The sequence below is a fragment of the Thamnophis elegans genome, chromosome Z (assembly GCF_009769535.1).
Source record: "Thamnophis elegans isolate rThaEle1 chromosome Z, rThaEle1.pri, whole genome shotgun sequence".
In the NCBI taxonomy this organism is placed as follows: domain Eukaryota; kingdom Metazoa; phylum Chordata; class Lepidosauria; order Squamata; family Colubridae; genus Thamnophis; species Thamnophis elegans.
This window is the reverse complement of record NC_045558.1, coordinates 134,430,560-134,502,648: the sequence shown is the minus strand read 5'-3', so window position 1 is coordinate 134,502,648 and position 72,089 is coordinate 134,430,560. Positions and strand designations below refer to the sequence as shown.

General features: G+C 39.9%; 1 protein-coding gene and 1 long non-coding RNA gene across 2 annotated transcripts in view; one reads left to right on the top strand and one right to left on the bottom strand.

The window, feature by feature from the left end:
• DAD1 (defender against cell death 1) overlaps nt 1-10,000 on the top strand; it is a 10,304-nt gene extending 304 nt beyond the window's left edge. Inside the window, exons 1-3 of the mRNA XM_032237807.1 lie at nt 1-11; nt 4,138-4,276; nt 9,845-10,000. The exon at nt 1-11 is cut by the window's left edge and continues 304 nt beyond it. Coding sequence (XP_032093698.1) covers nt 1-11; nt 4,138-4,268 — 142 coding nt within the window. The 3' untranslated portion in view covers nt 4,269-4,276; nt 9,845-10,000. The remainder of the gene's footprint in view (nt 12-4,137; nt 4,277-9,844) is intronic.
• Nucleotides 10,001-20,924: 10,924 nt separating this feature from the next.
• LOC116522599 lies at nt 20,925-45,566 on the bottom strand. The gene is made up of 5 exons (XR_004256983.1): nt 45,543-45,566; nt 29,359-29,646; nt 26,430-26,480; nt 23,634-23,741; nt 20,925-21,212 (listed from the first exon to the last, which is right to left on the bottom strand). It is a non-coding gene; the product is annotated as an uncharacterized LOC116522599 (long non-coding RNA).
• Between the last annotated feature and the right edge of the window lie 26,523 nt (nt 45,567-72,089).

The window sequence follows — 72,089 nt, the reverse complement described above, 5'->3', positions numbered from 1 at the left end:
CATCCTGGGCGGTGAGGCGTTTTTTGACTGGGTCGGGGTAGGCCCAGTGGGTTTGCGCAGGCGCGACTGTCCCCCTGGCAACCGGTTGCCCTTCTGCCTCAGGGTTCTGGCGTTGCCATGGTAACCGCCACCCACCTGCCACCCCCGTTGGCGAGTTTTCAAACGGGGGGCGGGTGTTCCTAGGTCGCCGTGGCAACGTTCCTTGAGGGGGCGGGGCTTTGTGGTTGCCACAAAGCAGGTAATCCTCATTCTTCAAGCAGTTCATTTTGTGACCGTTGAAAGTTACTAAAAAAATGACTTTGTGGCCGTTTTTTTCACAGGTAACAGCATTTTTCACGCAGGCATCCCCCATGGTTGCAGGATCAAAATTCAGAGGCGCTTGGCAAGGGGTTCATATTGATTGCAGTGTCCCTGTATAAAACCAGATTGATCATTGTGAATCATTTGTTGTATAACTAACATCAACCTATTTGCTAGAATTTTAGCAAAGATTTTATAATCTGTATTAAGTAGTGCTATAGGCCTATAGTTTTTTGGCTGAGTGTGATCTTGATCTTCTTTCGGAATCAGGGAAATAAAGGCTGTTCTCCAAGATAGCAATAGCAGTTAGACTTATATACCACTTCATAGGGTTTTCAGCCCTCTCTAAGCTGTTTACAGAGTCAGCATATCGCCCCCACAGTCTGGGTCCTCATTTCACCCACCTTGGAAGGATGGAAGGCTGAGTCAACCTTGAGCCAGTGAGATTAGAACCGCTGAACTGCAGATAACAGTCAGCTGAAGTGGCCTGCAGTACTGCACCCTAACCACTGCGCCACCTCGGCTCATCTATGGTGGTGGTACCCTTCCTCCCAATTGTATTTTACTAAATAGTTCCTTAAGAGGTTCTACCATTTCTAGTTGTAAATTTTTATAGTAAACCGCTGTCAATCCATCAGGGCCTTACCAACTTTTAACTGCTTAATTACCAGGAGAGTTTCCTCCGTGTTTATCGGTTGATTCAATCTTTCCCTTTGCTCATCTGTAACTTTGGGGATATTCTCCTTCTCCAAATATCTATCTATATCTAAACCTTGTATTTTATCACCAGCGTACAGTCTCGTATATAATTCTAAAAAAATCTTTGTAATCATATCCTGTTGATAGGCTTCTTTACCTTTGTATTCTATTTTCTCTATAGTACGAGACTTTGTTTTTTCCTTAACATATATGCTAACCATCTACCTGGTTTATTTGCATTGCAAAAAGTATTGTGTTTAGCATATAGCAAGTTAGTTGCTACCTGGTCTGACATCAACATGTTAAATTGCCCTCGCAGTAAAGTTACTTCTTTTGTCTTCTTATCATCTGGGTTAGATATTAGTGCCTGTTCTTTCTTTTTTATCTCCTCTTCTAGTTCCCTCCGTTTTTCCCCCTGTCTATGTCTGTGTAAGAAAGATGGTTTTAATGGTGGACAGGATCACATGGCTTGAGATGGTGGGGGGAAAAGGGAAGAGATGCTGAGAGTGCCCTGGTTTTATGCCCTGTCTGGGCCCCACCTTAGTGTTTCCTGTTCCTGTGTAAGAAATGTATCCCATTGACTGCCACACTCCCAGGAGGCAGAGTCTTAGCTAACCCTGTAGGCTGTCCTGAATCCCAGGCTTGGTTGACCTCCGGTTAACCTTTATTACATCACCTTGCTGGGTGATGTAACCTTTCCAGGTGCCATGTGGTGAGATGGGCAGAGGGCTAATCCTATCATTCCTGAGGGCCATGTCTTAATCCCATCACCCTGGAGCTGAAGGGGTGGGGGGCAGGGAGCTGCAGGGAGTTGCTTTGTCTTTAAAAACATGTTTCTCTTTTTCTCATCCAGAGAAAAATAATTCTGCCTGTTTTAATATTTTCTAGAATATTTCATTCTTCTAGGAAGGGTGTGCATGCTAACTTCCTTACACCCTTTTGCGACCTTCTAAAACGCAAAGTCAATGGGCAAGCCGGATTCACTTAACCGGGTGACTAACTTTTAACAATTGTAGTGATTCACTAATCAACTGGCAAGAAACATCATAATATGGGGCAAAACTCACTTAACCAATGTTTCACTTAGCAACATAATGTCTGGGCTCGATTGTGGTTGTAAGTCAAGGACTATCTGTAGCCTGAGCTATATTTGAGAATATCACTATAGAGGAATTTTAATTTGAGCTATGAGAATATGGGAAAAATATTTAATTAAAATGTAGTTGTGGCCTGCCAGCAGAACTGGAAACAGAGTCGTACAGTGAGGAGGTTGGGAAGGAACATGGCCCAGTCCTGGAACCTAATGAGTGCTTTGCGTGAGAGGCAGAGATGAGTCCAGGGCCGTCTGACGGTATCAGCTGCTTTCAAAGTCAGACATCAGTGAGGCAGTGGAACAGCTAAGAAATCAGGGTCGACTTGGGAGTAAAGCCATAGATGGACGGTGAATGGCCTTTCCCATAGGAAATAAAAGAGGAGCGAAAGGGGAGTGGGTTTTTGCAGGAAACAATTTGTTCGTTTCAGGAGTGTGAAGATCTGTCCGTGAATCTCAGAGACTCCGTGCCAATGGTGGGATTCAGCCAGTTCGCACCTATTCGGGAGAACCAGTTATTAACTTTCTAAGCAGATCGGAGAACCGGTTGTTGGAAGAAATCTCATTTTGTTTTTTTCCACTTTACAGGGCTCATCCTTAAGGAAGGCAGGAAGGCAACATTCTGGTGTTGTTTCTAGCCTAATCTTTATTGCCCTGCTTATAGAAACTTCCTCTCCGGTTAACCTTTATTACATTGTAACAGCTAAGGCAAAGCACCCATCATGCGAGTGATATTGAGTTGGCCACACCCACCCAGTCACATGACCTACCCACCTGGTCATTAGGGCAGAGAACCGGTTGTTAAATTATTTAAATCCCACCACTGCTCTCTGCCCAGTCTTTCCTTGCACAGCACTGCATTTGGAAAATATTTCCATGGCAGCTTTCTAAGCTAGATAAGGTCTGTGTTCATAATTCCCCCTTTGAAAGACTGTTTACCAGGCCTTTCCTGAAAGTGAATGAGAGACATTCACATTCTTTTAATAAGGGGTTTTGTCAGGACCAGGAGTCTGCTTCATGCTTTTGGGGGAAGCCTACGCCAGAACAGTCCTCGAATGTATTGAGCCCTACATTTCTGTTCAAAGCAACACAGTTAAGTGAGCTTTGCCCCATTTTACAATCTTTCTTGCCGTCATTCATGGAATCGCTACAGTTGTTAAGTGAATCGTTTGATCATTAAGCGAATCTGTCTTTCCCCTTTGACTTTGCTTGTCAGGAACCCACTGGAAAGGTTACAAAAGGTGATCACCTCACGCTGGAACTGTACAACTCTCATAAACACGGGCCAGTTGAGATCTGTTTGAATATTAGTAGCTCAGGTTGGTAGTTGAGCTGTTGGTTGAGCTCTGAGCTTGGCATTTTGGTCACAAACATTCCATCACCATTCGAGGAGACATTGTCAGTCAGAAGAACATTGGTCTTTAAATACTTATTTAAAATGTTTAAGTATGGAGTTTATTTAAAGACCAATATTCTGACAGACAAGCACAATTCAAAGCACACTGACGATGTCTCCTCAAATGGTGACAAAACTTTGCAACCAAATTGCCAAACTCATATGGAGCTCAGAACAACAGCCCAATAGGCCAGTTGCCCAACATCCCGATTTGGATCACGGCACCTTGGTCGTAATATTGCAAGTGTGAAAACTGATTGTCTGTTTTTTTCAGTGCCATTGTAACTTCAAAGTCTCTAAAGGAATGATGAGCAGTACAGTGCAATTTAATTTGTATCATGATATGACGTAAGATCAGTTTACTAGTTTAGCTACTGTATCTTGGCAGTGCTAAAGCCAATTTTAAGGTTATTGTATTTAACTGGACTATTTCTCATTCAGCCCTCTTCTGATATTTTCCCTCCAACATTCCATTAAAACAGGGGTTGTCAAGCTGGCGGCCCGCGGACCAGATACGTTATATGCACAGGCCACCCCAGCTTCGCGAAAGAGAGAACCTTGTGAAATGTCACGTGACAGCAAGGCGACGTGACGAGTTTGACAACCATGCATTAATACAATGTGTTTCTTCTTCCCCCTTTTTTTCCTTCAGTTTGCTTGAGGATTCAAATCAACCCACAGAACAAGGGAGAATTTCAAGGAATCTCACCAGAAAGAGCCTTCGCCGACTTCCTTTTTGCTAGTACAATCTTACATCTCGTCGTCATCAATTTTGTAGGCTGATGAAGGAGGTATGTACACCTTTTAGGCATGGGGGATATTTTTCGGAAGAGAAGATTTGCTTGTAGAAAATGAGAGGCTACAAAAAATATATATTTCAGGAAGCAATTTTGTGAAATATCCCCTTTTGGGTAAAAAAAATGTTACTCTGTTAAAAGTGGGAAACATGCCACCCAGAATAACCTAAACACATTTCAAGTGCAGAGCAGCTGCCACCAATTTTCCACTTCCCATCCATCCCTCAAATAAACAACAAATCTTACGTTTGAAATGGCCATTTTGTGCTGAAGGAGGGCCATTTTTTCAAAAAAACAGCTTAGATCACTTCCAGCTGAAAATTTTGAAGGAGGCATGGTTATAGCCTCCCATAAGCTCTCTAATTGTCAGTAGCTTTTTAAAATGAGATTTCAGATGTTGAATGGTGGTGGTGGAGTCAAAACCATCTAACCACACAGGTTTTTTTCTATTTTTTTAATGTTGTTTTTAAATGGTGTATTTTAGTTGGAAGTATTCTCTGTACCACAGACCCCATGCAGAATAATAATTGAATCCTTTCCATATAGTGGTCTTTTTATCACATTTCCTAGGAGCCTATTAGTCTTCTCTCAAATTTAGATCTGCATGCTGGTACTCTGTTTCCCCCAAAATAAGACCTCCCCTGGCTTTTGAGTGCATGCGCTAAAATAAGTCCTCCCCCCCCCCCAAAAAAAAGTCCTCCCGAAAATATTGCAATACAGCAGCAGCCATGAGGTGACCACATTTGCTGCCTCCTGCATCTCAAAAATAATAAGACCTCCCTAAAAATAAGGCCAAGTGCTTATTTCGGGGGTGAAAAGAAAATGAGAGCCTTTCTTACTTTTGGGGGAACATGGTACAAGAAGTTCTAAAATCGTCCAGATGGAAGCTACCCTCCAAACAAGGGGCTGTGACAACAGGCAAGGCTCCATGAAACTTTGACCTCAGCTTCATTGCAGCGGATGTAGAGCAGTGCTTCTCGGCCTTAGCAAATTTGAGTTGTGTGGATTTCAACATCTCCCCATGACTGGCTGTGGAATTCTGGGACTTGAAGTTCATACAACTTGTCAGGGTTGAGAAACAATGTTGGCGTATTTGAAATACACTTTGTCCCCTATGTGCCAGTTGGGGCCACAGTGGGGGAATCAACACAGTGGAAATGGTTGATTGAATAATAACAGTTCCCACCTCCTGCCTACTTTGTCCCCACCCTCCCATGTGTCCTTAGATTTTAATGTTTGATTTTAACATTTTTTTAACTAAGATGTAAGTGTAAGCTGTCGAAAGTTACTTGGTAAGATAAGTGGTCAATAAATTATATGCGAACATACATGGCCAAAATTGTGGAAACCTTTTGGGAAAAGTATACAGTATTTTTGAGGTTTGATGGCTGATAACCCCACTTTTTTGTTTTTTTTTTTGCAGTAGTATCAAAAAATTGTATATCACTGGAAAGTAATTTAACCAAGGATGTAATGCAATAACTTTTATGAAGGATTTGCTATTAGAATAGCAGTTATAAAGAAGGAAAGTGAAACACGTAGAAAAAAATGAGAGATACAAAAATTATCACCATAGAAAAAATGAGATATACACAAATTATCCCCATGTCAGTTAATACTTAGTTGCGTAACCTTTAGCATGAATCTTTAGCCTTACAATGTCTTCCCATGGAGTGAACCAAGTCTCTTAGTTCTGCAGCTCTTATAATGTGAAACCAAGATTGAATAATTGCTTCTATTAACTGGGTCCCTTCTGACTAACAAGTTTCTTTAGTCGGCTCCATAGATTTTCACTTGGGTTAAGGTCTAGGCTATTCCTAAGGCCATTCCAGCAGTGGAATATGATTATCTTGAAACCATTTTTTCCACACAGCAGCAACATGACATGGAGCTAAATCCTGTTGAAATATAAATGCTTCATTGTCTTGGAAAAGATCATGTGCGGAAGGTTTCAGTTTGGGCTAAAGTATTTCATCAATGTGTATTTGACCATTTATGTTCCCATTAATCACACAAATTCTTCCCACACCTTTTGATGTCATACAACCCAAGATTGTAAAACTGACTGTTTCATGGCACATGTAATACAATCAGGATGCAGATCTTCTCCGATTCTTCCCCTTTTTCTTGTTATTTGGCTATAACACTTCATAGAATACAGCTATTTTTTTTCCATTTTTTTTTAAAAAAATTGAATAAAAAACAAACAAAATCATCCTCCATTACAAATTGTAGAAAGTGCGTAAATTGGTTACAAAGAGTTTTCGTGCATCTCTTCCACAGTCATCACCTCTGATTCATATCAAATTAACTATTTTACATCACATATATTTATATATATTGTTATCATCATACCTCATCCTTCATATGACTATAGTTGTTTTAACGTCCCTTTAAAACAAACATTCTAAAATTTAAAACAAAACCATATAGTGGCATTCCCTTATCTATTTTCAATATCATCCAATCCCATTATTCCTTTATAACGCATTCAAAATAAAATAATAATAATTATATTTAATAACAAAATTTTTAAACCTCTTAATCAGTGTTTACAATTTATATCCAATTTCCCTTTTATCCTGTTAATACAAATTATTACATTGTTATCATTATCAGTCATTTATTTAACAATAGTTTGACTAAGTTTAACTTACTTTTTCCCCTTTTTTTCACCATTTAAAATTTTTACCAAGTTTCCTCTTATCAAATACATACGTACGTACGTACGTATGTACGTACGTACGTACATAAATACATTGTTATCCTTTATCTAACTTTATCCATTAACACTACATTTTTAACATAATGCTCTAATTTTAACAAGATTTTTAAACTTCTTTTCTTAATTATTGTATACAATTTATATCCAATTTTCCCTTTTATCATGTCAATACAAATTATTACATTATTATCATTATCAGTCATTTATTTAGCGATAGTTTGACTATGTTTAACTTACTTTTTCCCCGTTTTTCACCTTTTAAAAATTTATACCAAATTTCTTCTTGTCAAACCAATATATATGTGTACATTGTTATCATTATCAATTATTTACCTAACTTTATCACTACATTTTTAACATAATGTTCTAATTTTAACTAAATTTAACTAGTGCTTTATTATTAATTTTCATATCTCAACCTGTGTCTTTCCAGTAATAGTGTAGTCCTATTTCTTTTGCCATTTGTGGAATTGGTCTTTTGGTTATTTCCTTAATTAAATTTGTTTGGACTTCTCTTCGCAACTTGTTGCTTATTACATATCTTGTAAAATCTTGAAACCCTCCATCAGCTTCCTTAATCAGTTTATCTTTGGTTATCAGTAATGTTTTGATCAAAATTTCTCTCCTTAAATCCATCCATTCTTCTCTTTTTTTCTTCTTCTATATCTTGAAATCTGTAGTAAAACACCTTTCCATCTATCTTCCCTTTCCTTATTCCACTCTTTCCATCTCCAACCACATTCAGTTCACTGTCAATATCCACGGTTATTTTGCCTCTTTGTTCATTTTCCCCCTGGGTTTTTAGGACTCCAGCCTCCACTTTTTCCATTTGCTGAATATCTTCTATTTGCTGAGTATCTTCCATTTTTCCATCAGGTTTTGCCACATATTTTCAATATTTTCCAATATCTTCTCAATTCTCTCTGTTGTTTCTAATAATTTTTTTTAATTCCAGACATAATCTGTTGCAATGTTATGGTTTCTTTTTGAATTTGTGTCATCCTTCCAATTAATAAAATGGCCACTCTTGTTTAAAAACAAATCTTTGTTTTCACTTCTTTCCAGCTAGCAACAAACATCCAAAGGGCACCTGCGTAAACAATTCATGCCCTTCTTTATAAACAAGCTGAAGCTTTCGAAGTGCAAGGTCAAAATGATGTTTCCAGGTCTCATCCTCCAACCTCCAAGTGGCAGTCTTAACTTTTTTCCCTCTCAGGTTACTACCCTCTTTATATACCTTTTAAATCTTCTTTATGTTTCAGGCTTAGAAGAAATAAAGTTCTTAAATGAAACCAAATAAAAAGAAAAAATCCATCCCAACCAATATTGTAGAAGTAAAGGGAAAAAAATTAATCCATAGATAAAAAAAGAAATAGAAGGAGAAAATCCAAAACCTTCACTTTAAAAAGTAAAAAATATTTGCAAAACTTCCATCGATAGAAAAAAATAAAATAAAAGAAAGATAACACACTCCAATTATGCTAATTCCGCCACTTATTTCCTTTTCTTTACCAATTTGACTTAACTTCCATCTTTTTTGGGCAGTCTTTTAAAAAAATAAAATTTCCTCACCCGATGGACACACTTTCTCTTTCCACTTTTCCTCCCGTTGCAGAGCTGTCCCAACTTCAGCAGCTTGAGGCTGTGCTTTTTGTTGCCGGCTAGAAGAGATTCTCTTGGATCAATCAGAGACTTTGTAATGTCCCTGAGATCAGCACGACATACTCTTCCCTGTCACTGTCTCTTCGGGACAATTTAGGTCCAGATGGACCGACCAGCAGCAAAAGTATCGACTGCGATCTCGGAGCCCCGAGATCGCACGTCGTGTCATCGCAAAGTTAGCTCCTTTCAGCTAATTGAAGAAATTTTGTTGCATTACATTCTTGATTAAATAATCTTTCCATTGATACATAATTTTATGGTACTACGCCAAAGCAAAGCGTTTTTATAAGCCATAAAACCTCAAAAATGCATTTTTCCCAAAACGTTTCCACAATTTTGGCCACTACTGTACTTACATACACCAATGAAAGATTCTGTATGTTCAGCTAATTCACTGAGTCATTTAGAGTCTAAAGATACATCAGCGAAGCAAAGATAGATAGATAGATGATTGATAGATAGATAGATAGATAGATAGATAGATAGATAGATAGATAATAAAATTGATTGAATAATTGATTGATGTTGGGTATATTAGTACATGTAATTAGCACAAAGAGATGTGATTAAATTTGTTCCTTTTAATTTGTCTTTACCCTGTTATTAACCCTGTTTTCCCTGAAAATAAGACCTCCCCAGATAATATGCCCAATCGGGCTTTTGAGCACATGCACTAAAATAAGCCCTCCTCCAAAATTAAGTCCTCCCCAAAAATATTACAACACAGCAGCAGCCATGAGGTGACTTGTCGCCTCCTGCACCTCAAAAATAATAAGACCTCCCCGAAAATAAGGCCAAGCGCTTATTTTCGGGAAAACACAGTATCCTCAAGCAAATAATGCATCTGGTGTTAATGTGGGACATGCTATAAGTTCTTGCCTTGTGTGGCATTTCCAAACTAAAATTCAGCACATTGAATTGGTGGTGGTCAGTCATGGCTTTCATACAAAGCATGGAATTTGAGGTTAATAGTTATGAGTGGGAAGCTCCAAAATTTTCCATAAGCAATCTAGAGAAGAGAGGAATGGATACATTGCATGATCATGAACCTAGGGAGATTAATATGTGGTTGGATTTGCAGCAAATGCACAAAAGTAGTGTTGCTACAACAAAGAAGATGCTCACTCCTTAATAGAAATTGTACTTTCTCTTATATTTTGTATTTTCTCTTGTAGACTGTCGTGGACCTCTCTTTTTTTACTGAAGATTGGCCTCTGTTGGAAAAACATCCCAGACTCCAGTTTGTTTCCTAATAAGAAATAGTCTGAGAATCAAAATGATTGAAGGAATTGGCTGCCGCCTTTTATGTCTCAATAAATTCACTTTTGTTACTTCTTGTCACTCGTTTGGATCTTGACAACAGTTAGAAAACCACAACATTGTCAGCAGGCTTTGGACGACACTTCTGTAACCTCAGATTTATTAAGGATATTTCAGATAGTTGCCTGGGCACCTTCATTCTGCAGCCAACTGAAGGTGCATTTATTTCTTCCCAATCTATGGTGTGCTTTGTTCTTGTTGCCTAGATGTTGGAGATGGTTCTAAAAGCATTGACAATGCTAGCATTTCATCACTTTCCCCCTTTATTTTGCTGCCATCTCTTGTTTGTTTAGAATAACTGCAATGTCAAACCTCTTTCTTGGTGACTACCTCACAAGAGGATAAAGGATTACGAAGTTACTCAGTTGTATCCAGAGCAGAATAGTTTCTCTCAAGTTTGCAAGATGACAACACGGTTCTGCTCGTAGGTTTTCAGCTTCCCCTGCTAAAATGCACTAGCCTTGACGTCATTGTGCAAAGCTAGATAAAGTGGCAAATAAGTATTTTTAAAAATGCATCCAAATCTCACATATAGGGAACTGCGAAAATTTCCAGAAAAATAAGATTGGGTCTTACATATTAACGTTTGTGCCATAAGATGCACTAGGGCTTATTTTTGGGGAAATGTGCTAAATGTGTGTATCTGGCTGACGATCATAATGGGGGCTTATTTGGGGGGTCGGGCTTGCAAGCATGCTGAAAAATGCAAGGGCTTATTTTCCAGTTAGGGCTTATTTTCGGTGAAATACCCGGTTTCCCTGGAAATAAACCCTTCCCAAAAAAATTGCAACACAGCAGCAGCCATGAGGTGATGACACTCACTGCTTCCTACACCTCAAAAATAATAAGACCTCCCCAAAAATAAGACCAAGTGCTTAATTCTGGGGTCAAAAGAAAAGACCCTGTCTTATTTTCGGGAAAACAGGATGTTCCTAGCAGGTACAATAGTCTCTGCAAGAACATCCAATTGTGTGTGAGCTCTCAAGTCACACGTTAAAATAACTTGCATCTAACATATTGTAAGCTTTCGATTTGAGCTTTATCAGATTTTGAGAAAACCCTTTTCTCTCTCTCTTTTTTGACATGCTCGATTTTTAGACCCATAATATCTAATATGTCCATGTATTTGCACCACATGAGATATTCACATCAGTCATTGGGCTGGAAAATAAGGTGATTTGGCTGTGGTTTCTACTCGGATATTGTTTCTGTATGAAACCAGAGGCCTTTAGAAATGAAGGGGAGGTCAAATTATACAGAATAAAGAAAGAGATGCATTTTATACAGAATAAAAAAAAGAGACACTGGTCCCATTTATTGCCCAGTTGCCCAGTATAGTTAGTGGTTAGGGATGATAGAAGTTGGATTTTGTTGCAAGCCATCTCAACTATTACAGCATTTATTCTGAAAGCAAAAATAATAATAATAATCACATGTTAATGTTTGTCCCTGCCTTGTATGTTGGCTGGGGAATTCTGGGAATTGAAGTCCAACTTGAAACATGCCTAGATGTGCCTATTTGCCATTTTAGGGGCCTTGAGAGAAAAATAAGGCAAATTAGGAGAGGATTTTATTTTTTTTAGAATGACAAGAGGAATTTCCTAGCATTGCTGAATGGCAACTTGGTTGGATTGGTGGTGCTTGGCGGTCAGCAACATCTGGAAGAAACATGTGGAAGGCTTAATAGCAATAACTATGAGAAGGATCTTGGAGTCTTAGTGAACAACCAACTAAACATGAGCCAGCGATGTGAAGCAGCAGCCAAAAAAGCCAATGCAATCCTAAATTGCATTAACAGAGGGATACAATCAAGATCAAGTGAAGTACTAATACCACTCTATAAAGCCTTAGTAAGAACCATACCTAGAGTACTGCATCCAGTTTTGGTCACCACACTAATAAAAAAGATGTTGAGACTAGAAAAAGTGCAAAGAAAAGCAACCAGGATGATTAGGGGACTGGAGACTAAAAAATGAAAAACAGTTACAGGAACTGGCTGATCTAGTGAAGAGAAGGACCAGGGGAGACATGATAGCAGTGTTCCAATATTGGAGGGGCTTCCACAGAGAAGGAAGGGATCAAGCTATTTTCCAAAGCACCCGAAGGCCAGACAAGAAATAATGGATGGAAACTAATCAAGGAGAGATGCTACCTAGAAATCAGTAGAAATGTCCTGACAGTGAGAACAATCAAGAGCTTGCCTTTGAAAGTTTGTTACCAGAAGCTTTCAAGAAGAGGATGGACAACCACTGTCATAAATGGTGTCCTGCTTGGGTGGGGGGGGGGGGGTTGGACTAGATGACCTATGAGGCCCCTTCCAACTCTTAATCTGTTAAAACTATGGTCAGTTCAATTTATATTCCACCAATTGAGGGCAAATGGATGGAAATTTCAATATCCTACTTGTAAACTGTGGTTACCTTATTCCAGGTCAACCTGGAATACTTGGAGACTTTCCAAAACTTGCAGAAAAGGCAGAGTTTATTATATTTATTAAATTTATATGCCACCTGGACAGACATGGCAATGTGCTGTGCCTTATTTGACCTCATTTGAACAATTCGTGGATTATTATTTTTTTCAGACTATGCTATATGATAAACCCTGTTCCCAAGCCGTAGCTACGGGATTTACGTAGTGCGTTTAAGCACCAGTGTGTTTAACTGTGTCAAGAACTTCGTGAAACATTAGTTCAGGAATCTGGACTGATAATGTTGCATTGACCATAAAACCATCTTCCATAAAACCATCCAGAACTTTTTCCTTAAGTACTTAACGCCATCACATGTTTTTTCTCTTCAATGACATGTTTTGGGATCATGGGATCCTTGCTACCTGAGCAGGAAAAAGTTAACATCCTCCATCCCAGAAATAAAATTATTTGGCTGCCTTTCATACACTAGATCTTCCTCAAAGGGGTGTACAAGGGCTCTCTTTGTCCCAGTTTGTGTGTGTCTGTGTGTGTTGTTGTTGCTCTAAGTTTCCCACAAATAAAACTACCACAAAGTTATTCTTAGGCTTTGCAGGCTTTTTACTAGTCGTATACTTAGCTGCACCTCTCCCCTCCCCTCTTCTGCACCTGTGCATCTGGCTGTCTTGTGGGTTTTCACCTTGACTCAACTTGAGGTGTAACGTTCTCAAACCCCGCTCTGTTTTTTTTTTTTCTTTCCGGAGCTTTGGCACGTGCCAGCTCTTTGTTCGATTTTGCAAAACAACTTTTTTTTCTAGAGGAAGCGGTCTTTGTGGGAAGAGCTTCAAACGCTGGCCCAGATCAACTTCGCCGCTCCTGACGTCATGGAAGATTCAGGTGAGTTGGGTTTCGACCCCATTTTTTAAAACCTACCCATTTTTCCGTTTCCTGCAGTTGTTTATTTCCTCTTGCTTGAGCTTAGCTGGGCCAGGGGTGAACTCTGCTGAGAAGATATTTTTAAAACTTAAAATGAACATTGCGGCAGAGGCGAAGGTTGACCTAACACCTGGAGGATGTTAAAAATAGTCCCTCTGCTTTTAAAATATCCGAAAAATGCTTTGTTTCCCATCGCGGAGGGCTGCACATTCAAACCTGACCCAATTACCCCCCAGTTTATTTAATAGAAGTTTCTTTCTAATTCCTAGTAGCTAGTAAAAGAAAATAACAGTTGTCTTCAGAGACAAGTTTTAACAGGGACTAATGCATTCTTCAATTAAGTCATTGGAGAAGATTGCTTTAAGGCACACTTTAATTAGGTAATTAGAGAAGATTAGATAATGGCACGTTGGCAAGAATTGGCACCAGCTTGCCAATTACAGTTGCTGTAATCTTTTATTTTTCAACTGGTTGGATTTTATAGTTTTTTAAAATGATTTTATATTTTTTTTAAAAAAAATGAGAATCACCCGAATTTGGTGGAAAGATGGGTGGCTATATCATTGTTTCAAATAAATAATGGTAAGATAGGATAGCATAGCATAGCATAGCATAGCATAGCAGTATAGTAAAATTAAGAATGAAATAGAATAGAATAGAAGAATAGAGTAGAATAGAATAAGAATGGAACGGAACGGAACAGAACAGAACAACAGAACAGAACAGAACAGAATTCTTTATTGGCCAACTGTGATTGGACGCACAAGGAATTTGTCTTTGGTGCATATGCTCTCAGCGTACATAAAGGAAAAATAAAATAGAATACATTCATCAAGAATCATAAGATACAACACTTAGTGATAGTCATAGATAACTAATAAGCAATCAAAGTATACCAGGAAACAAATAAAACAATATAAATTTTAAAGATACAAGCAGCATGGTTATAGTGATAAGTGGAAAGTGATAGGTACTAGGAAGGAAGAGAAGAAGAATAGCAATGCAGTAGATAATTTGACAGTGTTGTGGGGATTAATTGTTTAGCAAAGTGATGGCATTTGGGGAAAAAACTGTCCTTGTGTCTAGTGGTTCTGGTGTACAGTGCCCTATACCACCATTTTGAGGGTAGAAGTTGAAACAATTTATGTCCAGTATGCGAGGGGTCCGTAGTTATTTTCACAGCCCTCTTTTTGACTCGTGCAGTAGAAAGGTTTTCGATGGAAGGCAGGTTGGTAGCAATTGTTTTTTTCTGCAGTTCTAATTATCCGTTGGATTTAAATGTATCCGTTGTTCTACCTGGGAAAATGCAGGATTATTTTGTAAAGGAAGTAATGTCGTCCTTGAAGCAACGGCTGTAAGATGATTTCTGTCTGGGTTTTTTTTAGCACCCAAAAAACGAGACAGTTCAAACCGAGCATTTTTTCGCCCTTGAAATGTTGCTGGCTGTCTCCTTTTTTTTTTAGCACACTTTAATAAAAACTCCACAAGAATTTTATGTCTGTTCAATTTTTTACATCCATCCACTTAAATGTGTATTTCTGAGAAATTGATTGCATGCTCTGTGATCCAAAGCGAAGGATCTTAGTTATTAGGCATTAGGCTCCACACCCATCTGGTGACCTTGAGGGCACAAATAAACCTCCAAGTGGCCTCAATGACTCTCAGAGAGTGTGCTAATGACCAGATGAATGCAAGGAATATAAATCCTTTCTTTCTCCACCATTCAGTCAGAACTGAAGAAGCTTTTTGGATGAGAAGTGAGATGCCTTCAAGGAAACTCAAAGTCCACTTGCCATTTGGAAAAGCCCCTTTGGGACTATGCCCCCTAAGTCATCGGGGGTTGGTACTGTCCAGGAATTTAAATGTGTCTATTATTAAAGGATGATGGAACTGTATCCAAATAGAATCGGAATATATATGAATGAATGAATGAATGAATGAATGAATGAATGAATGAATGAATGAATGGTACACCTTTTTATTGCACCGTTATGAGATTAACTAATGACATATATTATCACAGCATTATTGGCCCTGCAATAATGCTATGACAATATAGCAAAAAAAAAAAAAAAACCTCTTGCCAAATATCAAATAATAGATTATTCAAACTATTCTCCAGAGCACCTGAGGGTAAAACAAGAAGCAATGGGTGGACACTTAGGACAATTAATCAGTGGAACAACTTGCTTTTAGAAGTTGTGAATGATCCAACACTGGGAGTTTTTAAGAAGATGTTGGATAGACATTTGTCTGAAATGGTGTAGGCCTTCCTGCCTAAGCAGTGGGTTGGACTAGAAGACCTCCAAGGTCCCTTCCAACTCTGTTATTCTGTTCTGTTCTATTCTATGTCCGACATTTGATTAACGACATCCCAGTTAAGTGAATTCCGCTGTTCTTGCTGATCCATTAATTCCATTCTTAAACAATTCCACCCAGATTTACACCGTAGCGTATGATTTTTATTTTGATGCTCTTCAATCTAAATGCACCTCCTTCGTTTTCACTTTTTTTCATAGCACTGGCCATTTTCAATGTCCATAGCTTCATAAAAACAGGCAGCTGGGATCCTTGTCAGAGGCACTCTAACTAATTCAGAATAAAATGGAGTTATTGTTTCAAATGACGTTGGGTAGTAGGTCTGGAATGCCACAGATTCTTATTTCTCATAAAATAAGAAACCGCTTTCCCTACAGTGGCTGATTTAATATTCCTTCAGGAAAGAATAACTGTAAAGCTATACAGATTAGTCTTCGATCTACGACTGCAATTGAGTCCTAAATTTATCTTAATTAAGTGAAACATTTGTTGAGTAAGTTTTGACCCATTTTACGACCTTTCCCTGCCACCGTGGTTAAGGGAATCACTTCACCCAATAAGTTAGTCATCCTGTTGTTAAGTGGATCTTGACATTGACTTGACAAGATCACATAAAGTGTTAATACCACTTTATAATGCCTTGGTAAGGCCACACTTGGAATACTGCATTCAGTTTTGGTCGCCATGATATAGAAAAGATGTGGAGACTCTAGAAAGAGTGCAGAGATCAGCAACAAAGATGATTAAGGGACTGGAGGCTGAAACATATGAAGAACGGTTGCAGGAACTGGGTATGTCTAGTTTAATGAAAAGAAGAACCAGGGGAGACATGATAGCAGTCTTCCAATATCTCAGGGGTTGCCACAAAGAAGAGGGAGTCAAACTATTCCCCAAGGCACCTGAGAGTAAAACAAGAAGCAGTGGGTGGAAACTAATCAAGGAGAGAAGCAACTTAGAACGGAGGAGAAATTTCCTGACAGTGAGAACAATGAATCAGTGGAACAGAAGTTCCCTCCAGAAGTTGTGAATGCCCCAACACTGGAAGTCTTTAAGAAGATGTTGGATAGCCATTTGTCTGAAGTGGTGTAGAGTTTCCTCCCTAAGCAGGGGGTTGGACTAGAAGACCTCCAAGGTGTCTTCCAACTCTGTCATTCTATTCTAAAGCCAACAGATTTAGAGGCTAAGTTGAAGAAGCTTCCTTAGATGTATAAGACAACAAAACAAGTTCTTCCTCACTTACTGGTATGGTCAGCTTGAATGCGGTGGTTTGTTCGGGGAAAACAAAACTATAATTATGTTTGTTTTGTGTTTTTGCTAAAACCTCTTTGTGTGGGCATCAATGGAATTTTGGATGATTCAGACCTGAGTAAGCTTTCTAGAATCTCTCCCACCTATTTAATCTGATTTAATGCCAAGTTTGCAAAACCTAACTCAAGAAGTCAAGTCAAAAGGTGTCAGCCTCTACTCTGCCTGATTGCGATCAGCTGCCATAAAAATGGGGAGAGTGGGGGCTCATGGTATTGGGGGGGGGGGAATAGGTGCTGGTGGAGATATCAGGATGGGAGTTTTGTTCTCAGCATCTTCTGCACATGCTGAGAGCTTGTGTTTGGGTTTGGTCAAGCTCAACTTTCTCTGCATACCAGTGGTGGGATTCAAATAATTTAACAACCGGTTCTCTGCCCTAATGACCAGCTGGGTAGGCATGGCTTAGTGGTCATTTGACCAGGTGGGCGTGGTGAACTCAACATCACTCACATCGATGGGCGCTTTGCCTTAGCGGTGCCAATGTAATGAGGGTTAACTGGAAAGGCAGTTTCTGTAAGCAGGGCAATAAAGATGAGGCTAGAAACAACACCAGAATGTTTCCTTCCTGCCTTCCCTTACTGGATAGCAATAGCAATAGCAGTTAGACTTACATACCGCTTCATAGGGCTTTCAGCCCTCTCTAAGCGGTTTACAGAGTCAGCATATTGCCCCCAACAACAATCCAGGTCCTCATTTTACCCACCTCGGAAGGATGGAAGGCTGAGTCAACCCTGAGCCGGTGAGATTTGAACACCCTAACTGCAGAACTGCAGCCAGCAGAAGTAGCCTGCAGTGCTGCATTTAACCACTGCGCCACCTCGACTCTCTCAGGATTGGATTAGCCCTGTAAAGTGGGAAAACAAAAACAAAAGGAGATTTCTTCCAACAACCGGTTCTCCCAACTGCTTTGAAAGCTACCAACCGGTTCTCCCGGATAGGTGCGAACCGGCTGAATCCCACCACTGCTGCATACCAATTGAACGAGACCACTTGAAGATGCACCCCACATGACACCTTTGGAAGCTGGAGATTGGACATTGGGTTGGGGTAATTGGGGGGGGAGGGTTGTGGGTAAACATTTGATATGTACAAGTTCGTGCTTTTTTGCTTCAGATCTTGCTTCAGCTTCATTGTTTTCATTTCATGTCCAGTAAAAGTACCTTTTTTCTCTAATTAAATGGAGTTGGGGGTTTTCTTTCTTGGATTTTGAGTGAGGCACGCCTGACAATATTCATTCTAGAAATGAATATAAAAAACTTGATCGCAACTGCTGTAATAGTTGTTTCGGCCCCCTGTTTCCCCGATCATAAGACAGGGTCTTTCTTTCTTTCGACCCCCAAAATAAACACTTGACCTTATTTTCGGGGAGGTCTTATTATTTTTGAGGTGCAGGAGGCGGTGAGCATTGTCACCTCAGGACTGCTGGTGTGTTGCAATATTTTCAGGGAGGGTGTATTTTCAGGGGAGGGCTTATTTTAGTGCATGCACTCCAAAGCCCGATTAGGCTTATTATCCGGGAAGGTCTTATTTTCTGGGGGAACAGGGTATCAAATAATGCAACCTTTAAGCCTTTGGAGTCAGATGGAGTAGTGTAGCTTCATGGTTGACTCAATCCAGTTGACTAAGCGTTGGCAGTTGGGGATTGCTATTATTTTTTTAAGGAACTTCTGGGTGAGATATTTGCAGCACTTTCTGTTCAAATATACAATATTATGACATCAGCACCATGAACAACTGATACTGAGGTTGCTCATTGATCCAGCTGATACAACAGGATTGGCATAAGTCTTCAAATCTGATTCCCCCCCCCCAGATTTTTCTGTAGATTCTGTAGTCCTGTTCTAGGCCTTCTCTCTTCTTTTAATCCCAGATTGCAATACTTTAAATCAGGGGTGGGATACAGCCGATTCAGACTGGTTTGGATGCTAATTTTACATCTGGTTCGCTGAACTGGCGAGCAGGGTGGGCTCCACCCACTCTGCTCCACCCCAGCCAGGAGTCTCGTTTCGATGCCAGGTAAGTGCAGGCCCAACGCAGATTCTCTGGACGGGTGAAAAATGGACCTCCCAGAAGTCCAGAAACAGGCCTATTCCTACCTCCGGAGGGCCTCTGGAGCACCGGGGGAGACCATTTTCCCCCATCCCGGAGGCTCAAAGAAAGCCTCCGGAGCCTGGGGAGGGTGGAAACAACCCCTCACAGTGGTTCAGGAAGCCGACTAGGCCATGCCCACCATGGGCACACCCACCTAGCAACGGGGCAGAGAACCGGTTGCTAACATTTTTCAATCCCACCCCTGCTTTAAATGTTAGTACAGTATTTAAAAAAAATTGCCTGTGTAACTTCGATCTCTTTTCAGATGTTCAAACCAAATGAACTTTATTTATTTATTTTTTTTAAAAAAAGATAGTTAACTCGGTAAGACCAGAAGGCCAATATTTCTTAGCTAGCGCGTAATTCTTGTAAAAGCGAAACCAATACTTAGATGCAGGGATGAAAAGCTGAAATAAAATTCCGTGGCAGGCAAGAGCTCTTAAGAAGTTTATGCTTTTAGTATAGTATAGCCTTTATTGTCATTGTATAAAATAAATGCAACAAACTTGGTTTTAAATGTGCAAGTTCCAACCTTCTGGCTTTGATTTCAAGCGTGGGAAGAAACATATATCTGGTTCAGTTCCAAGCCAGGGGGGAAACACTGGAAACATGCATTGGATTGGGAAGATGCTTTATTGATGAAGCAGAACCCCATGAGTTTGTGGTCCTGGGCAGCTGACAAAATGGAGTTGAGAATGGAGGGTTTGTCTACCTTCTCTAGGCTTTGTATTTGAGCTTCCTGTTCCTGAGCAAGAACATGTATTCTATTTGCTTTTGTCTGATTCCTATGGAGTCATGGAGAGGTTATGTAAGGGTCATAGCTGGCTCTATAGGCAGAAGAGAAAATACATATCCTAGGTGGTTCTCTGAGCTAATTTGCTTGAAATTTGGACTGCTCCGGGGGATGGGGAGGTACAATGAAGGGGCTTGTGTTATGAAGGGTGTTGCACAATTCCTATTGGGCTTAATAGCTTTGTCCTGTTTTGGATCTTGAATGAGGGGGCTAATCCTACCATTCTCTCCTTTGTTCAGACTGTGCTGTAGGGAGTTTCAAAATACCTTGTCTTGAATGGATTACCAAATCTGTATTTCTAAAAGGTGCTTCCTCGATTTCTGCTTGGGAGCAGGGAGACTGGGGCTGCTTCCTGCCTCTAAAAAAACACGTTTCTCCATTTCTCGTCTAGGGAAATATAATATTCTGCCTTTTTAAAAAAAGTATTCCTCAAAATATTTCATTCTTCTAGGAGGATGGGTTGGGGGCTTCCCACACAAGGAAGAACATTAAGACAAGCAAAAGGAAATATAAGTGGGCTGGCACACCGGGGCATGAAGGCTGGGCTTTCTCATTTAAATCAGATAAACCACATGATGGAATATTATACACCTATAAGACATTATTACTAATGAATCAGTAACTTCCCTCCAGCAGTTGTGGGTGTTCAAATACTGAAAGTTTCAAAGAAGAATTTGGACAGCCATTTGTCTGAAATAGTATAAGTCAGTGATAGCTAACACTATTGTTGTTGTTGCGTGCTGAAAGAGCGCACATGCACCCATAATGCAATGCATGCATGACACCCCCCTCCATGCTTGCCCGGCCCCCTGTGCATGCACACATGATTCCCCTATATGCGCCCCACCCCTGAGCCTGCAGTGGAGAGATTTGTAAAACTGCTGTCCTAAAGGAGGGCCCAAGCACATGCTCAGTGGATCTGGGGCGACGGCTCAAATACCACCATCTTCAAGATCCCTTCCAACTCTGTTATTCTGTTATCTTTATAAACCATAATGAGTTTATTTGTTAATGGTTATTTGAAGGGGGAAGAACTAATAATGCTCCTGAATTATAAAGGATGAGACATATAGACACAACAATCAAATATCCAACTTTATTACACTGCAAATGTTTTAACACATAATATTCAGAAGACGGTATAGTACATTAGGAGATGAACAATAGGAGAATTTGGGGTTGATAAGATGCTTAGATTTTTTTTAAAAAAAGCTGTTCCATGAAAGATTTAAAAAGGGAAGCTGTTTTGTTTAAAAACCGAGGAGGCAAGCAGGAAAGTTGGTAGCATGTTTCCGTCGAGTCAAATATTGAAGTCCTGGATGATTATTCTACAACGTTCCAGTTACGTTTCCAAATTTTTCTGTCCTTCCTAATCAAAAAGAAGAAGAGAGATTTTTGGTTTTCTGAGAGAATTAGGAGGATACCCGTTGTCCCAAAGAGAAACCGTTTTCAAACATTTCTAAAAGTAAAGGTTCCCCCGTCAGTTGGCTCTGGTTCTAGGGCATGGTGCCCATCTCCATTTCTTGGTTGAAGGAGCCAACGTTGTCCGAAGACAATTCCTGTGGTTATGTGGCCAGCAGGTGCACAGAACACATCCCATGAAATTTAGACTTTGCTTATATTAACATGAAATTACATTTAATTTAAGGGTTCCACTAGAAACCTTGTGAGGTACCATATTTTTCAGAGTATAAGACGCACCTTTGTGAAAATCTGGGTGTGTCTTATACACTGAATACTGCATTTTTGACCTACCGAAACCCCGCCCCCTCTGCAAAAATGGACGTGCAGAGGGTTTGGGAGGCTTGCAAAGTGCTCCTGAGGGCTGGGGAGGGCAAAAATGAGCAAAAAACAGGGTGTTTTTGCTCATTTTTGCCCCCCCCATCCCCAGGAGCACTGTAAGAGCCTCCCAAATCCTCTGCATGTCCATTTTTTTGCAGAGGGGGTGGGGTTTTTTGGTCAAAAATGCTGTATTCAGTGTATAAGACATACCCAGATTTGCATGCCCCCCCCCCAAAAAAAAACGAGGTATGCAGAAGGTTTGGGAGGCTTGCAGAGTGCAAAAGCATTTTTTTAAAAAAATTATCTCTTCAAAATCATGGTGCGTCTTATAGTCTGAAAAATACGGTAATTCAATCATTCAAAAGTAAGGAATTTCAACTTCCATTAAAAAACATTATACATCCGAACTAGACTGTGTTGCTTTCCTGTGTCATATAATATATGTGGGTATCTACACAAGTATATATGTTTGTATGTATGTAATTTGTCATGTTTATGCAATATATATTGGAGGTGGTAACCCTTTGAGAGCTGTATGCAATGAAATTTCATTTTAACATATGCCAATTAGTGTATATTCAAAGTGAAAATAAAGTATTCTAAAGCTACGTCTGACCAGCCACAATGTCCATATTGAGGGAAGGCCAAGCTACCTATGGCTGTTCGTGACCTGACAAAAGCGTGCCCAACAACAGCACGCCAACAAACTGCGTTGATAAAACCACGACATCGATAGCGCGCCCACGAAGGCGTGCTGACAAAAGACCACCGACAGAAGCGCCATTACGGTTAAGGTAAGGGTTAGGGTAAGGGTAAGGGTTAGGGTAGGGTTAGGGTTAGGGTTAGGGTTAGGGTTAGGGTTAGGTTCAGGGTTAGGGTTAGGGTTAGGTTCAGGGTTAAGTTCAGGGTTAGGTTTAGGGTAGGTTCAGGGTTAGGTTCAGGGTTAGATTCAGGGTTAGGATTAGGTTTAGGGTTAGGGTTAGGGTTAGGTTTAGGGTTACCTTTAGGGTTAGGTTAAGAGCACGCTTCTGTCGGCGCGCTGTTGTCGGCACGCTTCTGTCCTCATTCTTTGGCACGATTTCGAACTCGTGCTTTTGTCCCCACGGTTTTGTTGGCGTGCTTTTGTCAAGCGTGCATTTGTCGGTGAACCGTGGCTATTCAGTATGAATAGGAGCCCAAATTGGTTGAATTATTTTTAAGCCCATGGCTCTAAGACCGGTTTGCCTGAACCGGTAGCAAAGATGCCAATTATTAGCCAGGGCCAGTAGTAATAAAAATGCTACTGGTTTTTCCAACTATCAGCTGTGCCGCACAATTTATATTAGCTAGAAAGCAGGATTTCCTGCTCACGTTGTGCATATGTTCACATTGCTACCGAACTGGTAGTAAAGATAAGTGGATTTCACCCCTGCTCTAAGGACTGGAAACAACAACATATGCACATTCACATGCCTATAGTCTAGAACAGTGGTGGGATTCAAATATTTTTACTACCGGTTCTGTGGGCGTGGCTTGGTGGGCTTGGTGTGGCTTGGTGGGCATGGCAGGGGAAGGATATTGTAAAATCTCCATTCCCTCCCCACTCCCGGGGAATGTTAGTGCAAAATCCCCATTTCCTCCTGATCAGCTGGGACTCGGGAGGCTGAGAATAGATGGGGGCGCGGCCAGCCAAAGGTGGTATTTGCCCGTTCTCCAAACTACTCAAAATTTCCATTACCAGTTCTCCAGAACTGGTCAGAACCTGCTGAATACCACCTCTGGTCAGAGGTGGGTTCCTACCGGTTTGCACCAGTTCAGTAGAACCGGTTCGTCAAATCTACTGAACCAGTTAGAAGAAATTGCACCAGTGGACCCGGAAAGCAGGCCACACCTACAGAAGAGGTTCCAAAAAGTTTTGAAATCCACCACTGCCTCTGGTCTAGAAATGCTTTAATCCAGGTTTGAGTTGCCCAAAGTGAAACCATGGGCATGAAGTGGATCTTTCCCCTGTATTAAAAGATCTGCTTACCTCATCTTGACCATGCCCAGAAGGTGAGGATCAGGTTGAGGGCGACGCTCTTGAAAAATATTAATCTCAGTCCCAGTACAGTGAGAGAGAGAAGATTCAACCTTTCGTCTGAAGAAAAAGAAGAAGATAAATATCAAGTTGCCCCATTTGGCTGTTGAGATTAGTTGCTTATGATGCTTGCCTAGATCAAGGGTGGAGATCGACCCTACGGCCCTTTTACGATCTGTGAACTTCAACTCCCAGAATTCTTGAGCCAGACTGGGAATTCTGGGAATTGAAGTTCACTAATCGTTAAAGAGCCATCGTTCCCCATCTTTGGCTGAACCAAGCAATATTTTGATTGTGTCTTTTAAGAGTTCATGGCTGACTTGACGCTTCATGCTGAATCAAAAGTTACAGGTAGTCCTCGACTTACGACCACAATTGAGCCCAACATTTCTACTGCTAAGTGAAACATGAGTTTGCCCCATTTTATGCCCTTCCTTGCCACAGTTGCTAAATGTATCACCATAGTTGTTGAATTAGTCAAACCATTGTTAAAGGAAAACTGGCTTCCCCATTGTCAGATGATCGCCAAAGGAGTTCACATGACCCCAGGGCACTGCCCCAGTCATAAATATGAGTCAGTTGCAAAGCATTCGGATTTTGACCATGTGACCATAGGGATGCTACGGTTGAAGCTGAAGTAGTCATTGACAGGTAGGATGTTGTAGCAGACAATTTTATGAACTACACTTACCGTATTTTTCGGAGTATAAGGCACACCTTTTTCCCTCCAAAAAGAGGCTGAAAATCTGGGTGCGTCTTATACATCAAATACAGCATTTTTGGCCTCCTGAAGCCCCACCCCTTTACCAAAATGGCCATGCATAGCTTGTAGGAGGCTTTGAGAGAGCGCCTGGGATCTGGGGAGGACAGAAATGAGCGAGAAATTGGCTGTTTTTTGCTCAATTTTGCCCCCCCCACCCGCAAGAGCATTCTTCAAGCCCCCCAAAAGCTATTCATGCCTGTTTTTTTTTTTTAAAAGAGGGGGGCGTTTTCACAAAAAATGGCCATTTTGGGGGGGTTTGCAGTGCAAAAACTTTTTTTCCCCTTTCGGAAAGCTCTTTAATTAGAGTGGTTGATGAGAATTAGATTGATCAAGTGCTGTGCCAGCAGAAACAAAGTCTTAGGTGCTGCAGATTGTCAGCGATTTCCTTCTCCAGCACATGGATAAATACACCTGGAAACATCTACCTACCTATTCTCTCTCTCTCTTCCTACCTATCTACTATATTTCTCTCTCTCTCTCTCCCTCCCTCTCCCTCTACCTGCCAACCTATCTACTCTCTCTGTCTCTTCCTACCTACTGTATTTCTCTCTCTCTCTCTCCCTACCTAACTATTCTCTCTCTCCCTACCTACCTACTGTATTTTTCTCTCTCTCTCTCCCTCTCTCCCTCCCTCCCTCTATCTACCATCCTACTTTTTAAAAAAATTGCCTCTTCAAAACCTTGGTGCGTCTTATACTCTGAAAAATACAGTAGGTCAGGCACAAAATTGTCTGCTACAACGTCCTATCTCTCAATGACTACTTCAGCTTCAACCGCAATAATCTTGTTGGGGTCACATTACTAGCTGTTCAGGACCACATGCTGCCTATGGGCCATGAGTTGGACACCTCTGATCTATGTAAATAGTTAAGATTACAAGCACAAATCCAGCCATTCAAACCATATTTCGTGGCTTAATGACATAAGTGAAATAGACCCACAAAGAAATGGTAACTCAAGTCCCAAGGACGAGTGTTAAGTCTGAAAAACTTCGTGTTAAGTCATGTCACTTTTTAAAGTTGTGTTGTTGCTTTGAACTAAATGAACTGCCGTACGTCAAAGACATACTTGCATGTTCAAAAAAATGATTCTGCAGTGAAGGAGTATGGGTTAAAATGAGATCACAATGTTAGCCACAATTGGGGGGGTGGTGGACTAGATGACCTACAAGGTCCCTTCCAATTCTGTTAATCTGTAAACAATTCAAATTCTGCTCAAGTGTGTGTGTTGGGCTTGCCGCAGAGAGTAAATAAAGAGTAAGGCTTAGAACCGGCATTCACAGTTGCCATCTTGACTTTTTTGAGATCCTCCCACTGAAGAGACCTTTGCAGGACTTAACACAATGTTCTGCTTTTATTTCAACTTCTCACAGGTATATCTCATTCATATAGCTATATTATTATAGGGTCTCCTGCTTGAGCAGGGGGTTGGACTGGATGATCTCCAAGGTTCCTTCTGTGAGCATATTAAATTTAATGACTGGAACAGTGAAGTGTACAATGGGCCAGAACCAGAGATGGGATCCTAGCGGTTTAAGAACTGGTTCGTTGAGCGCTTGCTCGCGGGAGCTAACCGGTTCACTCCCAGCTGATCTTCGGAGCTACAGATTCGCACAAACCAGTCTGAACCAGTAGAAACCCACCTCTGGCCAGAACCCACAGTTGTTGTTGATAAGTCGGAGAGTGCTGGTTCATTCATGAGGCAATCTACCCTATGATTGGTTGCTATGGGGTAAAGGGGGAATTTCATTTTTCCTCGCCTTTTTTCTTCTTTGTGCTCTGTATGCTGTTTGTGATTTACCTCACGACGTTCCTAATCCTCCTGACTATCTTGACTGCTGTAAATTGGAATGCCAAATGCATTTTTTTAAAATATAAAACTACAAGATCTTCTCAGTGTCTCTGACTTGGTGTGGAAAACTGCTGCACAATTCCCTCACACCTTCCAACTCTGTTATTTTGATATTTTACCCACAGTGAACATACCTGTTTCGAAAACTGGAGTGTCAGACGAAGTTGCTTTACATGTAGCATCCCCTGTAGCAACAAGAACAACGCTCATTAATGATTACGATTATGATTTAAAAAAACCAAGATAGATTCCGGGAATATTTTTGCCAGATGTCACCTGGATGATTGATGCTATGCTATGCTACTAGGCCTCAAAAAGTTATTTCGGTCCCAATCTGCCATAAACAAAAGTTGATGAAAGTTTATCACCCCACTCCAAGCGCCTTCTCAAAGTCAACGGCTTGGGAATGGAGGGAAGCTGCATTCCTTGGAAAACTTTTCTAAAAAACACATTTCTTTTGCATTTTGTGGACTTGGGGGACCAGTTATGGGTGGCACCTTTCGAAAGGGAAAAATTACCCTGGGATTTTGGCACACAAATTTCAGTTCGGCTTTGCATTATGGTATATCCCTTGATTTCTAATAAACCATGACTTTCTCATCTCAATGTTGCTAAGGGTTGTTTTTTTTTCCTTAGAAGCTCACGTTGAGGCAAGGCTGACAACTTTCCATATTTTGTGGCTTGCCCTTTCTCCAACACACACAAAAATAAAACAGACGTCCTACAGCTGTATTACAAGGGGGAGCAATGGTTATTTTTATGTGCCTTAAATTATGATGTCCATCTGGGATCCTTATCCCTCTACTACTATGTAGTAGCACTTAGTAGTAGTAGTATAGTACTAGTAGTACTAAGTAGTAGTAGAGGGTAAGGGACCTCCTGAGACTGAGGCAAGCTTGGTATGAAGTTTCCAAAAGATGCCCTAATTAATTTACGAGCCTCAAGACAAAGTTCAAAAGAAATCAATTCATTTATTAGGATTAACATTTTGGCATGTTCTTCTGCGGAGCCGAAACTAATATCTACTTAATGGCATCTGAACTTTACCCCTGTATCCCCTCCCTTCTGTCTGTGTCATAAATCACACCCACCAACAAAGTGCTGTGGCAGGCTAGGAATGTGCACATTTCACATGCTAGCTGTAGAAATAAGAGACCTGACTCTGGCCAAATGTATGCATGGCATTCTCCTCCCTTTTCTCTCTTTTCTATGTCAACTTGATAATAGCCATGAAAACGCTTTACCAGTTGATACTTGGGAGTAATGAATATTTAAGTGGTGGCAACTCATTTCTAGAATATCTTCAGCAGATAAGATCACCCGATGCCTTCATAAATAGTCTTCTGAAGACTAGGTGAAGATTTATCATTTCCCAAGCACTTCCCAAACTATTTGAAAGTTTACTTACTGATTATTGTTTGTTATTAAATGTATTTGTCATCAACTTTAAAGTTGGAGGCGACTCTAACATTATTGAATGTTATTTCACTGCATTTATCTTTGCTATTTACAGTACTTTTTAAAAACTAAACTTAAATTCTCCTTTTAACTGAAGGGAAGAAATGATATTATTTCAGAAAATATGTGTGTCTGTACATCACATGGTGTACGGTAAAAACTTGTTACACTACTTGGGGAAGTAAGGCGGTTTAAACCATGTATGAAATACACAACTCAATAAACTGTGAGAAAGCCTCGTTTCACCACCACCACATCTCTTCTGCAAAACAGTTGCAGATTCCCACATCAAACTGTAGATCATATCCTGACCAGAGGTTGAAAGCATATATTGGTCTGGTATCTATTTTTTGGATTAATATAAACGATGCTGAATTTCAATGGTTAGATGGCCTAGACCAGGGATGGCTAACCTTTCTCTCCTCACGCACGTGCCCACACCCATAATGCAATGCGCCCCGCCGCCTGTGCATGCACACATGACCCCGCTGTTCTCCCCCTGCACATGCGTACAACCCTCTCAGCTCTTCCGCGCATGCACGCGACCCCACCTTTGGGCTTAGCAGGCCTCCCTGAAGCCTTCTGGGACCAAAAATGGGGCATGGGGGGCGTGCCTCTCCACGCACCTCCCTGCACATGTGCATGTGACTCCTCCCACTCACCATGCATGAGCACATGGCTCCCCGCCCCCTGCGCATGTCTCCTACATGCATGGCAGGGTCCCCAAAATCAGCTGGCTGGCGGGAAACACATGCACACAATTGGGCAGTGGATCTGAGCTGGGCAACAGCTTACGTGCCCGCAGAGAGGGCTCCATGTGCCACCAGTGGCACGCAGGCCATAGATTCACCCTCACGGGCCGAGACATTGATATTTCATCTTAGATCTTTTTCGACATTGATATTTTATTGTGTTTTACTAATCTAACTCAACCGTGAATATTTATTGCGGATGGCACGCCATACGCTAAATGTATCTACGAAACATTTGGGAAATCTGGTGCTCTAAGTGAGTCTCATCTTTTCTGCAGGATGTCCAACAGATATTCAACCAGCCCCCTGGAACCAGAGGTGGGTTCCTACCAGTTCGCACGTATTCGGTAGAACTGGTTCATCAAATCTACCGAACCGGTTAGAAGAGGTTCCACCAGTGGACCCGGAAAGCAGGCCACACCTACAGAAGAGGTTCCAAACTTTTTTGAAACCCACCACTGGTCCTTGGATATGATTATTCTATACTATCATGCTCAGATTTATAAAACTCAGTGCCTCTGTGAAAGGTAAGGATGACTACTGCGTTTGTGGTGCAATCAGAACATTGTGTGTGTTGAAGTTGTTTTAACGCAAACCAAAGATGCCTTTTAAAAAACAAGTTTACATCATATTCTTATGCATGCCAGTGTTGTGTGTGAGGTAATTTAAGGTGGTTCTGACAAGTGTCGTCGGCATCTTCATACCCGGTCACATGGGTGGCAAGCCACTCCCATTCGGTCACATGGGTGGCAAGCCACTCCCACAAAGGAGGCCACACCCACAGAGTAGGTTCGAACAATTTTTGAAACCCACCACTGGTTTGATGTGAATGCCAATATTTACATCGATTTACCTTCTTTTTCAGCTGGGTAGGATTTCTCGCCATGAGTAGCAGAGCATTGAAACTGATCTTCATTTTTGCCCCAAATGACAACCCCAAGGCTGGCCGATTCTTTGTTGCCGTCTTCTTTCACAACCACAGCAGAGCCATTGACAAGTTCCAAATTGCCATTATACCCCACGTTGATGGGATCAGGCGAATAGTCAGTAATGAGGCAAGCAGCTATGTCTTCTTTGGATTCTTCTTTGGATTCTTCTTTGGATTCCAACTGGTAGACCGAAGGTTCTGATTTATCAAGATCTACAATTAAAAAACAAAAACATACATTGCTCAGTTTTGAAATCTGAAAAGCTTGGAAAGCACATACAGGGAGTCCCAGATTTACAACTGTTCATTGAGCGACCACTTGACGTGACAAAACGTGACCTACAATCAGTCCTCCCACTTACAATGGTGGCAGCATCTCCACAGTCAGAAAAAATTGAGCAGTGAGCAATCCAGTACGTATTTTACAACAGTTGCATGTGGGCCTTGCATAATTGTCAATTGCAACCAGAGGTGGGTTCCTACCAGTTCGCACCGGTTCATCAAATCTACCGAACCGGTTAGAAGAGGTTCCACCAGTGGACCCGGAAAGCATGCCACACCTACAGAAGAGGTTCCAAAATTTTTTGAAACCCACCACTGACACACACACACAAACACACACACAGACTCACACAGAGAGAGAAAGAGACAGAAAGGAAGGAAGGAAGGAAGGAAGGAAGGAAGGAAGGAAGGAAGAAAGAAAGAAAGAAAGAAAGAAAGAAAGAAAGAAAAGTGAGAGAGAGATGAAAGAAAAAAGGAAAAAGGGACAGGGAGACAAAAGGAAAGAGAGAGACAGAAAGAGAGAAAGAAAGAAAGAAAACACATGGCCAGCAAGCCACTCCCACCAGGTCACATGGCTGGCAAGCCACTCCCACAAAGGAGGCCACACCCACAGAGTAGGTTCGAAAAATTTTTGAAACCCACCACTGATTGCAACCTAGCCAACTGGTTTCCAACACGCAAAGTCAAGCGGAAGCTGGATTTACTTAACAACCTGTAGGATGTACTTAGCAGCTGGGGCTAAAAGAGTCATAAAATCAGGGCTTGGCTCACTGAACAGCTGCCTCACTTAGCAGAGGAAATTCTGGTCCCATTGTGGTTATAAGTCAAGGGCTAGATGTAAAAAGTTACATCGCACCAATAAAGAGTATGCTGTACCTTCTATGTTTTTTTCAGTTGCAATGTATGGCTGTGAAACATGGAGCATAAGAAAGGCTGAGCATCAAAGAATGGAGGCCTTTGAACTCTGGTGCTGGAGAAGACTCCTGCTAGTCCCTTGGACTGCAAGGCGATCAAACCGGTCAGCCCTAGATCAACCCTGACTGCTCTTTAGAAGGCCAGATCCTGTAGATGAAACTCAAATACTTTGGCCACATAACGAGAAGGAAAGACTCCCTGGAGAAGAGCCTCATGCTGGATACGATTGAGGGCAAGAGAAGAAGGGGACGACAGAGAATGAGGTGGCTGGATGGAGTCACTGAAGCAGTCGGCGTGAGCGTAAATGTATTCAGAGGATGGTAGAGGACAGGAAGGCCTGGAGGAACATTGTCCATGAGGTCACGATGGGTCAGACACGACTTCGCAACTAACAAGAACAACATTCCTTCTCATCTATTAGTTCTACTTTGCATTGTACACTGTTTGTCATAAGAGGCAATGAAGTTATGGAAACGTGTGAAATTTTAAGCTTGGTTATCATCCCTTACTAGAAAAACACACATCCCGATTTCCTGGTTCTTTCGCTAGAGTCAAAAAAAAAAACCTCGTCTGCTAGTCTAAAGAGTAATTAACATAAATTATGACTTTTTTGAGCGGGGATCACGAGTCACTCTTTGACTTTGGAGGTGCCAGGAATTGCAAATGCAATCAGAATAGAGATTCATTCATACAAAATAGAATTAATAAAAATAACATTAAAATCAGAACTAATGAATGAAAAGAAGGACTAGGGGAGAAATGATAGCAGTGTTCCAATATCTCAGAAGTTGCCACAAAGAAGAGGGAGTCAAAGCATTCTCCAAACCCCCGAGGGCAGAACAAGAAGCAATGAGTGGAAACTAACCAAGGAGAGAAGCAACTTAGAACTGAAGAGAAATTTCCTGACAGTTAGAACAATTAATCAGTGGGACAGTTTGCCTCCAGAAGTTGTGAATTCCTCAGCACTGGAAGTCTTTAAGAAGATGTTGGATAGCCATTTGTCTGAAACGGTATAGGGTTTCCTGCCTAGGCAGGGGGTTGGACTAGAAGATCTCCAAGGTACCTTCCAACTCTGCTATTGGGTTCACTGACAAATGTGCAATACACATATGCGTGCTGTCAAAACCGCGACGACCAAACTGCGATGTCAAAATCGCGCCCACAAAAGCGCGACGACAAATGCGTGCTGATAAAATCGCGTCATCAACACACTACATAGTGGGACGCATATATGTACGTTATAACCCTAACCCTAACCCTAACCCTAACCCTAATTGTGCTTGTCATCGCGCTTTTGTCATCGCGGTTTTGTCATCACGGTTTTGTCAGCGTGCATATGTGTATCGCGCAATTGTCGGGTCACACTGCTATTGTATTGCATTGCATTGTATAAAAGTTTTTAAATGGTAAAAATAACATAAAATTTCAAAAGGGGAACAATTGCAAGATGGGGAGCGTTAGTAGCAGAGGTGGATTCCTACTGATTCGGACCGGTTCAGCCAAATAGGTAGTAACTCGGCCGGCCACACCCCCAAACTGGTTCTATCAGCGCTGCCATAGGCCCTGCCATCTTGTTTTTTGCTTCTGTGCATGTGCAGAAGAAATGTTTTTACTATGCCCGAAGCGCATCCCTGAACTAACTGGCAGTAACAGAAGCCGGAAAACACACCCGATTAGTAGTTGTAAGTACAAGTGGAGGGAGGGAGAGTTGTTATGGGGCCAGACAGCCCCATGGTTGTGTGGGCCTCTGTGTCCCCCCATGCAGGCTCCTACCATTAGGTTTTGACCTAATCCATGCACAAACCCACAGTTCAAATACAAATGCAAGGTCAAAACTTCAATGTATGTGTATTTTGACTGAGGGTTTTTTGCACTTTTTCTTCTTCTTTTGCAACCTAAGCTAATAACTTCTTCAAGCGTTTGCAAAACTTTCCAAAACTAATTGCAGAGAAAAACCCGCAAAGCTTACGCCTCCCTCCCTGTGGGCTTTCATCTTGATGCTATCGTTTTATGACTAAGAGCTCACATTACGAGTGGTAGTAGCTTGTCTTCCTGCATTTCCTGCTGTTGTGTTCATTTAGTGAATGAGCTTAAGATGAATGACCTTCAGAGGGACGCGGTGTCTAAGACGCTGAGATTGTCCATCAGAAAGATTGGCAGTTTGGTAGTTCGAATCACTAGTGTTAGGTAAGCTCCCCATTGGGAGAGCGAGTGCATTCAGAAAAGCATTGTGAGAGTTGTGTTGGAGAACACACAAACCAGCATACAGAGACATTGCAGGTTAAATAGGCTTTTACTTTCATGGAAATAGAGGTATCAGAGTCCAACTAGCATCACCTAACGGAGTGAGCTCCCGTTACTTGTCCCAGCTTCTGCCAACCTAGCAGTTCGAAAGCACGTAAAAAATGCAAGTAGAAAAATAGGGACCACCTTTGGTGGGAAGGTAACAGCGTTCCATGCACATTCGGCATTTAGTTATGCCGGCCACATGAACATGGAGATGTCTTTGGACAGTGCTGGCTCTTTGGCTTTAAAATGGAAATGAGCACCGCCCCCTAGAGTCGGGAACGACTAGCACATATGGAGGGAGAGAGGGAGAGAGAGAGAGAAGAAAGAAAGAAAGAAGGAAGGAAGGAAAGAAAGAAAGAAAGAAAGAAAGAAAGAAAGAAAGAAAGAAAGAAAGAAAGAAAGAAAGAAAGAAAGAAGCTAATAAAGTTGTCTTGGATGAAAAGTATGAAATTATCTACCAATGAATTCTAATAGGCCTTCATCATGTTGGAATAAAGAATAGATTTGTTGATAAATACATAGGATAGATAATCCTAACTTGTATCCCAACCTTCAAAGGAGAGAGAGAGAGAGAAGAAAGAAAGAGAGAGGGGGGAAGGAAGGAAGGGAGAGAGAGAGAAGGAGGGAGAGGGAGGGAAGGAGAGAGAAAGAGAGAGAAAAAGAAACAGAAAGAAAGAAAGAAAGAAAGAAAGAAAGAAAGAAAAGAAAGAAAGAAAGAAAGAAAGAAAGAAAGAAAGAGAGAGAGAGAGAGAGAGAGAGAGAAGTCTGGAACGACTAGCACATATGTGCGAGGTGAACCTTTATAATGACCTTCAAGAAATATGCATTAAGTTTGGACCCAACTCTGCATTTCACTCTAACCAAAGGATCAAACCCAAAGACACCAGAGTTACAGAATACAAAATAACAAGAGTTGGAAGGGACCTTGGAGATCTTCTACTCCAAGCCCTTGCTCAAGCAGGAGAACCTATACCATATTGGACAAATAGCTGTCCAACCTCTTCTTAAAAACCTCCAGAATTGGAGCACCCAAAACTTCTGGAGGCAAGTTGTCCCACTGATTAAAATTTTTCCTTAATTCTAGGTTGGACCTCTCTTTGTTAATCTTCCATCCATTACTGTTTGTCTTGCCCTCAGGTGCTTTGGAGAATACGTTGAACCCCTCCTCACTGTGACAAGCCCCTCAAATATAGCAGTTTTCCAATATTTGAGGAATTGTCACATAGAAGATGGGGGGGGGGGGAGGTGTCAATCTATTCTTCAAAGACTTGAGGGCAAGACAAGAAAGAAGAAGTTCCAGTAAGATCCTGAGTTGTAAAATCTTATCTGTATTAGACTGTGTAACTGGATGTGACTTAACACTTTGACTCTGTGTTCCAATATCTCAGGGGCTGCCACAAAGAAGAGGGAGTCAAACTATTCTCCAAGGGACCTGAGGGTAGAACAAGAAGCAATGGGTGGAAATTAATCAAGGAGAGAAGCAACCTAGAACTAACGAGAAATTTCCTGACAGTTAGAACAATTAATCAGTGGAACAGAAGTTGCCTCCAGAAGTTGTGAATTCCCCAACACTGGAAGTCTTTAAGAAGATGTTGGATAGCCATTTGTCTGAAACGGTATAGGGTTTCCGGCCTAGGCAGGGGGTTGAACTAGAAGACCTCCAAGGTCCCTTTCAACTCTGCTATTGTATTGTATTGTATTATAATCAAGGAGAGAAGCAACTTAGAACTGAGGACAAATTTCCTGACAGTTAGAACAATTAATCAGTGGGACAGCTTGCCTCCAGAAGTTGTGAATGCCCTAACACTGGAAGTCTTTGAGAAGAAAATAACCTAAGCAGAGGATTGGACTAGAAGACCTCCAAGGTCTCTTCCAACTCTGTTCTTCTTTTATTTTTCTCTTCTCTTCTCTTCTCTTCTCTTCTCTTCTCTTCTCTTCTCTTCTCTTCTCTTCTCTCCTCTCCTCTCCTCTCCTCTTCTCTCCTCTCATCTTCTATTCTATTCTATTCTATTCTATGTGCAAAATGTTCCATTCTTAGGTTTATAATATCTGAATTCTGGAAATTTCTGAAAAACTAACAGGAATACCCCTAAAATTACTTAAACAAAACAAAATGGCCCCAGTGTTAATTTAGATAACAACTGCATTGAGATGAACCCAGCTCCTGGATAGTTAACCACAATATCATAGAATTCTTCTCCATTCAATCATCTAAGTCACCACAGGCTTTCTCCATCCTGTCCAAAACTTCTAGAGTTGAGGACCAACAAATATGGTGATATGTTACTAAGCGAAACCCCAATGTTTGAAAGCTTGAAATCAATCACCACATTACCAGCATGTAATGGTAGTGAAATTACCCCTCTGCAAATAATGCATCTAAACTAAATATATACAATAGGAAAAGTATAAAACGAACCCAAATTGGAATTCTCGCAAATGCACTTGCCAAAGCATCTGTGATATTGGACAGTTGAGGGAGGGAGAGAGGGAGGGAGCGAGACAGAGAGAGAGAAGAAAGAAAGAAAAAGAAGGAAGGAAGGAAGGAAGGAAGGAAGGAAGGAAGGAAGGACGGAAGGAAGGAAGGAAGGAAGGAAATAAAGTTGTCTTGGATGAAAAGTATGAAATTATCTACCAATGAATGAATGAACAGGCCTTCATCATATTGGAATAAATAATAGATTTGTTGATAAATACATAGGATAGGTAATCCTAGTTTGTATCCCAACCTTCAAAGGAGAGAGAGAGATAGAGAGAAGAAAGAGAGATGGGGGAGGAAGGAAGGGAGAGAGGGAGGGAGGGAGAGAGAAAGAGAGAGAGAAAGAAATAGAAAGAAAGAAGTAAAGAAAGAGAAGGAAGAAAGAAAGAAGGAAGGAAGGAAGAAAAAAGAAAGAAAGAAAGAAGCTAATAAAGTTGTTTTGGATGAAAAGTATGAAATTATCTACCAATGAATTTTAACAGGCCTTCATCATGTTGGAATAAAAAAAATAGATTTGTTGATAAATACATAGGATAGGTAATCCTAACTTGTATCCCAACTTTCAAAGAAGAGAGAGAGAGAGAGAGAAGAAAGAAAGAGAGGGGGGAGTAAGGGAGAGAGAGGGAGAGAGGGAGGGAGGAGAGAGAGAGAAAGAGAGAGCGAAAGAAACAGAAAGAAAGAAGGAAAGAAAGAAAGAAAGAAAGAGAAGAAAGAAAGAAAAGAAAAGAAAAGAAAAGAAAGAAAGAAAGCTCCTTATCTGGTGGTGATTGTCTTCACCATGGAAAGTCCTTCACACTCCCAGCGTCACTGACAGGGCAAGCCATGAATATATACAAAAATCAGAGCAAACCCCACTCTCTTCTAGTACTGATGATGTTACCTAGTTGGGTAATGAAATGTCTGCAAGAAAACCAACTGGCTCAGAAGGCACCAAGAAATCCACAAAAGTCCCAACTGCCCCCTAAAGAAGCACATTCAAAAATGTTCAACTTACTAGGGACGACAACAAGTGTGGTCCCACTTCCAAAATGTGTTTTGTCCCAGGACTGTAGCACTACAAGGAACATCTTTACAAAATGGCTAGTTTCCAAGCCCTATTAAGTGATCTGTTTACGAACTGGGACCAGTAAGTCCTACAAACCTCATCTTCATGACGATGCTAAATTAAAATAATTATAATAATGTTCTCAAGTCAAAGATAGGACAAATGAAAGCTGAATTCCCTTAGAGAGTTTCTCGGATTTATTCCTTAAATATGGCACGTATAAAAATTCCGACTTACCAGGGTGAACTGCAAGTCTGGTGCCACTTCCAAATTTAATATTCCATCCACTACCTGTGTCACACTATGATACCTTCCTTTACAAAATTGCAATCCATAGGAAGAGCTCCAACACATTTTTTTTGCTCTTCCCTTCAACCTATTACATATATTTTTACATTAAAAGTTTGCCATTTTTGCATTAGAATATTGCTCGTCAAACTTTCAAATATCGCATCCCTTAGTTTGACTCAATAAACATGCTTGCTGCAATCATATGCTTAAAGTTTTCTAAGCTATGGCCTTTTGGTAGTTCCCAAAGAATTTGAAGGAAGGCACTCTGGATGGAATTTCAAAAGTCCCTAGCATCTTGTAATTTTTAATCTAAAAGAAAGGAATATTATTGTGTACGATAGCAGTGTTCTAATATTTAATGAGGGTCAACCTCTTTTCCAAAGCACTCAAAGCCCTGATAAGAAACAATGGATGGAAACTAATCAACGAGAGAAGCAACTTAGAACTAAGGAGAAATTTCCTAACAGTGAGAACAGTACATCAGTGGCAGGGGTGGGTTCCTGCCAGTTCTAACCTCTTCTATAAAAGAGGTTCCATAGATCTACAGTGCCATTTAGAACCGGTTCCAGCTCCCTCTCCCCGCCCATCCGCACATCATCAAGATGAAGAGCGAGAGGAGGAATTCTGGGAGTTGAAGTCCACAAGTCTTAAAGCTGTCAAGTTTGAACACCCCTGGGTTTTTTTTTCTGAAGGGTTAGTGGTGCAAGGGTCTTGTAACTTGACAGCTTGAAGGCTTGCGTGCTTCAAATGCCAGAGTTTCTGAGCCAACATGATTGGAGGAGGAATTCTGGGAGTTGAAGTCCACAAGTCTTAAAGCTGTCAAGTTTGAACACCCCTGTGGTTTTTTTTTTTCTGAAGGGTTAGGGGTGCAAGGGTCTTGTAACTTGGCAGCTTTAAGACTTGCGTGCTTCAAATGCCAGTTTCTGAGCCCAAATTTTGGTTGCTAAGCAAGAGTGTTGTTAAGTGAGTTTCACCACATTTTACAAGTTGGCCACGCCCACCCAGTCACATGACTGTCAAGCAACTCTCACACGGTCACATGGTCGGCAAGCCACTCCCACAAAGCAGGCCACACTTACAGAAGAGGTTCTAAAAAAATTTGAAAGCCACCACTGATCAGTGGGATGGCTCTTCAGAAGTTGTGGGTGTCCCATCACTGGAGGATTTCATGAGAAGCATGGACAGCCATTTATCTGAAATGGTGCAGTGTCCCCTGCTTGAACAGGGGGTTGGATTAGAAGATCTCCAAGGTCCCTTCCAGCTCTGATATTCTATATTCTATTAACTACCTGAGGGTGTTGGTGTCATTTGATTTAATTCAGTTACAGTAGAGAGTGGTACTCGGTTCAAAGCTGAACAGGGTTCTTTCAATGAAAGACTCCTGGGAAATCCTGCTTTTATAACAAAAATGTTTGATGAAATAGACGGAGGAGAATAAAAATGATCCCAAGGGAAGAAAATATATATAAGCAAGCTTAAGAGATAAGGAAGATGACCTTGAAGTCAGACAAGGACTGGCAGATGGGCACCACCGATGAGAAGATTAATTGTCCTGCAGCAAGAGACATTTAACCCTGCAATCAAGCAGTAAATAAAAGGGCAGTAGAAATAACATTCCTGGCGAGGAAAGCTATGGCAAATCTAGACAGCCTACAAAAAAGTAGAGACATCACCCTGTCAACAAAAGTGCATACAGTCAAGGCTATGGTTTTCCCAGTTGCAATGGATGGCTGTGAAGTTTGGACCATAAGGAAGGCTGAGTGCCAAAGAATGGAGGCCTTTGAACTCTGGTGCTGGAGAAGATTCCTGCGAGTCCCTTGGACTGCAAGTCGATCAAACTAGTCAGTCCTAGAGGAGATCAACCCTGACTGCTCTTTAGAGGGCCAGATCCTGAAGAGGAAACTCAAATACTTTGGCCACCTAATGAGAAGAAAGGACTCACTGGAGAAGAGCCTCATGCTGGGAAAGATTGAAGGTAAAAAAAGAAGTGGACGACAGGGAATGAGGTGGCTGGATGGAGTCACTGAAGCAGTTGGCGTGTGCTTAAATGGATTCCAGAGGATGGTAGAGGACAGGAAGGCCTGGAGGAACATTCTCCTTGGGGTCCCGATGGGTCGGGCACAACTTTGCAACTAACAACAACACGAAATAGCATGTGATAAAATGTAGCTGTCAAAGGATAAAAAGAAAATAAAACTGGACAAATGTTTGGACAGAAGTACCCACAATTTGTGCAGGAATCTATCATCTACAGAACATTCCAGGGATTTTCTCCAATCTCTGTAACCCTGGCTGATGTATCAAACACCATGATTGGGCTTAATTGGGCTTGTGTATGAGAGCAATACTTAAGCAATTTAAACTCATAAAGGGTAAAATTAACTATAATTACAGACGGTCAGATGTTGAAGTGACCTTGGACCTTGGTCTTCCAATCCAACCCCCTGCAGAAACAGAACACCCTGTACCATTGGACAAATAAGTGTCCAATTTCCTTTAAAAAGTCCAGTTATGGATCACCCACAACTTCTGGAGGCAAGCTGTTCTGGTGATGAATTGTTCTCACTGATAGGAAATTTCTCCTTAGTTCTGGTTGAATCTCTCTTTGTTAAGTTTCCATCCGTTACTAATACATAATAGAATAGAGTAGAGTAGAGTAGAGTAGAGTAGAGTAGAGTAGAGTAGAGTAGAGTAGAGTAGAGTAGAGTGGGATGAGGTGGAATAGAATACAATAGAATAACAGACTTGGAAGGGACCTTCAAGGTCTTCTAGTCCAACCCCCTTCTTAGGCAGGATACTCTACACCACTTCAGACAAATGGTTATCCAATCTCTTCTTAAAAACTTCCAGTGTTGGAGCATCCACACTTCTGGAGGCAAATTGTCCCACTGATTAATTTTTCCAACTGTCAGGAAATTTCTCCTTAGAAATTTCTCTCCAATTGTCTCCAATTTCTTTGCATTTTAAGTACAATGACAATTAAGATTATACTTATGATGAGTTTCCATCCATTTCTTCTTGTCCTGCCTTCTGGTGCTTTGGAGAACAGCTTGACCTGCTTCTCTAATTTTCTCTGGATAATTAGTCAGGCCCTGAGATTGACCTCCACTAATATTGCTAGCAAAATAAGAAGCCATAATACTTACATGGTTTCACCATTAAAAGGGTTCCTTTACCAAAGATGATTTTATAAGCAGTGGCACAGTGATGCCAAAGCCTACAAAAACCTCCAGAGTTCAATCATTCTCCACTCCTGATGTTTTAAAAGGATCAATGACGAATAAGAAGGATTCAAAGGAATCCCATATGATTTTTGAATTCTACAAATCTTCACCTAATACCTACCAAGCTACCAGTAAAAAAAAAAAAACTTGATAGAGGATTGGTGATATAATGTATAACCCTAAGAACATATTACAATGATATCTTGTTGTTGATAAATAATCTTAATAAGGGAATAATTAAAAATTGCTATATATTTGTAGCAACTGTTTAGAATAGTATGTTGAAAAATGAAGGAATAAGATTTCTGTTTGAATGTATGATGTACAAGGATAACAATGAACATAAGCATACCTGATAGTTGATTGGTGGAATTATGCATAATTGAAAATAGTGATATACAAATATAAATGGTTGGTAATTGTTTTTTTCTTTCACATTGGGATTATATAAAGGTATACTGTTATCAAATAGACAATCAAGAATGTAAGGGAATTATGATTTATTGGAAAAAATAATAATAATACTAATTGCAATGGAACACATACTGTACAATGAAAGTGAGGTATTTAGTTATACTAGATGAAAAATCTGTGATGGTAAATATTATTCGAGAATATGGATGTAAAAATACTTGTAACCAAACGACATGCTGTATGTGAAGATGCTTTTTCTCTGTCTTTTTTTGTTTTTTTAATTGTTGTGTGTGTGTGTTGTCTGTTTAATAAAAATAAGAAATTATATAAAAAAAACACACACCCTCTTAATAGTAATCAGTATATCTGTGGCCATCTGCAGTAAAAATGAGCATCATTTTGGAGTAGTGGTTAAAGCATCAAGCTAGAACCTGGGAGTAGACTCAAAACTATATGTAGTAATAATAATGTTCTCAGGTAAAAGATAGATTTAAAGAAACCACGATTTTCTTAGGGGTTTTTAGAAATTCATTCCTTAAATATGGCATGTCTAAAAATGTGGACTTACCAGGGTAAACAACAAGGTTAGTGCCACTTCCAAAGTGAATTTTATTCCATCCACCAGTACTGTAACACTGTGATGCCATCCTTTGCAAAATGGCAACCTTTAGAAAGGTGTTTGTAGGTTTACAGAGGAGAGCCAGTTGTTCTAGTGGTTAAACTAGTCTAAAAACAGGGAGACTGGGAGTTCTAGTTCTGATGAAGAGAATATTTGTAGCTCAAGGGTTGACATGTGGGGTCCTTTGGTCCCATTGGAAATGAATATGATGGTTATGTTTAATATTTCAATATTACAAAATTAATGTTAATATAATGGATATTGTATAAACTCAGATTGTTATGCTACAAAGATACTTGTACCCAGATGACACTCTTCAATTGAAGATGGAATGTGTGTGTGTGTGTGTGTGTGTGTGTGTATGAATGAACTATATTTAAAATCAATGATTCCAGATAAGTGACTAATGACCATCCAATAGGTTACAAGTGTTATGCCTGACATCAAGGGGGCAACTTTAAGATTAGAATAGAGTAGAGTAGAGTAGAGTAGAGTAGAGTAGAGTAGAGTAGAGTAGAGTAGAATAGAATAGAATAGAATAGAATAGTTGGAAGGGACCTTGGAGGTCTTCAAACTGACCCCCTGCTTAGGCAGGAAGCCATACACCACTTCAGACAAATGGTTATCCAACATCTTCTTTAAAACTATATATAATAATAATGTTCACAGGTAAAAGATAGAGTTAATGAAACCACAATTTCCTTAGGGGGTTTCAGAAATTCATTCCTTAAATATGGCATGTCTAAAAATGTGGACTTACCAGGGTAAACAACAAGCTTGGTGCCCCTTCCAAAGTGAATGTTATTCCATCCACTACCACTGTGACACTGTGATACCATCCTTTGCAAAATGGCAACTTTTAGGAAGAGGTTTGCATGTTTATAAGGGGATAGGGCAGAGCAGAGCAGAACAAATTGGAAGGGACCTTGGAGATCTTCTAGTCCAATCCCCTGGTCAGGCAGGAATCCCTATACCATTTGAGACAAAGGGTTGTTCAATCTCTTCTTAAAAACCTCCACTGTTGGAGCATCCATAACTTCTGGAAGTAAGCAACAGAGAGCCAGTTGTCTAGTGGTTAAAGCACCAGTATAAAAACAGAGAGACTGTGAGTTCTAGTTTTGACAGAAGAGAATATCTGTAGCTCAGATTTGAACTATGGGGTGCTTTGCAATCTCTGAGCTCTGAGTGCCCTGAACATGTTACCTAGCTGGGTAACAAAACATCTGCAAGAAACAGAGGAATAGAATAGAATAGAGTAGAAGAGAATAGAGTAGGGTAGGGTAAGGTAGGGTAGAATGGAATGGAATGGAATAGAATAGAATAGAATAGAATAGAATAAACAGAGTTGGAAGGGACCCCATGTTGTGAGATCAAAATTCATCTAGGCTCATAGGATTAGAATAGAATAGAATAGAATAGAATAAAACAGAGTAGAGTAGGAGAGGGGAGGATAGGATAGGATAGGATAGTTGGAAGGGACTTTGGAGGTCTTCTAGTCCAACCCCCTGCTTAGGCAGGATACTCTACACCACTTCAGATAAATGGCTATCCAACAGCTTCTTAAAGACTTCCAGTGTTAGATTATTCACAACTTCTGGAAGCAAATTGTCCCACTGATTAATTGTTCCAACTGTCAGGAAATTTCTCCTTAGTTCTAGGTTGCTTCTCTCCTTGCTTCTCTCCAAATTCGTTGTATTTAAGTACAATGACAATAAAGATTATACTTATGATTAGTTTCCATCCATTTCTTCCTGTCCTGCCTTCTGATGCTTTGCAGAATAGCTTGACCTCCTTCTCTAATTTTCTCTGGATAATTAGTCATGCCCTGAGGTTGACCTCCACTAATATTGCTAGCAAAATAAGAAGCCATAATACTTACATGGTTTCACCATTAAAAGGGTTCCTTTACCAAAGATGATTTCATAAGCAGTGGCACAGTGATGCCAAAGCCTACAAAAACCTCCAGAGCTCAATCATCCTCCATTCCTGATGTTTTAAAAGGATCAATGAAGAATAAGAAGGATTCAAAGGAATCCCATATGATTTTTGAATTCTACAAATCTTCACCTAATACCTACCAGGCTACCAGTATATATATAAAAAAACACCCCCTTAATAGGTAATCAGTATATTTGTGGCCATCTGAAGTAAAAGTGAGCATCATTTTGGAGTAGTGGTTAAGGCATCAACCTGGAAACTGGGACAAACTATAAATAATAATAATAATAATGTTCTCAGGTAAAAGAGTCAATGAAACAACGATTTTCTTAGGGGGTTTCAGAAATTCATTCCTTAAATATGGCATGTCTAAAAATGTGGACTTACCAGGGTAAACAACAAGGTTAGTGCCACTTCCAAAGTGAATTTTATTCCATCCACTACCACTGTAACACTGTGATACCATCCTTTGCAAAATGGCAACCTTTAGAAAGGTGTTTGTAGGTTTACAGAGGAGAGCCAGTTGTTCTAGTGGTTAAACTAGTCTAAAAACAGGGAGACTGGGAGTTCTAGTTCTGATGAAGAGAATATTTGTAGCTCAAGGGTTGAAATGTGGGGTCCTTTGGTGGTCTTTGAACTTGGTTATTTTCTGGCAGATATTCACATAGCAGGAGCAATAGCACTTAGACTTATATACCACTTCCTAGTGCTTTACAGCCTTACTCCAAGCAGTTTATAGAGTCAGTATATTGCCCCCAACAATCTGGGTCCTCATTTTATCCACCTCAGAAGGATGGAAGTCTGAGTCAACCCTTGAGCCTGGTGAGATTCAATCTGCCAAAGTGCAGCTAACAGGCTACTGGTATTAAAAAACAAAACAAAACATCCTCTTAATAGGTAATCAGTATATTTGTGGCCATCTGCAGTAAAAGTGAGCATCATTTTGGAGTAGTGGTTAAAGCATCAAGCTAGAAACTAGGAGTAATTTAAAACTATATGTAATAATAATAATGTTCTCAGGTAAAAGATAGATTTAAAGAAACCACAATTTTCTTAGGGTTTTTTAGAAATTCATTTCTTAAATATGGCATGTCTAAAAATGTGGACTTACCAGGGTAAACAACAAGGTTAGTGCCACTTCCAAAGTGAATTTTATTCCATCCACCAGTACTGTAACACTGTGATGCCATCCTTTGCAAAATGGCAACCTTTAGAAAGGTGTTTGTAGGTTTACAGAGGAGAGCCAGTTGTTCTAGTGGTTAAACTAGTCTAAAAACAGGGAGACTGGGAGTTCTAGTTCTGATGAAGAGAATATTTGTAGCTCAGGGGTTGAAATGTGAGGTCCTTTGGTGCTCTTTGAACTAGTTTATTTTCTGACAGACATTCACAAAGCAGGAGCAATAGCACTTAGACTTATATACCACTTCCTAATGCTTTACAGCCTTACTCCAAGCAGTTTATAGAGTCAGTATATTGCCCCCAACAATCTGGGTCCTCATTTTATCCACCTCAGAATGATGGAAGTCTTAGTCAACTCTTGAGCCTGATGAGATTTGATCTGCCAAACTGCAGCTAGCAGGCTACTGGTATTAAAAAAAACCCATCCTCTTAATAGGTAATAAGTATATTTGTGGCCTAAGCATCAAGCTAGAAACTTGGAGTAGACTGTGAGTTGTAGTTCTGCTGAGGCCAGTCACTTTACGTCACCTCTAGGAAGGAGAGAGTAGGAAGCTACTTCGGAAAAACTAAAGGGGCCTATCCAGGCACCCTCTGAGATTCAGACACAATTGAGTGAAAGGAATAAAACTACAAATAGATGTTGACTCAGCACCATAGATAGTAGGCTGGTAAAATTAGTACTGGAGTCTTACGGGAAATGGTGGCAGATAAATACAGCAGGCAAATAAGGAAAGGCTATTACATAACAGTTGCTATCGTGGCTGAGGAATCTACAGGCTGTTGAATTTAGCATTCTTAATCTGGAGTCCATAGAAATGAGGAAGGGAAGGGAAAAGGAAGGAAGGAAGGAAGGAAGGAAGGAAGGAAGGAAGGAAGGAAGGAAGGAAGGAAGGAAGGAAGGCAGGCAGGCAGGCAGGCAGGCAGACGATGGGAATGAGAAGAACGAATGTGTACATTTTCTGAACATTTAAGCTTAGTGCAATTGCCACCTGTGGGGATACTGATTACCTTTTTCCAATTAAGTCATCACATGCATGTGTTTTTATGTCAAATCTATTTAATTATATTCATACATGGACATATGCACACAAAACAGGATGATTAATGTTAGGAAAGGACTGTTTTTAGCTGTGTAATACTTCCACGTGTTCCTTTTCCTATCAATTATTTAATGGTATTCACTCTCAATTTTGTAAGATCAATGTGCACATTTTCTACACATTTAAGCTTAGTGCAATTGTCACCTGTGGGTATGATGACTGCTCCTTACCGAATACCTCTTTCCAATTAATTTATCACATGTATGTGTTTTTAGGTCAAATCTATTTAATTACATAAATGCCTGGAAATATGCACAGAAACCAGGAAAATTAATGTTAGGAAAGGGCTGTTTTGAGCTGACCACAGTGTCAAGGATAAAGAGATAAAACTTACTTGGTATTACGACCAGCCTAGTCCCACTTCCAAAAATCACCTTATTGCCATAGTTAAGCACAGTGCTTTCTGCCTTGACAAAAATATCCCTTCCTTTTTGCATCAGAATTATGCCTTCCTTTTAAAAAGCTAAGTCTCTAGACTTTAGGAATTAAATGTCAAGGATTGTGGCTATTGGAAATCTGAGTCCTTTTGACATCTACAATTAAAAAAAATATATTTTTTCTTCTGGACTCTAGTTTCTTCCCTGGAGGTGTGAATCCACTCTGCCCTTTCCATCCCATCATTTCCAGACTTTTTCAAACGTTTCCAGACTCTTCCTTACTCTGCCCTCCAATTTATCAGTTGACAAAAAGCCTCTTTAATATATTAAACCACAGTCTCTTTAAAGAGCAAAGCCTTCATCGCATCCTGCAATTCTATATACAGTGATCGTCCAGTAAGTCTAATTGCATTCAGAGCTCCTTATTTCTGTATAAACAAAGAATGACAGGGTTAACTTCTTACTGTCTGTTTTTCAAAGAATTTTGAAAATGGAAGAAAAAGCCCTTGACTTAAGTTTATTATATAAGTATTTTTCTTATTTTTTAAAAAAATATTTCCAAACTTAAAAGACAAAAATATGGGGGGGAGGGGAGACGACGACAAAAAACTAACTAACGCATAGGCACTCTTAATTTCTTACTATCTTTCATTTGTTCAGCCGAATAACTTTCTTCCTTCCTCTTTCTTCCTTTCTTCCTTTCTCTTCCTCTCCCCTCTCGTTTTCCTCTTTCTTTCTTTCTTTCTCTCTCTTTCTTTCTTTCTCTCCCTCTCCCCTCCCTTTTTCTTTCCTTCCTTCCTTTCTCTCTCTCTGCCTCTTTTCTTTCTTTCTTTCTTTCTTTCTTTTCTTTTTCTTTTTCTCTCTCCTCTTTCTTTCTTTCCATTTTCTATCTTTTTCTTTTTTCTTTCTCTTTCTCCTTCCTTCCTTCCTTCCTTCCTTCCTTCTTCATTCCTTCCTTCCTTTGAATTGATGGAGAGCTTCTGCCCTTTAGGATCAACCCTCAATAGTAAAGGAACCAAAATAAATAAAGATAATTATGGTGGAGGAAAAAATCATAAACAGTACATTGATAATAGCAAAATTGAGACATCAGCAAAAAAATTTAAAAGGGGGAAAAACTACTTTGATAGAAACAGAAGAAACTTACGTGCTTGGACAACTAATTTTGTCCCTGAACCAAATACCAGTTTTCCAAAGTTCACAGAAAGATTTCTCCTTTAACATAAATGTGTGCAAGGCTATGGCTATGGCTCTTGATAGATTAGATATGCACACTCTAAGTGCACATAAATGCTCCTTATGCCTAGTTTGATGAAAAAAGAACTAGGGGAGACATGATAGCAGTGTACCAATATCTCAGGGGCTGCCACAAAGAAGAGAGAGTCAAATTATTCTGCAAAGTACCTGAGGGCAGGACAAGAAGCAATGGGTGGAAACTAATCAAGGAGAGAAGCAACCTAGAACTAAGGAGAAATTTCCTGACAGTTAGAACAATTAATCAGTGGAACAACTTGCCTCCAGAAGTTGTGAATGCTCCAACACTGGCAATCTTTAAGAATATGTTGGATAATCATTTGTCTGAAGTGATGTAGGGTATCCTGCCTAAGTGGGGGAGTTGGACTAGAAGATCTCCAAGGTCCCTTTCAACTCTGTTTATTCTAATATTATGCAAAGTGGATAACTTATTTACAATGCTGTTTCCAAAGTTGACAATACCTAGTCCTCTCACCACTGGATTAGATTTTCCTCCTTGGTTATTAACCCACATTGGCTTATCTACCCAGGAAGAATCAACTGTACTAACTATCCAGGGACTAAGATACACCACGATCAGAAGGAGAACATTATGTGGATGAGGGAACACTGGGTAGAAATATCAATGAGAAAAAGAGTGTCTCATCAATAGAAGAGAATATTTGCAGCTTAGAGTTGAACTGGGAAGTTCTTGGTGCTCAGTGAACTGATGATGTTGCCTAATTTGGTAATGAAATGTCTGTAAGGAAACCACCAAGCTCAGAGAGCACCAAGAAAAACCCTCAAAGTGTTTCATTGTTGATCATCTTCCAAGATGTCTAGAACTTCATGTCCCATCTCACTATTTCCCTCTGTTTCTCTCTCACCAGTGAAACCAAACTGTAAAATTACATTTTTTGTATATTGTGTTATCGTTATTTCATTATTCATGAATGGTTCAATTTCTTCTATGTCTGGAAGCTGAAAATCGTAGAAGCAGAAGAACAGAGTTGGAAGGAACATTGGAGGTCTTCTAGTCCAGCCCCCTGCTCAAGCAGGAGATCCTATACCATTTCAGACAAATGGTTGTCCAATCCCTTAAAAACCTCCAGTGATGGAGCACCCCTCAACTTCTGAAGGTGTTGTTCCACTAATTTACTGTTCTTATTGTCAAAAAATTTTTCCTTAGTTCTAGATTGAATCTTTCCTTGATTAGATTTATTCCATTGCTTCTTGTTCTGCCCTCAGGTGCTTTGGAGAATAGCTTGACTCCCTCTTCTTTGGGGCAGCCCCTGAGATATTGAGATACTGCTATTATATCACCCCTAGTCCTTCTTTCCAGTAGAAGCACACCTTGTTGTACCACAATGAGACAACAATTATAAATTTATATGAAAAAGTTATATCTTTGCACCCCAACAACTTATAAGGCTATAATATAATTCATCTATTGGGAATTTAGCATATTAGGCAATAGAATGATTGCTTTTTTTATTTGCCAGGTTATAATTCTGGTTTTGTGTCAACCCACACATGAATGAACCGTTTTGATTGCTTAATACCGTTGACATAGCACTGATAATCTTTAAAGCCAAAGTCATTTTTCCTCAACTGAAAATGGTGAGACCAGAATTGAATCTGGATTCTTTTTTTTTTAATCAAAACTCAGTCACAGACCTAGGAATACTCATCTCAAAGCCACAGAGCTCACTGTAACAGCATTGCCAAAAAGGCATTAAGAGTTGTTAAACTAATGTTGCGAAGATTCTTCTCCGGTAACATTACACTGCAGACTAGAGCATACGAAACCTTTGCCAGACCAATCCTCGAATACAGCTTGTCTGCCTGGAATCCACACTGTATATCAGATATTAATATAATTGAGCAGGTCCAGAGGTATTTCATGAGAAGAGTCCTCCACTCCTCTGCTCTCAATAGAATCCCTTATGCCACCAGGCTCGAAATTTTGGGCTTGGACAACCTGGAACTATGCTGATTAAGGTCTGACTTAAGCGTGGTGCACAACATTGTCTGCTACTACATCTTACCTGTCAATGACTACTTCAGCTTCAGCCTCAATAATACATGGGCAAACAATAGATACAAACTCAAGGTAAACTGCTCCAAACCTCCAAGCCGAAAATATGACTTCAGTAATAGAGTGGTCAATGCCTGGAATGCACTATATGGCTCTGTTGTTACATCCTCAACCCCCCATAACTTTAACCTTAAAAAGGCTAGCACGGACCTCACCCCATTCCTAAAAGATCTGTAAGAGGATGTGCATAAGCGCACCAACATGCCTACCATCCCTGTCCTATTGTCCTCATTTTTCCGTACCCCTTTCCTGTGTTCATGTCCATGTTTATACTTACATACCTGTTATCTCGTACATGTTTGACCAACTAAATAAATGAAATAAATCAATAAAGCGCGCTCCTCCACATGTCACTACATCCCCTAACAAAGGACCCTTTTGAACTGACTACAAAGCAAAAATAAAAGGATGAAACTTACTTGGCCTTACAACCAGCCTAGTCCCACTTCCAAAGATCACCTTACTGTATCCATCCAAAGACACAGTGTTTCCTGCCTTGACAATAACATGTCCTTCTCCCAAAGATGCTTCTCCAAAAGGCAACTGGTCTTCCTTGGGTTTTCTTTTTTTGTTTCCCTTGAAAACATTTTGCTTTTCATCCAAGAAGAAGCTTCTTATTCTACCTTCAGGTTCTTGGATGCTTTTTGGAGGTGAAATGTTTTCAAGGGGCAAAAAACCCAAGGAAGTCCAGTTTCTTTTTGAAAACCACTGTTGGGACAACCATGAATGGGATGATTGAGAATCTCCATAGCAGGGGTGGGATTCAAATAATTTAACAACCGGTTCTCTGCCCTAATGACTAGCTGCGTAGATATGGCTTGGTGGTCGTGTGAATGTGTGGGTGTAGCCAACTCAATGCCACTCAGGTCGATGGGCGCTTCACCTTAGCTGGCACAATGTAATAAGGGTTAACCAGAGAGACAGTTTCCGTAAGCAGGGCAATAAATATTAGGCTAGAAACAACACCAGAATGTTTCCTTCCTGCCTTCCATACAGGATTAGCCCTGTAAAGTGGAAAAAAACCAAAAGGAGATTTCTTCCAACAACCGGTTCTCTGAACTGCTTAGAAAGTTAAAACCGGTTCTCCCGAATAGGTGCAAACTGGCTGAATCCCACTACTGCTCCATAGCTAACATGCCCTCCTATTTGTATCAACAATTGTAACTTACTTTTGAAAAGCTAAATCTCTAGGATAAAAATATTGAGCACTATCACTTATAGTTATCTTCCAAAAGGAATTGTAGTGGAGAAGGGCACATAGATGGGGAAGAAATTGAGGTAGTGACAGATTTTACTTCCCTGGGCTCCAATATGACCGCAGATAGGGACTGCAGCCAAGAAATTAAAAGACACTTGCTCCTGGGGAGGAAATCTGGACAGCACACTAAAAAGCACAGATATCACCCTGCCAACAAAAGTGCGTGTGGTCATGGCTATGGTTTTCCCAGTTGCAATGGATGGCTGTGAAGTTTGGACCATAAGGAAGGCTGAGTGCCAAAGAATGGAGGCCTTTGAACTCTGGTGCTGGAGAAGACTCCTGCGAGTCCCTTGGACTGCAAGGCAGTCAAACTAGTCAGTCCTAGAGGAGATCAACCCTGACTGCTCTTTAGAAGGCCAGATCCTGAAGAGGAAACTCAAATTCTTTGGCTACCTAATGAGAAGGAAGGACTCACTGGAGAAGAGCCCGATGTTGGGAACAATTGAGGGCAAAAGAAGAAGGGGACAACAGAGAATGAGGTGGCTGGATGGAGTCACCGAAGCAGCCGACCTGAGCTTCAATGGACTCCAGAAGATAGTAGAGGACAGGAAGAAATATCAAGATTCCCACACCTATATCATGATACTGTATTCTCCTGCTGATAACAAAAATTAAACAATATGATTAGATGGATTTAGCCCTTGAAAGACGACGTATAATACTTCCACATGTTCCTTTTCCTATCAGTTATTTAATGGTATTCACTCTCAATTTTGCAAGATCAATGTGTACATTTTCTGCACATTTAAGCTTAGTGCAATTGTCACCTGTGGATATGATGACTGCTCCTTACCGAATACCTCTTTCCAATTAATTCATCGCATGCATGTGTTTTTATGTCATATCTATTTAATTACATGAATGCCTGGAAATATGCACAGAAACCAGGAAAATTAATATTAGGAAAGGACTCTTTTGAGCTGACCACAGTGTCAAGGATAAAGAGATAAAACTTACTTGGTATTATGACCAGCCTAGTCCCACTTCCAAAGTAGACCTTGTTGCCATAGTTAAGCACAGTGCTTTCTGCCTTGACAAAAATATCCCTTCCTTTTTGCATCAGAATTATGCCTTCCTTTTAAAAAGCTAAGTCTCTAGACTTTAGGAATTAAATGTCAAGGATTGTGGCTATTGGAAATCTGAGTCCTTTTGACATCTACAATTAAAAAAAATATTTTTCTTCAGGACTCTAGTTTATTTCCAAGAAGTGTGAATCCACTCTGCCCTTTCCATCCCATAATTTCCAGATTTTTTGCAACCATTTCCAGACTCTTCCTTACTCTGCCCTCCAATTTATCAGTTCACAAAAAGCTTCTGTAAATATATTAAACCACAGTCTCTTTAAAGAGCAAAGGCTTCATCGCATCCTGCAATTCTATATACAGTGATCATCCAGTAAGTCTAATTGCATTCAGAGCTCCTTATTTTTGTGTAAACAGAGAATGATAGGGTTAATTTGTTACTGTCTGTTTTTCAAAGAATTTTGAAAATGGAAGAAAAAGTCCTAGATTCTAAGTTTGGTAGATGGGTATTCCTTTGTTTACAATTTTTCTTTAGTTTTATTTCCAAAGTTAAAATACAGAATATAGGGGAAGAAAACAACAAAAAAACAAACTTAAAGATAGGCATTCTTAACTTCCTACTATTTTTCATTTGTTCAGCTGAAAGAAAGACTTTCTTTTCTTTCTTTCTTTTTCTTTCTTTTGCCTTCCTTTCTTTCTTCCATCCTCCCTTGCTCCCTTCCTTTTCTTTCTTTCATTCTGTCCTTCTTTCCTCCTTTTTCCTCTATCCCTGTCTTTCCTTTCCTTTTCTTTCTTTCTTTCTTTCTTTCTTTCTTTCTTTCTTTCTTTCTTTCTTTCTTTCTTTCTTTCCACCCTTTTCCTCTATCCCCCTGTCCTTCCTTTTCTTCTTTCTTCCTTCTTTCTTTCTTTCTTTCTTTCTTTCTTTCTTTCTTTCTTTCTTTCTTTCTTTCTTTCATCCTGTCTTTCTTCCTTCTTTCCTTCCTTCCATCCTCCTTTCTCCCCCCTCTCTTTTCCCCTCTTTATCTTTTCCTTTCATATTATATGCCAAATGGTGCATACAGTACATTTTTAAAATAGAAAAGACATTTCAGGGTACTGATTTTGGAAGTTTTCCATCTTTTTACATTTGAAACGGCCCTGAATTCTTAGCTTTGAAATCTTTCTGAAGCTGAGGAATAACTAGACAATAGAAGCGTTGCCTTCAGACTTTGTCATTGCAAAGAAATTATTAGGCAAAAATAAGCGGAGAGGGAAATGCAACAGAACACACTAGTAGTAAGATTGAAGCTTGTCCCAGACCCAAAAGTAATCTTGGTTCTGTAATTTGCACAGTGATCTTTCCTTGAGCCTCAGTTCTTACAGGGATACAGATGGGAACTGTCCCCATGTAAAGAAAGTCTTTTGAAAAAGGACAATTCTAGAATGAGACAAAGCCCCAAATATTGAGACTAAAACATATGATGAACGGTTGCAGGAACTGGGCCTGGCTAGTCTAGTGAAGAGAAGGACCAGGGGAGACATGACAGCAGTCTTCCAATATTTGAGGGGCTGCCACAGAGAGGAAGGGGTCAAGCTATTTTCCAAGGGACCTGAAGGCCAGACAAGGAATAATGGATAGAAACTGAACAAGGAAAGATTCAACCTAGAAATCAGGAGAAATTCTCTGACAGTGAAAACAATCAAGCAATGGAACAGCTTGTCTTCAGAAGTTGTGGGAGGTTCACCACTGGTGGCTTTCAAGAAGAACTGCCATTTATCAGAAATGGTGTGAGGTCTTCTGCTTGGGTGGGTGGGGGGGGGGGTTGGACTAGATGACCTACAAAGTCCCTTCCAACTCTGTTAATCTGCTTTCCCAGCTTATCTGGTTGAGTTTACAAGTCACTAAATCAGGACTATTTCCCCAATTTCTTTAAAAAAAAGAATCAAAGTGGCAGCCAACTTCTTTATACATTACTTGTTCAAAATGGGATTAAGAACTAACCAGAACCACGATAAAGAAATGTTTTAAAAAAAAGGAAAAGGAAAAAAAAAGAATGGAAAGGAACAGAAAGAAGTTTCAGATATTATTATGTTTTTATTTACAGCAAATGGGAAAAATAACTTACTTGGCCTTACAAGGAGCCTAGTACCACTTCCAAAGATGATTTTACCATAGGCGGCATTATACACAGTGATTTCCACCTTGACAATTACCTGTTTTCCTAATTTCTATCAGCAATTATAACTTCTTTTTGAAAAGCCAAACTTCTAAATTTTAGAATAAAAATGTTAAGGAAAACGGCTACTGAATATCCAAAGCTTCACTTGGACATCTGTGCCTATAAAATATTTTTCTTTGGGATCTATTTTCATTCTCCACTCTCTGTCGTTTCTATTCCATAATTTGGAGCCTTTCCTAAACTCTTACTGGGTTATCCAAATTGTTGAGAAAAAGCCCCGATAAATATACTAGGAATTATTTATTTTTTTACAAAGGAGACAAAAAACTTAACAAAAACTAAGATGGAGGAAAAGTAAGGAAAGAAAACAACAACAACAACTAAATAAAAGCCAACATTGAAAAAAAAATAACAGGAAGAAACAGCTTCAGATTTTATCTTCAACAATTATAAGTGCAAAAGCACTTTTTGTGCTGACCACCGTGGGAAAAAATAACTTACTTGGCATTACGACGAGCCTAGTCCCACTTCCAAAGGAAAACCTGTAGCCACTGTTAGACACAGTGCTTTCTGCCTTAACAAGAACATGCCTATTTCGGTCAGGAATTAGAACTTTGTTCACAAAGACATGTAATAAAATACTGTGTACCAAATAAAATTAGAAAAAAATTATTTGGGGTTGGAATAGAAGACCTCCAAGATCCCTTCCAACTCTGCTATTCTATTCTATTCTATTCTATTCTATTCTATTCTACTCTACTCTACTCTACTCTACTCTACTCTACTCTATTCTTTCTATATTCCATTCCATTCCTATTCCTATTCCATCCCCTTCCCATCCAATTCCATTCTATTTCATTCTCCAAAAAGAAACAGAAAGTTTGAAATACGGCAAGGAACAGATAGAAACACCAACATTCTCAAATCCTCTCCTGATATTTACCCGCCAATAGCAGAAATCACCTTTTGGGAGATTTAATTTGGGTCTTGGAACAAAATATTTGGATTAATTTTTTTAAACATTTTATTGGATTTTTATTTTTAAATACACATCAATATTAGTACACCAACAGTGTGGTCTATGGGTATAATTCATTTTGATACAAAATGAGATTAAAAACTAACCAGAACCACGGTAAAGAAATGTTTTTTTTTTAAAAAAGGAAAAGAAAAAAAAAAGGAAAATAGTAGCTATAATAATATTCTATTCTATTCTTTCTATATTCCATTCCATTCCTGTTCCTATTCCATCCCCTTCCCATCCAATTCCATTCTGTTTCATTCTCCAAAAAGAAACAGAAAGTTTGAAATACGGCAAGGAACAGATAGAAACACCAACATTCTCAAATCCTCTCCTGATATTTACCTGCCAATAGCAGAAATCACCTTTTGGGAAATTTAATTTGGGTCTTGGAACAAAATATTTGGTTTAATTTTTTTAAAATGTTTTGTTGGATTTTTATTTTTAAATCCAGATCAATATTAGTACACGAACAGTGTGGCCTATGAGTATAATTCATTTTGATACAAGTAGCTAATATTAATAATATTCAATTAATAATATTGTTACATTAATCAAGTTTAGGTCATCCTGGTATTAATATACATGTTTGTTTTAAAGTAGTCTTTCAATATTTCAATGTTCCAATTTAATGCCAATGATATTATTTAAACATACATAGTAATACCATCTTTCAGCCTCTAGATGTTCCATCTAGTTATTGCTTATATTCTAATACATAAAAATTATATATGCTAATATTCCTCCTATTTCCTATTTCTACCTCAATTCTTGCCTCTAGCCAGTCCACCATTACTAATCCAAGTCTTAATACACATGTTTATATTAAGCAAGAACTAAATAGGTTGCCTCTCCACGGTTGGGACAGAATCAAACAGGGTGTGTGGGAATCGGCAAGATATCTAAATGACCTGATCTCCCCAAAACAAAGAATAGCTTTCTTAACATTCTTCCTTCAGCACTCCTCCAGGGCAGGTATAAGAGAACACCTATAGCAGAACAGGTTTGTATATATGGTAAAGGAGAAGTGGAAGATAATTCACATGTTCTATTACACTGCGAACTACACAGAGCTTGTAGGTCTACACATATTCTCCCCTTATTAGAGAGATTGCCAGGGAGGTCAGACAATTTTTATCTATGCTTTCTCCTCCGGGACACTAACCCGGTTACCACATATGCAGTGGCAAAGTTCTGTGCTGCTGCAATGTCCATAAGAAAAAAATTGTCTACAGAAGTATAGTACCATCTTGTACCAATTATCTGGACATACCTCTAACAATCTTTGGACCATTATGTTATTCTCCACTTTTAATGTCAATACTTTTTAATTATATTTTAATGTTAGTATTTTTTAATATAGTGTAAAAACTAATGTGTATTGCTGGTCTTTGACCATAATAAAGATTTTACTTACTTACTTACTTACTTACTTACTTACTTACTTACTTACTGTTTATATTAAGACATAGCCCTTCATTATTTGGTTGTTCAATGTTTCAATACCCCATTCTAGTACCAATCCCCATATTATTTGGATTATTAAATGCCTATTTTTATTATGCATTCAAAAAGAGAAGGGAAGATTGTCTTAGTCATCCAGGTTACGGATGTCCCAAAGGTGCTTTTTCAAAAGGCAGGTAGATTTTCTTGGTTTTGAAAACGTTTCGCTTCTCATCTAAGAAGCTTCATCAGTTCTGAGTCAGAACTGAAGAAGCTTTTTGGATGAGAAATGAAATGTCTTCAAGGAAAAAAAAACAAATCTTTTGGAAAAAAAAGCAACTTTGGGACAACCATGGCCTAGATAACTGGGAATCTCTATAGACAACCAGTGATTTTGTTAAACACTGTAGATTGCATATAAATTGGGGGTCGGGGTGAGCAAAGAAAGGACCCCTCTTGTGCTAACCACAGAGGCAACAATAAAGAGCAAAACACTTACTTGGCATTATGACCAGTTTAGTCCCACTTCCAAAGATGACCTTATAGCTCCCAAAATTAGACACAATGCTTTCTGCCTTAACAAAAACATGGCTTCCTATTTCTATCAGCAATTGTAACTTCCTACTAACAAGCTAAATGGTAAGGCCACACTTGGAATACTGCATCCAATTTTGGTCGCCACAATGTAAAAAAAGATGTGGAGACTCTAGAAAGAGTGCAGAGAAGAGCAACCAAGATTATTAGGAGGCTCAAGGATAAAACATATGAGGAACGGTTGCAGGAACTGGGTATGTCTAGTTTAATAGAAAGAAGGACTAGGGGAGACATGATAGCAGTCTTCCAATATCCCAGGGGCTGCCACTAAGAAGAGGGAGTCAAGCTATTCACCAAGGCACCTGAGGGCAGCACAAGAAGCAAGGGGTGGAAAATAATCAACTTAGAACTGAGGAGAAATTTCCTGACAGTTAGAACAATTAATCAGTGGAACAACTTGCCTCCAGAAGTTATAAATGCTCCAAACACTGGAAGTTTTTAAGAAGAGATTGGATAACTATTTTTCTGTAGTGTGTAGGGTTTTCTAGGCAGGGGGTTGGAGTAGAAGACCTCCAAGGTCCCTTCCAACTCTGTTATTCTATTTTCCTAAATAAATGGACTTTAGGATTCATATGTAAAGGATTGTGGCTGCTGAATATCTGAAGCCTCTGACCTGAGAATAATAAAGTTCTCAGGCATTAGGTCTTTTTGTCATCTCTCTCATAATTAAAATGTAGATACCCCGCAACCTTCATCTCATTTCTGTTGCCTCAAAACTCCATCTCTATAAAAAAGGGTTAGAAGGAGTCAGAGCAGTGAAGTTGAGCCACTACTCCTGAGTAACATTCATGAGAAGCCAATCTATTCAGTTTGTTAGACATACCTGGGATTATGGTTAACCTGGTCCCTTGCCCAAATATCACTTTCCTGAAGCCACCTTCCTCACACAATAAGAAAAGACTTTACAAAAATGGGAGGAGAAGCACAGTGTTTGATCCTCACTGTACTGTGAGATCTTAAGTGAACATTAATGAAGCCCTTGGTGAAGATCCACCAAGAGCCATGTGGAGTCTCTGATCAAGTATTCAAAAATCCAAAGAACCACAAGATTGCTTCACACTTTGTTGCCATGGGATGATCCTTTGGGTTTTGCAATCCCAATCCAATAGCTCTAGAGATATGGTCCTTCCGTTCTCAAGGGAAATACTCACAAGGTTGCCTTCTTGCACCTGAAATGATATCTAAACAAATTTGAGGGATTACAGTCACATCTCATGGTAACAACGAAGATCTCAGCCTTTGAGTCCTCCTGGTCTCTCCCAGGTGTCTCCCTAACAAAATTTAGCTAACCCAGGACTTTCTTCTCACTTTTGTTGCTCTTAAAAAAAGAAAGAAGAAGTGGAAGTGGAAGTGGAGGAGGAGGAGGAGGAGGAGGAGGAGGAGGAGGAAGAAGAAGAAGAAGAAGAAGAAGAAGAAGAAGAAGAAGAAGAAGAAGAAGAAGAAGAAGAAGAAGAAATTTCACTGAATTCTTGGATGAGAAGCAAAATATTTTCTTCCTCCTCAAAGAAATATTTCCACAAATATTTTGTTTTTTTAAAGAAGAAGAAGAAGAAGAGGAGGAGGAGAAGGAGGAGGGGGAGGAAGAAGAAGAGGAAGAGGAAGAAGAAGAAATAATGTTGCTTCTCATCCAAGATTCTTGGATGAATGAATGTTAAATATGTTAACATTCCACAAAGGTTTTCTTTGGAAGACTTCTTCAGAAACTCGCATGGATGATCCTTCAGCTGTCATCCAGTTAAGCCAAATTTGAGGAGAAGTCACGATGAGACATAAATCATATTTATGTCAGGAGTATCTATGGTTTAATTGTAGTGGCCCTTGTAAGTCTATCCCCAAACATCATAGGCATTATGAGAAACAGAAGTACGAAATGAGATATTGCAAGGCAATTAAAGATTAGGAATTTGCTCAATCTCTCTTTTTTTTGAGAACATTTAATTTGGCCCTTGGAGCCTAATATTTAGATTCTTGACTTGGAATGCATTCAAAATGAAAATGGAAGATTACAAGCTATTTCCTCACAATTCCAAAATTCTAGTCTCTCTTAGAGGTTTTTAGCTGATTGGAATATTGGAAGGACTAGATAGAAGTCCCAAGATTCCCAAACCTTGTCGTGATATTCTTCTGCTGATAACAAAAATTGCATAGAAGAATTCAGTCCTTGTAAGTAGAATTTATAATGTTTCCATAGGCCCATTTCTATATCACTTACTTAATGAGATTCACTCTCAGTGTTGCAAGATAAATGAGTAAATTAAGCTCATGTGAGTTTAATGGAATTGTCACCTATAGATATCTTGGCTGATTATTCGTTACTGATTACGTTTTCTCAAGTTATGTGCTTTTATATCATAAGTGCATAATTATATTATTACCTTGGCAGATAGGCACAAATCAAGAAAATTAATGCATAGTAATTGTGGTGGGGATGGGCAAGGTAAGGACCCACTTGTGTTGACCACAAGGGCAAGAATAAACAAATAAAACTTACTTGGTCTTACAGACAAATTAGTCCCTCTTCCGAAGATGACCTTCCTGATGCTACTTGCATACACAATGCTTTCTGCCTTAACGAAAACATGGCTTCCTATTTCTATCAGCAAAAATACCTTCCTTTGGAAGTGCTAAATCTGTTAACATTTAGCATTAAAATATCAAGGAATACACTGGCTTGAAATCTAAAAAATCACTTGGATATGTGTTCCTGTAAAATACTGTCCTTTCAGATGTTGATTCTCTGGAAGTGTGAACCCACTCTGCAAATTAAAGGTAAAGGTTCCCATTTCAAAGCCGAAGAGCCAGCGCTGTCCGAAGACATATCCCTGGTCATGTGGCCAGCATTATGAAATGCTGAAGGCGCACGGAACACTTCCCATCAAAGGTGATCCCTATTTTTCTACTTGCATTTTTACATGCTTTTGAACTGCTAGGTTGGCAGAAGCTGGGACAAGTAACGGGAGTTCACGCCATTACGTGGCGCTAGGGATTCAAACCGCTGAACTGCTGACCTTTCTGATTGACAAGTTCAGCGTATTAAACACTGAGCCACCCTAGAAATGAAGATTAGATGGCAACAAAATGTGTAGGAAACCTGTACCTGTATGTCCTATACAAATAGGTAGGCATGTTTGACAAGCTCAGCATCTTAGCCACTGCATTTCCATAATTTAGATAGCTTCAAGAATCTTACTTATTCTGCAGTCAATGTTGTCCAAAGGGCAACTCTCAAAAAGACAACCCAGGATGGAAAAAATGCATATCCAAGATTTGATTGAAAGAGCCCATAGAAACATTTAGGAATGGAGGTGGCCTTGTGGACTAGTCATAGGCTTCATCTGTTCCACTTGGAAAAGCCAAAGAACAAACATTTGGAAGGTGGACATGTGAATTGGGCAGGACATGAGAAGGATAAAGAGAATAAGAAACTGAACTTACTTGGAGTCACCTCCAATTTAGTTCCACCTCCAAAGATGGGCTTATTGAAACTACTGGAGATCCACAATGCTTTCTTTCTTGACAAAAACTACATTGAAAGCAAAGGTAGGGGAGATGCCTTCAAAAATGTCTGACTTGCAAAGAAAGTTTTTTTCTCTAGTTCACATCCACCCAATTTTCTCGGTGGACTCTAGCTGTGAGGACTTCGAATCCCAAATTTCTCAGCAGTTCAGATCCATTAAGATAACTTTAGATGGATTGTTGTACATCAAAAGCAACAGGACTTCCTCTTACCTATATCCTCAAAAATTCATGAAATATCTTCAATATTTAATAACGTGCTCCTGGGGAGGAAATATATGGCAAATCTAGACAGCATACTAAAGCAGAGACATCACCCTGCCCACAAAAGTATGTATAGTCAAGGCTATGGTTTTTCCAGTTGCAATGGATGGCTGTGAAAGTTGGACCATAAGAAAGGCTGAGTGCTAAAGAATGGAGGCCTTTGAACTCTGGTGCTGGAGAAGACTCCTGCGAGTCCCTTGGACTGCAAGGTGATCCAACCGGTCAGTCCTAGAGGAGATCAACCCTGACTGCTCTGTAGAAGGCCAGATCCTGAAAATAAAACTCAAATACTTTGGCCACCTAATGATAAGGAAGGACTTCCTGGAGAAGAGCTTCATGCTGGGAAAGATGGAGGGCAAAAGAAGAAGGGGACGGCAGAGAATGAGGTGGCTAGATGGAGTCACCAAAACAGTTGATGTGAGATTAAATGGACTCCAGAGGATGGCAGAGGACAGGAAGGCCTGGAGGAGCGTTGTTCATGGGGTCGCGATGGGTCGGACACCATTTTACAACTAACAACAACAACATGGATCATTTAATTTTGGTAGTTCTAAGAAGTCTACTCCCAAACATTAAAAGCAATAAATATTGAATATAAAGGTATGGAATGAAAATTTGTAGACCAAGTCACAATTAGGAAAATGTGCATAACAACTCTGAGAATTGTTTATAATCCCTGAAGACTGCGTATAAATTCGGGGTGGTTTTGATAATCACTGAAAACTACATAAAATGGGGGATGAACAAGGAAAGGATCCCTCTTGCATGGACCATAAAACTAAAACAAAAACACTAGAACTTACTTGGAATTATAACCAGCCTAGTTCCACTTCCAAAGATGATCTTATAAGAGCTCTGGTATACACAGTGCTTTTCGCCTTGCCAAAAACATGGCTCCCTATTTCTTTCAGCATTTATAACATCGTTTTGAAAAGCTAAAGCTCTAGACTTGAATATTAATATGTCAAGGACAGTGGCTGGTGGAGATCTGAAGCATTATTTGGAAATGGAACAGTTGCCTATCCCAAGAGCACCAAGATATTTTTGGGAGCAGAGTTTGCTTATGAACTAAACAGTGATTGACTTCATTTGCTCCATTGGGAGAAGCCAAAGATCAAATATTGAGAAGGTGGACATGATTCACCACTTTTATCTTTTATGTACACTGAGAGCTTATGCACTGAAGACAAATTCCTTGTGTGTCCAATCACACTTGGCCAATGAAGAATTCTATTCTATTCTATTCTATTCTATTCTATTCTAATATTCCATTTTATTCCATTCCATTCCATTCTCTGTTGTCATATTCTATTCTATTCTATTCTATTCTATTCTATTCTATACCATTCCATCCCATTCTCTGTTGTCATATTCTATTCTATTCTATTCTATTCTATTCTATTCTATTCCATTCCATTCCATTCCATTCCATTCCATTTTATTCTACTTCAACCCAGGTACTTTTAGGAATGGAGTGACACTGAGCGAGAGGATTTCCAGACACTTACTCGGCTGTCCAATATATTGAGGAGAGGCTCCTAAAAATATACTGGAATGTCAGGTTTTTAAAAAAGGAAATAAAAACTGAAAAACCTAATATAAAAGAAAGGAAGGAAAGAAAGAAAATAGAAAAGGAACCAAAGAGAAACCCAAAAATGAGGGGGGGGGAATAGATAGAAGACGCTTCAGATTTTCTCTACAGTCAAGATAATTCCAAGAGAGCCTCTTGTGCTGGCAGAAATAGCAGAAATAAAAATGAAAACTTACTTGGCATGATAATCAGCCTAGTCCCACTTCCAAAAAAAATCTTGTTGCTAAGGGTAAGCACAGTGCTTTCTGCCTTGACAAAAACATGTCTTTTTATTTGTATTCACAATTACAGGTTATTTTTTGTAAAAGCTACAGCTTTAGAGTTTAAGTGCTCTCTCTTATCATTATCTCCCAAAAATAATGGCGGAAAACCATTTTACCATGGCAAAGGCTGGATAGAAATGCCAAGATACCTAAAATATGTCATGATATTCTCCTGCTGTTTTGTTAACAGAATTTACAATGATTAGAATGGACTCAGCCTCTGAAAGTTGCATTTTTTTCATAGTTCCATTGCCACATTATCTACCAGGATTTATTCTCTGTGTTGTGAGATAAATGTGCAAATTAAACATTTAAGCTTAACAACCACTGTCAACTGTTGGTATTGGCTGTTTATTCCATTCAATCTCATAGCTGATCCTATCCATCAATAATTCAACATTATTAACCCCAAGAATACAAACGTTTTCCGGACAGAAAAAATATTAATAATCTGCCTGAATCCATTAATCTCTTGTTGTGGGTTTAATTTATTTAGATCAATAAAATTCTTTCTTTTTAATATGGCCAATAACTAATTCTTAGTTTTAGAAGTACTTAAAGAAGTAGTCGATCTACAATAGGATAAAGGGATATATGTTAAAAATAGATAGAAACAAAAATCATTAATAATGTGTCTGAATCCATTACGGGTAATCCTCAGTTTATAACAATTCTTTTAGTGATGATTCAAAGTTACAATGGCACTAGAAAATGTGACTTATGACCGTTTTTCACATTTATGACTGTTGCAGCCTCCCCATAGTCACGTGATCAAAATTCAGATGCTTGGCATCTGCTTCATATTTATGACGGTTGCCATGTCCTGGAGTCACGTGATCTCCTCTTGCGACTTTCTGATAAACAGAATTAATGGGGAAGCCAAATTCACTTAACAACTGTGTTACTAAGTTAACAACTGCAGTGATTCACTTAACAAAGGTGACAAGGTAGCCGTGGCTTGGTGGGCATGGCAGTGGAAGGATACTGCAAAATCTCCATTCCCACCCCACTCCAGGGAAAGGATACTGCAAAATCTCCATTCCCTCCTCACTCCAGAGAAAGGATACTGCAAAATCTCCATTCCCACCCCACTCCTGGGGGAAGGATACTGCAAAATCTCCATTCCCATCCCCTCCAGGGGAAGGATACTGCAAAATCTCCATTCCCATCCCCTCCAGGGGAAGGATACTGCAAAATCTCCATTCCCACCACACTCCAGGGGGAAGGATACTGCAAAATCCCCATTCCCTCCCCATTCCTGGGGAAAGGATACTGCAAAATCTCCATTCCCACCCCAGTCCAGGGGGAAGGATACTGCAAAATCCCCATTCCCCTCCCCACTCTGGGGCCAGCCAGAGGTGGTATTTGCTGGTTCTCCAGAACCTGCTGAATTTCATCCCTGATTCAATTGTGTTCACAAGTCAAAGACTACCTGTAATCTTCATTTGTGGTTTAATTTATTTAGATCAACGAAACTCCTTTTTTTTCCTGATGCAACCAATAACCAAATATTAGTAACAGAACTGCTTATGGAAACTATTCAGATCTAATAGACTAGTTACAATAAGATAAGGGCATACCGTATATGTTAGAAATAGATGGGAAAGAAAGAAATGCACACTTCACTTTTTATAATCATGGAAGACTGCACATAAATGTGGGAGGGTAGCAGAGGAAAGACCCTCTTGCACGGACCACAATGGCAAGAATCAAGGGCTAACACTTACTTGGCATGACAACTAGCCTTGTCCCACTTCCAAAGATGACTTTATAGTTGCCACTTTGTACACAGTGCTTTCTGCCTTGACAAAAAACTGCTCTCACTTAAATGAACTGAGCTTCAGAACTGGAACTAAATTTGATGTGACTCCAAGAAAGCTTCACATTCACATTCCCTTCATTCTTCTCCTGTCCTGCCCACTCACATGTCCACCTTCTCAATGTTTGGTTTTGGCTTCTTTCCACTTAAATGAACATTAACTAAAAATGTTAGAATGGAATGGCATGCCTCCAAAAGATGTGAATGCTACAACACTGAAGGTTTTAAGAAGAGATTGGATGACCATTTAACTAAAATGGTATAGGGTCTTCAGATTGGGCAGGGAGTTGGACTGGAAGACCTCCAAGGTACCTTCCAATGCTGTTGTTCAGTTCTGCTTAATGAAAGTCCATGAAGTAATGTCTATGGAGATTCTCAGTCATCCAGGTCATGGTTGTCCCAAAGGTGCTTTTTTTGGAGGCAACTGGGCTTTCTTTTTCCATTCCCCACTATCCTGTCACAGCTGAAGAAGATTCTTGGATGAGAAGCAAAACATCTTCAAAGAAAAACCAAGGAAGCCCAGTTGCCTCCAGAAAAAGCACCTTTGGGACATAATCTGGACGATTGAGGATCTCCATAGACATCAAACATTCATAATTCTAATCACAATCCAACTTTCCAGAGAGCTGAGTATTTATAACCATTGACATTCCCTCAATTTCCCATCCAGGATCTTTAGGAGGACAATTTCTAGATTGCCCACCTAGTCTGCCTGGCCACATTAGATGGACATTCATAAAATTCTTATCCTAACATTTTTGGAAACTCCTCTTGTCACTAAGATGAAGTAGAATCTTAGTTCCATTTCTATTCTCCCCTTCTAACATTTCTTGAGAAATCCAAGACTTTTTCTTAATTTTTCCAATTGATCTATGAAAATAGGTCTCCAATACACAAGCAGAAAGAAGCTGCACAACACAAGTCCATTTGTGTGTAATGTTAGTGGACCAACTTACTTGGCATAACAATCAGCCTGGTGCCAGATCCCCAAGTGATCTTGACATAGTTACTATTCACAGTGATACTATCCCTTACACAAACCCATTAATAAAGTGTTTCAAATACAGCTAGTAAACCTATAGGATGGGTTGGGGAAGAAGTTGTTGAAAAAAAGCACCCAGAAATGCTATTTTTCTCTCATGATCGAAGCATTTTCTCCTGAGCTAAATATTTAGATCTCCTTATATATGTTCTAACAAACCTCAGTGAGGCAATTTTATTGAAGCCATGGGCTTTTTTTTACAGTTTAAGAGCTATGCCCTGCTTTTCCTAAAAAGATCTATCTCAAGAATGGGGTTGCTAAACAAGGTTGCGAGTAAAACAATAGCTGATGAAAATTGTGTCTTCTCTGCATTCATCTTCAAAGATCTCTAGAAGTTCATGGTCCATCTCTCTGTCTCTTTGTCTCTGCCTCTGTCTATTTCTCTCTGTGTCTCTCTGTGTTTCTTTGTCTCTGTCTCTGTCTCTCTCTGTCTCTCTGTCTCTGTCTCTGTCTCTCTGTCTCTGTCTCTGTCTCTCTCTCTCTCATGTGTGTGTGTGTATGCTGGTCTTGTTGTATTCGGGTCTTTTCCCATGTAAGATTGAGATTGTCTTGGCAATCTTTTGGGGAGGTCTCAGTAGCCATCTTCAGGCTGGTATTTTTGGCTTTACTCACATGAATACGAAGCCGAAAACACCAGCCTGAAGATGGTGAGTGAGACCTCACCGAAACTTTGCCAAGACAATCTCAATCTTACACAAGAAAAGACCGAATACAACCAGACCAGCATACCAACACCCATGAAAAACTACGAATATGTGTGTGTGTGTATACATACATACATACATACATATACACACATACATACATGCACACACATATACATACATACAAGGTGTAGTTATAAAAAAAAAGACAGACATTGTGATCTCCGGAACTTAAAATACGTTTGTTAGACTCTGCTAATAACGTCAGAGTGTAAAAACTACCATTGAAGAGGTATTTGCCTTTATACATCAATGATCAATTTGACCATTGCACACATGATGGGTGGGAGGCGGGTGGATGGGTCTATCATGCGCACAATGGCCAAATTGATCAATGATGTATAAAGGCAAATATCTCTTCAATGGTATGTTTGTGTTTGTGTGTGTGTGTGTGTGTGTGTATTTCCAATGTAAACATGTCATTATATTATTGTTCAACCATCCATGAGCCAAGTCTAAGTTACCTAAGATCAGAAAGCTGAAAATCCTACAAGGACATATTTTGGTTGATTGATTGATTGATTGATTGATTGATAATATACCATCAAGATATTGTCAACTCTTAGCAACCACCTAGACCTCTCTTATGGTAGGAATTATTATGAGTGTATGGCTTTAAAAAAAAACCAATGTCTTTATTCAGAGCCCATAAAGTTTCATAATAAAGTATGCAGTATGCTTTTTCTTTTGAGGGAATTAGCATATTCAGTTGGGTAAGGACGGTTGTATGAAACCAAATATGGATCAAAAGTAATAAATGCTTGAAAGGGATGACATGGGATTTCCAATCATAGTCACAATTCCTCAACTAATGATCAGAACTGAACCTGGACTTTTTTGCAAAGCACGCAGCTTGAGATGCCGCTATGTTTTATAATATGGGGAGGAGGGGTATAAGGCAAAAAATCAACCTCTTGAACTGACCACAATAGCAGAAACAAAGAACAAAAACTTACTTGGCATTACAACCAGCCTAGTCCCACTTCCAAAGTAAACCTTGTAGCCAACGTTATACACAGTGCTTTCTCCCTTGACAAAAACATGTCTTCCTACTTGAATTAGCAGTTTTTGCACAGTAGCTCAGAGAATCCACATTACCTCATGGGGGTCCCAAAGCTGCTCTTTTTCAAAAGGCAGCTGGACTTTCTGTTTCACTTCTCATCCAAGAAGCTTCTTCAGCTGAGACAGCTCTTGGACGAGAAGCAAAAAGTCTACAGAGAAATGTCTTCAAAGAAAAACTGGAAAGTCCAGTTGCTTCTTGAAAAAGCATCTTTGGGACAACTAAGATGTTTCACTTCTCATCCAAGAAGCTTCTTCAGCTCAGACAGCTCTTGGGAAAGAAGGGAAACATCTACAAAGTAATAACTTCAAAGAAAAACCAGAAAGTCCAGTTGCCTCTTGAAAAAAGCACCTTTGGGACATCCAGGAAGTAATGTGGATTCTCTGGTCTACTGTGCACAAATTTGTACAATCACACGTTTGCCGCACAATTTGTCATCATCTAATGATTAATCAGATTTTTGCAACCTGGATCTGAAAGCCCCCAAGATATGGTCTTTCTTTTCTCAAGGGAAAGAAACATGAGGTTGTCTTCTTAAATGACATCATCCCATTCTAACAATGAAGTTCTCAGGTCCCAATGCTTTCTCCTTCATAATAAAAATGTACCAATTCTCCTTCATAGTAAAAATCCATACATGATTTAGATTTAGGGAATAGAAGGGGAACTTACCAAATTTGGAGATGACACTAAGCTGGCAGGAATAGCCAACACCCTAGATGATAGACTCAAGATCCAGATGGATCTTGACAGACAGGAACACTGGGCCCTATCTAACAAAATGAAATTCAATGTAGAGAAAAATAAAGTCTTACACTTAGGCAATAAAACCAAAATTACACATATAGACTGGGTGAAACCAGGTTTAATAGCAGTGACTGTGGGAGGGATCTTGGAGTCTTAGTGGACAAACACTTAAATATCAGCCAACAGTGTGTGGCGGCAGCCAGAAAAGCCAACACAATCCTAAATTGCCTTAACAGAAGGATACAGTCAAGATCAAGTGAGGAACTAATACCACTTTATAAAGCCTTAGTAAAACCACACCTAAAGTACTGAATCCAGTTTTGGTCACTACACTATAAAATAGATGCCGAGACTCTAGAAAAAAGTGCAGAAAAGAGCAACAAAGATTATTAGGGAACTGGAGGCTAAAACATATAAAGAACGGTTGCAGGAACTGGGCATGGCAAGTCTAGTGAAGAGAAGGACCAAGGGAGACATGATAGCAGTGTTCCAATATTTGAGGGGCTGCCACAGAGAGGAGGGAGGTCAAGCTATTTTCCAAAAGCACCTGAAGGCCGGACAAGGAACAACGGATAAAAACTGATCAAGGAGAGTTTCAACCTAGAAATAAGGAGAAATTTTCCAACAGTAAGAGCAAACAACCAATGGAACAGATGTTGGCTTTGGAGGTTGTGGGCACTTCATCACTGGAAGCTTTCAAGAAGAGACTGGACTGCCATCTGTCATAAATCGTGTAGGGTCTGCTTGTGTGGTGGGTTGGATTAGATGACCTACAAGGTTCCTTCCAACTCTGTTAATCTGTACCTGTACGTAAGATACCCAAGATCTTCTACTTCTATTGCCCTCAAAACCTTATCTCTATAAGGAATGCTTAGAAGCAGTCACAAACAGCATGGCATTCTACAGAAAGATTTCTGCTACAAATGTACTCCCAGTTTATGTGTAATTATAGATAGTATTTATCTTTTGAAGATGGCTTCAGAAACTTACGCGGATGAACCTTCAGTTCTGTTCCCGTTCCAAATACAACTCTGAATGTGCCATCACTTCTCACAGTAAATTGGACCTTTACAAAAAGGTCGTCACTTAAGCCAATTTTGATGACAAGTTACGATGAAGTTCCAATCGTACATATGTCAGAACCGTGGAAGAATTTTAACAGTTCTGGGAAGTCTATTGCTTGCTTGGGGCTTTTGTGGAAATCATTTGTGCAAATCCAGTTAAGATTAATACAATAGACATAGATAGAGAAAGTGTATCTCCTAAAAGGATTGGATAGAAGGGAGATATTCTTGATGGGTAAGTCCATTCAGGAATATTTGTTGGGATATCTTAGAATAGATTGGACAGAAGGAAGATATTCTTGATGGGTAAGTCCATTCAGGAATATTTGATGGGATATCTTAGAATAGATTGGACAGAAGGAAGATATTCTTGATGGGTAAGTCCATTCAGGAATATTTGTTGGGATATCTTAGAATAGATTGGAGAGAAGGAAGATATTCTTGATGGGTAAATCCATTCAGGAATATTTGTTGGGATATCTTAGGATAGATTGGACAGAAGGAAGATATTCTTGATGGGTAAATCCATTCAGGAATATTTGTTGGGATATCTTACAATAGATTGGACAGAAGGAAGAGATTCTTGATGGGTAAATCCATTCAGGAATATTTGTTGGGATATCTTAGGACAGAATAGAATAAGAGAGTTGGAAGGGACCTTGAAGATCTTCTAGTCCAACTCCCTGCTTAGGTAGGAAACCTACACCACTTCAGACAAATGGTTATCCAATCTCTTCTTAAAAACTCCCAGTCTTGGAGCATTCACAACTTCTGGAGGCAAGTTGTTCCACTGATTAATTGTTCTAGGAAATTTTTCCTTAGTTCTAAGTTGCTTCTCTCCTTGATTAGCTTCCACCCATTGCTTCTTCTCCTGCCCTCAGGTGCTTTGGAGAATAGCTTGACTCCCTCTTCTTTGTGGCAACCCATGAGATATTGGAACACTGCTATCATGTCTCCCCTCCTCTTAATCCTTCCTTCCCAAATGTGCTCTCCAAATTATGGGATGACAATATCCATAATTTTAATTGGATAGTTACAACCATTGGCTTCATGTCAGTTTCACCTCAAGAATCTTTAGAAGGAGAAATCATAAAATTCCTACCTATCCTGCTGGATCATGGTTGGATGGGGATTTATATAATTCCTTCCATTTCTGGAAGCGCTTATAGCAAAAAGCTGAGGTAAATTTTTGTTTATTTATTTATAAATTTTATAGGGTGCCCATCTTACCTCAAGGTAACTCTGGATAGCTTACAACCATACAAAAATAAAAGCATAAATAAGTTAAACAAAATAAAATCCACCCAGCATTTCTCATTCTACCATTCTGTGTCATGTTCTACCCCTCGAATGTGTCTTGTGGAAGCCAATATCTTGGCTTAGAATTCCTAAAATTCTTCATTTTTTTTCAATCAATCTATGAAAAAAAACCACGGTCTCCAACACACAAGCCAGAATCACCCTCAAGCACCCTCAAACACAACGCAAGTACATTAGTGTGTCATATTAGTGGTGCCAAACTTACTTGGTATAACGATCAGCCTGGTGCCAGATCCCCAAGTGAACTTATAGTCATTATTCACAGTGTCACAGTCCCTTACAAAAACCCATTAGTTTTTTGAAAGTGCTACTAAGGTAGCTAGCAAATAAAATAAGCAGGATGGGCTGGGAACGAAGCTAAAGAATAAACCCAGGTTCTGGGGGAAAAAAAGCATACAAAATTTCTAATTTTCTCTCTCCTGATTTAAGTAGATCGACATGTAGATTTCCTCATATCTCTTCCGACAAACTCTAAGGAGAGTCTAATTTAGGCTGGAGGCCCTTTGGACAGATTTGCAGATCTATTCCCTGCTTTCAGGGAAAAAAAAGATTAACTTCAGGATTGGGGTTGGAAGTAAGGTTTTGAGTAAAACTATATAGGAAAATGGTGTCTTATCTTTATTCATATTTAAGAATTTCTAGAAGTTCATGGTCCACCTCTCTCCTCTCCTCTCTCCTCCCCTCCCCTCCTCTCTGTCTTCCTCTCCTCTCTCTCCTCTCTATCTTCCTCTCCTCCGCTCCCCCTTCCCTCCTCTCCTCTCCCCTCCTCTCCTCTCTGTCTTCCTCTCCTCTCTCTCTTTCTTTCTTTCCTTCCCTCCCCTTCCCCTCCTCTCCCCTCTTCTCCTCTCTGTCTTCTCTCCTCTCTGTCTTCCCCTCCTCTCCTCTTTCTCCTCTCTATCTTCCTCTCCTCTGCTCCCTCTTCCCTCCTCTCCTCTCCTCTCCCCTCCTCTCCTCTCTTTCCTCTTCTCTCCTCTCTCTCTTCCTCTCCTTCCCTCTCCTTCCCTCTCCTTCCCCTCCTCTCCCCTCTTCTCCTCTCTGTCTTCCTCTCCTCTCTATCTTCCTCCCCTCCCCTCCTCTCCTCTCTGTCTTCCTCTCCTCTCCTCTCTCCTCCTCTCCTCTCTGTCTTCCTCTCCTCTCCTCTCTGTCTTCCTCTCCTCTCATCTCCCCTCTCTCCTCTCTGTTTTCCTCTCCTCTCTGTCTTCCTCTCCTCTCTGTCTTCCTCTCCTCTCCTCTCCTCTCTGCCTTCCTCTCCTCTCCTCTCTATCTTCCTCCCCTCCCCTCCTGTCCTCTCTGTCTTCCTATCCACTTCTCTCTTTCCAATGTAACCAAGTAATGAAAACCATGTTGAATGATCCAGGTCCAAGTTATATAAGATCAGGAGGCTGAAATTCCTAGCAAACAAATATTTTGGTTGGTTGATTATGTGCCATTAAGATGTTGTCAACTCCTGGTTATTACATATATGCTTATGGGAACAACAATTATGAATTAATCATTTTTTTTAAAAAAAAATCTTCAGAGCCCATAACTACATAATAAATTTTAATATGACATATCTCTGGGGGAATTGGCATATTTGGGAAATAGAACAATTGTTTGGCTATTTGGTGAGTTGGGGTACCTCTGACCGTGTGAACCCAGATGTGAATCAACAGTGCTGATTCCTTAAAAGCATTGACACAGAGTTTACAAACAGTCATTTTTCTTGAACTTGAAATGGTGAAAACAGACTGAATCTGGAATTTTCTGCAAAGCATGGATGTAGAAGAGAGAAAGGGAGGGAGAGAAAGAGGGAGAGAAAAAGAGAGAGGGGGAGGGGAGGAGAGGGGGAGAGGGAGGAGAGTGGGAGAGGGAGGAAAGGAGGGAGAAACACAGATAAAGTAACCTCTTATGCTGACTACAATAGCTGAAAAAATCAAAAAACTTACTTGGCATTACGGCCAACCTTGTCCCGCTTCCAAAGTAAAGCTTATTGTATCCAACATCAAACACAGTGCTTTCTACCTTGACAAAAACATGTCTTCCTACTTATATCAGCAGTTACAACATACTTTCTCAAAGGCATGAAATGAAATATCACAGGTCAACTTGCTCAATCTCCTTTTCAAGAGCCATTTAATTTGGCTCTCGGAACAAAATGCTTAGATTGTTTAATGTAAATGCCTTGAATGAGTGGAAAAGGGGAAGAATACAACCTATTTTCTGATTTGTAACAGCGACTTCAACTTTCTTTTCAACCAATAAATAAGCCTCTATTCTTCAGGGTTAAAGTCCTCCGGGATTGGG